This window comes from Silene latifolia, chromosome Y, assembly GCF_048544455.1.
Source record: "Silene latifolia isolate original U9 population chromosome Y, ASM4854445v1, whole genome shotgun sequence".
NCBI lineage: Eukaryota > Viridiplantae > Streptophyta > Magnoliopsida > Caryophyllales > Caryophyllaceae > Silene > Silene latifolia.
This window is the reverse complement of record NC_133538.1, coordinates 175,944,854-176,016,942: the sequence shown is the minus strand read 5'-3', so window position 1 is coordinate 176,016,942 and position 72,089 is coordinate 175,944,854. Positions and strand designations below refer to the sequence as shown.

Genomic DNA, 72,089 nt, shown 5'->3' with positions numbered 1-72,089 from the left:
ACAATTTCATTGACTTATTACGATCTATTTAAGTAGGTGTTAATGTGTTATCATGCATGTGAAGAAGTGAAGAACATCCAGCCTTTCATTTTGTGATAATGCTTACTGATTTCGTTATTGATCGTTAGAGTAATAAAGTTATAGAGTACGGAGTATTAATATTTGTTGTTAAGTAATGATTTTGTCATTAATCGTACATAGTAAATTAGTAATTAATATTTGTTAGTAGATTATATATAGAATAAAGATGACCTCATCACGAAAGACGGTCTATTCAATAGAAAAATATATCTATTTGATATTAATAAACGAGTTGTCTTTTAGGGGTCGTCTCACAGTGTGAAACCGTCTTAGTTATTAGTTATTGATTGTATATTTGTTTTTTTTATTGGGTCAATCGAAGCGCGCACTTAGTCGCATTACAATAAAAGGGAAGGGGGGATTCGAACCTGGTCTACCTGAGACCTATTATCTACAATATCTCCGTCTTAACCACTAGACTAAGACATCTTCGGTATTGATTGTATATTTGTGTTAATCAAGTTTACACATGATAATAATGCTAACAACATGCACTTTCTCCATATATATAAGTTTGATTTTCCCTTAATTATTTGTAGTACGTATAAAGAAAAATATTGAATTGTAATAGAATTACTATAGATTTATACTACAAGTATAATATTGATAAGCGTTAGGCTGAACATATTTAGTACGAAGTATAGTAATATGTATCAAAAAATTGTGCCACACTGGCAATAGAATTCGATCTATTAACCAATTACTTCGTATATGTTATAGATTTATAGTCTAATCACAATTATACAACTACTAAAACAAAATTATAGATTTAGTTATTTTGAGTATTATAATGAAGGGTCATTAAAAGTATATATAAGATAAATCAATATTTGTGTAACAAGTTTAGTGTTTAGGCGGAGTTTGCTACCTAAATTGATTTAATTGAAAGGGGGAATGATTTGCTCATGAATACAAACAGAACAACCGCAATTCAAAATCCTACATATATCACAGTCGATGCATTAGAATTCGAACCGTGTAAGTTAAGAGCCTATGAAAAAAATGTCAAAGATGATATGTTTACGGTTCTACCTACTATCGATCTCTGAGGCAATCAAAGTGATTGAGATTTGATAAAAAAATAACTAGATACACCATGGTTCCCTATTTGTTCCACGTAGAGCATATATATGAGCAAGTAATTGCAAAAGATATTAAAATTTAATGTACATAGACAACATTCTATCCTTATACGGAGTATATGTCTTAAATTTAAAACGGGTCAAATATTTTTGATATTTTCTTGACAACTTTGCCATGCCATTTAGTAATTAGTTTAAGACATAAATTTAGTCTTAAACAAGAATTTGTGATCGAGTATATGCTAACACTATAACACAAACTCTAGAATTCACTATTCTTGCTAAGTCTAGGCTAACACAAATCACAGGTGGCTGAAATTGAGTTTGAACATAGTAAAAATATCACGTAATTCTAACCGTTGAATTTGAAATGTGTTATGGTTGTTACCTTTTTTTTTTTTTACTTATATTTTAGCACTTTACACCACCATAACGAGAACGTAGTGTTTAATTTTATTGATTCTTATTTTATTCGTTTCCGTTTAAGTTTTCTTAAAACTTTAAGAGATATTTAATTCAACTCCTATAAATTCAGTTTAAAAAAGTTAAGCTCAATATATACCATTTTTTCTATAAGCTGTTAAGCTATATGTTTAATTCAGCTCTTATAAGTTCGATTCAGAGAAATAAACTCATATAAGTCCAGTTCAACTTCTATATATATGTTCGTTCAGCAAAATTAAGTACAAAAGTTCAAAGCCTTGAGTATTATTACATCATAGTCATAGATTATTACAGATTGGCCCGGGCATTGCCCGGGCATTAAATCTAGTATATTAATAAAGGAAGTTTTTTTCGAGCGATTATAAAGAGTCCATCTTTTATGAAATGCTTTGAATATTAATTAAAATACCGATAAATACAAACTGAATTCTAATCAAAAGAGATAATGATGACTATTTGTACCAAAAATAATCTTCTTTGAATGTTAAAAGACTGATAATTCTGAACTAAAGACAACTGTAATTCTTATTAGTTGTGTACAAGTGTATAAAAACAAGTTATTTCATCACTTTCACAAACTTCATTAATATCACGTTTTAATATTATGTTGTAATTTCACGTTTTAATATTTGTGTGTGCTATAGTATTTCTTTTTGGAGTATGTTTGTTTTCTTTAGAGATGAATGTATAATAACCCCAAGCTTATATTATTCGAGATCTCTTTTAACGATGCTTCATATCTCGCAGGTAACAAATTATGGTTCACACAAGGGTTTATGATGATAATAATAAAGGCAGATGTTCAAATTAAGTGAAAAGAAATTCGTGATGAGTAATGCACATAAATTTTTCTTATATTGTATGGGCATAAAAATTAGTTTCACGTTTTTTGGTTTTGTTTTGCTTACTAGATGTATCATGTAAGTTTATTAATTTATTAATTATCTTCATTGTTATTGTAGGAAACCTAGATCACACGTAACATTAGTCAAATTTTTGGAGTTTCGACAGCCTGCCAAGAGAATCGAGATTGGGGTCGATAATTTAAGCTACCAAACATCATTTCTCTTTTGTTATCGAATTTGTTGGTTTTGTGTCTACTTTGTGTAGAATATAAAAAAGTATACGTCCTGAAATATATATATATCTCTCAAAACTATGATATATAGGTTGTTCTCGATTATCTAACCCCTTACTTTCATATTTCACGTATGTTTGTGTTTAAGTAGTACAGGTATGTTTCCTTTCAAAAAAAAAGTAAAGGTATGTTTGTCTTAGTAGAACGATTGTACTAATGGATTCCAATACAAATCACTTAGGGGGTGTTTGGCTCATGTAATGGTATGGGTTTGGAATGAGGAATCATTCCAAGGTGGTATGGGTTTGGAACTTGATTCCTCATACCATGTGTTTGGTTCATTCTTTGGAATTAATTTCATTCCCATACCTTATGTTTGGTTAAAAAACATACTGGTATGGGTATCAAATTAAATGATTTATGATATTAGTAAAATAAACTCATAATATTGAAAGTGTAAAACAGAAAACGTAACTTTTACAAACCAAGTACTTAAAAAGACATTATTTCACCAAAGTAAGATTCAAATTCTCAAACTTCCACAATAGAAGTGACAATCAAAGTAAACGATAATTATTATGAAGCATTATTGTTCAATGTTTATTACCCAAACAAGCTATTATAGTTCTAATTGCACGAGAATTTATAATCTTAAGAAAATCTGACGAACCAATTATCCGTGACGGCTTAACATGTCAAGCACCAATTCTTTCTTCCAATCATCATTGGGACTTGAAAAAAATACATCCATTTGACTTGTGTTTGATGCAAACAAGCTAGCAGCTCGAATAGCCTCAACTTGACTAATACCGGGCAAAGTAGCAATCTCTGAAAGCAGCTTCTTCTTCTGCTCAACAACCTCTATTTCACGTTCTTGAGTTGTGCTCATAGCACCCGCAATAGTTGCTAAATGACTACTCATATCCTTCATAAAACCTGTAAAACTGGTAGTCATGTCATCCAAGGAGGTTAGATCCACACTTTGTGAAGCTCTTTTTTTGTGACTACCTTTTGGAGTCTTTTCTTTCCTCATTTTCTTGGCCAGAGGAGGTTGAGACTGAGTATCACTTGCAGTTGAGAAATGTGATTGATATACAAAAATATCATCATCATCACTATCATTGTTAAGGTTCACTGTCTCTTGTTCAAGATTATTAATAGAGTCATCTGGCAACTCGGAAGTAATGCTAGTAGCTCTATCAAGACCAAAAACTTCATCTAACTTCTCAAGGTAAGGAAAAGGAGTCCTCTATAGTCCTCCAGCTTTAGGGTGAGTCTGAAGAGGCATATACATTAGCAATTATATAATATAAAACGTAAGAAATTAAATGATTTAGAGAAAGTGTACTCTATTAATCAAGAGTGACAATTACCTTGCAAAAGTCCTCGTAAGCTTGTCTCTCACATTGAATCATTTTAGTTTGGTCATCCCATTGAAAGCCTGATGTTCTGCTCACCATTTCAGAAACAACTGCATACTTATCTTTAAACCACTTGTACTTTGATTCAATATGAGGAACAACTTTCAAGCCACAACCTGGAAACTTGGTGTTTAACATTAATTCTAGTTGATTTAAGTAGCCATTTTTGAACCCTCCTTCTCCTTTCCATTGTTGGTCACCACTCAACTCCAACAAACAATCAATTAAACCTTCTTCTTCCTCTTTTGTCCAAAAACGCTTATTCTTTCCCCTTCCACCAACATATGTTTGAGTGTTCGTATCCATCCTAATCTATAGCAAAACAATACATAATATCAAAGCAAACTTTAATACAAAGGTCCTCACTGCAACCAAATTAACAATAATAAATTTCAAAGTTCAAAACCAAACAACAATTAAATTAGGAAAGCAAAATTGTTCAACAAAAAACTAAAAACTAAAAATATGAATAACAAAAAATAATTGTTGAACATGCATGTCATGTTTTCCTAAGTAGCCCTCCATGCATTAAACAATGTTTGAGCTAAGTTATTCCTAAAATTAGTCCAAGCATTTGACGAGAAAACATGAGTAATGTATTCATCTTCTTCATCACTTTCATCATTTTCATCGCTTTCGCTGTCGCTTTCATCCGAATTCTCATTAACCTCAACCTCAAGATCAGTTGGCATGTACTTTCGAATAAATTATGTATCAAAGCACATGCTGTAACTATACGACCTTGGGTGCGAATTGGAAAAAATGATGGACTTCTTAAGATTCCCCATCTTCCTTTTAATAAACCAAAACATCTTTCAATTACATTCCTTGCTTTGGAATGTTTCATATTGAAATACTCCTCCGCACTTACAGGTTGACGATCCCCCCATTCTTTTAAATGATAGCGATGTCCTCTATATGGTGCTAAAAATCCCTCACAATTAGTGTATCCAGCATCTACCAAATAATAACAACCTTGAAATACAATGAAAGAAGTTTAGTATTAATTGAAATAAAGTCAACTAATACTTAAAGTTTTATTAGATATTATCATTATTTTAATTACCTTTAGGTACCTTTAAACCATTAGGTCTAGAAATTGCATTCCTTAATACACGACCATCATGAGCAGAACCTTCCCAACCGGGCAAGATAAACACAAATTACATCTTTGGTGTACATACTCCTAAGACGTTCATTGCAAGGTTGCCTTTCCTTGTTCGATATCGCCCCCTCTCCTCATTTGCCACATGAACTCTTACAAATGTACCATCTAAGGCTCCTAAGAAATTCTATAATATTCATATAAAAATATTATTTACTTGTACGTATAAAAATAATGTTATTAATCAATGAGTCAATTTATAAATTACCTTGAAACATTTCAATCTATTGTTCTCGGAGTCCCCTGGTATTGGAGTTGGCTTTTTTAGTAAATGATGATGCAACTTTAGAACCGCAAGGAGACACAAATTGAACTGTCTACTAACACTTTCACTACTTCGGTGAAAATATGTCCCGATCGACCTAATTTTTTTATGGTGAGCTAATGTATACAAGAACATAGCTACAATTTCTTCCAAACTCATATTTCGAGTACCTCTCAATCCACCAATATATCTAACCATCTCACATAGTACACCAAATGTTTGTCTATTCATACGTAGTTCACTCCTACAAGCAGTATCACTATCTCGAATCAAAGCATTTAAATTATATAATCTACGAAGTTTCTTATCTCTATTCAATTGTACTCTACGTAAAGATAGACGTATAGTACGTAATACTAAGTACGTACTAATTATTGTATTTATAATAACCAATAAAGTTATAAGTAGGTCACTTTGTCTCCTCCTGGTCTTCCTTATAAAGGATAGTCCATGTTCATCCATATCTGTATATAATTATATATTGACAAATTATTACCAACATTACTTATCTAACATAGACCCGAAATAGAACTAGAAGAAACCAAATGATGATCAAATCATCCCAAAAATACAAAGCTAGCAAATACGGTACTACCTTTGAATAGAATACTCGTCAGAAAGAATAAAAAGTAAATAAATGAGGTGTAAGAGTGTGGCATTGCATTGAAGAAGCAGCCAAAGTAGGCAAAAAACAGTATGGGAACCACCATGGAAAGCAGCTGTAAAGCCGTTTGATTTTGTTTTGTAAAAGCTCAACATCTAGAGCGCAAGGACACCCCCTGTGGAACGTGTTGTATGGTGTCTAAGTTTTGAGGTAGATGGTATTATTACTAAGAATATGAAGGTGGCTCATATGGCCTGTAATCCCCATGCTCATTTAATCCCTATGCTCATTTACCCAGAACAATTTTAGACATGCCTCAAGAAAATATGCAAAAACTCACTTAAAAAGTGAAAGCATGTACTTAAGAACACGTTGACAAATCTTTTCGATAATTCATGAATTAAATTTACATGACTAAGCTTCATTTACATGGTCAGACGTAATAATGCATATATTGTTGAACAAACTTGATTTAAACCGAATCGACCCAAAAGAATAGATGGATACAAGAACATAGCAACAAATTAGACGATACTCACAAATTGAAATTTCGACACTAGAATAATGATGATTATCCAAAAAGCAATAGGAAGAATATAGCATATTATCATTTTATAATAATTAAAGTTTTAAAAAAGCAAAATTACCTTGATTAATGGTGAACAAGGATTGAAAATTGAGCAAGCAAAAGTGACAAGCAGAGAAGCAGAATGACGGCAGTAGGTTTCTATATTGTTTCAATTCTTTTTATTTTTTTTCCTTTTTTTTTTGATTCCTAAGGGTTTGGAATGAGTGATACCCACCTCCCCCCATGGGTTTCCAAAACCCATACCTCATGGGTTTGAGGTATGAGTATTAAAATATAAAAATTACCAACCAACACAAGGTATGGGTATGAGTCATTCCAAACCCATACCTCATACCATAATTACTTGAACTAAACACCCCCTTAAGGTATAAATTACACCCTATTAGACTCGGATGTACAAACCCGGGAAACTAACGTGTATGTATATGAACAAGAGTATATAATAATAGCCACAATATAATTATATGATTGGCTTCATTAGATTTTTTTTTTGTTTTTATTTTTTAATTGTATAGTGCATGTGTGATAATAGAATAATCATGTTTAATTCATTTATTAGTTCATGTTGTTTTCTAAATTCTGAAGCTAAGTTATTTATGCGTCAATAATATGTTTTTGGATGTTTAAAATCAACTGATCTCTACCAATTATCTCTCCTTCTATTCACAGATTTAGTTAGAGTTGTACTAGTTTTCTTGCCCGTGCGTTGCACGGATATTAAAATAATGTGTGATAAATTTCATAATAAAATGGAATATAGACATATAGTATATCGTTCATGTCTAAAATTTTATGTATGCCGCATGACCAACAAATAATTCCCGTTAACATAATATTGACATAAGAATAAAAGAGTGTTTGATTAATAAAATACTTTTTTTTAGGAAAATAAAACCAAAATGAAGTTTATATATATATATATATATATATATATATATATATATATATATATATATATATAGAGAAGAGATCAACTAAGGTCCACATTTATTTTGAGTCCATAAGTTCTATTATGAGCCATTGGATGGAGGGAAATGGAGGGATGAGATCAACCCCAAAAAGTGTGTTTATAAAGCTAATCTCACCATCTCTCTCCTCCTTCACTAATCCACTCTAATTAATCACTAATTTACTTTATATTTCTTTTCCACTCATCCATTTCTCTTTCATCTTACACATTTCATTTCTCTCTTCTCTCAAACTCTAAAAAAAAAAAACCCAAATAAATAAAAAAACCCAAAAATCCAAATAAATAAAAACCCAAAAAATCCAAATAAATCAAAAAACTCAAATAAATCATTCATTCCTCTCTTCCTCATTCACCACCACCCACCACCATCCCACCCGACACCAAATAACCACCCACCACCCCCGCCGCCGCCACCCCACCGCCGCCGCCCACCGCCGACTTTTTTTTTTTGACTTTTTTTTTTTTTTTTTTTTTTTTTTTTTCAACTCGTTTTTTTTTTTTTTCGTTTTGTATTAATTTGTATGTTTTTAGTTGTTTTTTCCATTTATTATTTTTTTGTCTTTTATTTTATTTTAGTTGTCTTTTATTTTGTTAGTTATCATTTTTTAGTCATTTTCTTAAATCTCTTCTTGTTATACTTTTTTTTTTTTGTGAGATACTTTTTTTCATAATTGTATAACTTTAGTCCATTTTTGTATAACTTTATGCATATGATGTATAACTCTAGGCATATAATGTATAACTCTAGGCATTTAATGTAAAACTTTAGTCCAAAATTGTATAACTTTAGTCATATAATGTATAACTCTATGCATATGATGTATAACTCTAGGCATATAATGTATAACTCTAGGCATTTAATGTATAACTCTAGTCAAAAGATGTAAAACTCTAGTCACAATCTGTATAACTCTAGACATACAATGTATAACTCTAGGCATTTGATGTATAACTCTAGTCAAAAAAAAAATAACAACAAAAAAACAAAAAAAATAATATGAAAAATCTAAAACAAATCTAAAAATCTAAGGTCCATTATATATTTGAGTCCATATTTTTGTATAACTTTAGTCCATAGTTGTATAACTTTAGTCCATTTTTGTATAACTCTAGTCCTTCATATGTATAACTTTAATCCATATTTGTAAAACTTTAGTCCAAAATTGTATAACTTTAGTCATATAATGTATAACTCTATGCATATGATGTATAACTCTAGGCATATAATGTATAACTCTAGGCATTTAATGTATAACTCTAGTCACAGTAGTCCAAAATTGTATAACTTTAATCCATAAGAGTATAACTTCAGTCATAAAATGTATAACTCTAGTCATACAATGTATAACTCTAGTCACAGTTTGTATAACTCTAGTCATACAATGTATAACTCTAGTCACTTTGGTTCATTTTTGTATAACTTTAGTCCAATTTTTGTATAACTTTAGTCCATTTTTTGTATAACTTTAGTCTTTTTTTGTATAACTTTGGTCTATTTTTGTATAACTTTGGTTCATGTTTGTATAACTTTAGTTCATTTTTGTACAACTTTGGTATATTTTTGTATAACTTTAGTCCATAGTTCTATAACTTTAGTCCATAATTGTATAACTTTAGTCCATTTTTGTATAACTCTAGTCCTTCATATGTATAACTTGAGTCCATACTTGTAAAACTTTAGTCCAAAATTGTATAACTTTAGTCATATAATGTATAACTCTATGCATATGATGTATAACTCTAGACATATAATGTATAACTCTAGGCATTTAATGTATAACTCTAGTCACAATATTTATAATTCTAGTCAAAAGATGTAAAACTCTAGTCACAATCTGTATAACTCTAGACATACAATGTATAACTCTAGGCATTTGATGTATAACTCTAGTCAAAAAAAAAAACAACAAAAAAACAAAAAAAATAATATGAAAAATCTAAAACAAATCTAAAAATCTAAGGTCCATTATATATTTGAGTCCATATTTTTGTATAACTTTAGTCCATAGTTGTATAACTTTAGTCCATTTTTGTATAACTCTAGTCCTTCATATGTATAACTTTAGTCCATATTTGTAAAACTTTAGTCCAAAATTGTATAACTTTAGTCATATAATGTATAACTCTATGCATATGATGTATAACTCTAGGCATATAATGTATAACTCTAGGCATTTAATGTATAACTCTAGTCACAGTATTTATAATTCTAGTCAAAAGATGTAAAACTCTAGTCACAATCTGTATAACTCTAGACATACAATGTATAACTCTAGACATACAATGTATAACTCTAGTAAAAAAAAATTAATAACAAAAACCAAAAAAACTCATAATAACAAAAACAAAAAACCAAATAATAATAATAAAACCAAAAAACCAACAACCCAACCAAACCCGAAATGTAAAATAAACCAAATAACAATAAAAAAAAACCAAATTTAAATATCGTGTGTATAACTCTAATGTTTTAAGTGTATAACTTTAGCCATAAATAGTTTAACTTTAATGTTTTAAGTGTATAACCAACAAAGAAATTAATAACCAACAAAAATTAAAAACCAAATAACAATTACAAAATAAAGTAAATATGACAAAAACACAAAAAAACCAATAGATCTAAAAAAAACACCACCACACAAAATTAATACCAAATCTCAAATAATAATAAAAATAACTAAACTAAAAAAAATAAAAACCAAATAAGAATAATAACAATAAAACAAAAAATCAAAAACCAAAAAACCAAAAAACAAAGAACAAAATAAAGTAAATCTGAAAAATTAAAAAAATGGACAATGAAAATAAAACAAAACCCATACAAAATAAAACAAAACCCATATAAAACAAAACCCATATAAAATAAAAACAAAAAAAAACAAAAAACCCAAATATTAAAAACAAAATGGAACGATTCAAGTGTTGCGGGCTGGGAAGAAAAAAAAAAGAGAAAGGAAGAGGAAAAGGGGAGGAAGGAAGGACGGGCGGCGGAAGGAAGGACGGCGGGAGGAGGAGAAAGGAAGGACGGCGGAATCTTGTGGGCTGTGGTGTCGGGGCTTGCAGATCCGAGAGGAGGAGGGAGAGGGAGGCGGCAGAAGGAGGAGGTCGTGGTGGTTTTTGGTGATAATTTTTTTAGGATTTATTATTGTTGGTGTTGACGGAGGTGTGTAGTAACCGCAGAAGGAGGAGGACGGAGTTGGTTACGGTGGTGGCGGATCCGGTGTGCGTAGAGGTGGCGGCGGCTTTGAGATGCGGTTGTGCGCGAGGGTGGTTTTGAGGAGATGGCAGATCCGGCGTGCGTAGGGGTGGCGGCGTGTGGTGCTTTTGTGGTTGCGGGGTGCGTTTGTGAGAGGGGTGGAGGCGGCGTTTGTGGTGCTTTTGTGGTTTTGGGTTTTTTAATTTGTTTGGGTTTTTATTTGTTGGGAGAGAATGAATGAGGAGAGGGTGAGTGACTGATTAAAGAGGTTGAGTGAATGAAATGGATGAGAGGAGGTTATGAGAATGAGGAGGATTAAGAAGGGAGATTAATTGAGGTAGGGAGGTAATTAGATGAGATCAAATTGTGGCCCTTCATTGAGATGAAATCTCAACCTTCCATCCCCTCCATCCTATGGTCCTTATAAAGACTTAGGGACTCATAAGGTGTAAGGGCCTTATGAGAACCCTTCTCTATATATATATATATATATATATATATAGAGGAAGGATCAACTAAGGTCCTCTATATATTTGAGTCCATAAGGTCTTTTGTGAGCCATTGGATGGAGGGAGATGGAGGGATGAGATGAACCCACCAAAAGTCATTATACAAGCAAATTAACACACTTTACTAATCCACCCTAATTAACCACTAATTTACTATATATTTGTTTTCTACCCACCTATTTCTCTCTCATCTCACACATTTCACTCTTCTCTTCTCTCAAAAAAAAACCCAAAAAATCCAAATAAATAAAAAACCCAAAAAATCCAAATAAATAAAAAAAACCCAAAAATTCCAAATAAATAAAAAAAACCCAAAAAATCCAAATAAATAAAAAAAACCCAAAAAATCCAAATAAATAAAATTCATTTCTCTCTTCCTCATTCACCACCACCCACCACTATCCCACCCGACACCACCCACCGCCCACATCCACCGCCACCTCCACCACCGCCGTCGGTAATTATATAAACTCGTTTTTTTTTTTCCAGATTTTGCGTCTCGGTTTTTTCCGTCACTTTTTTTTTTTTTTTTTTTTTTTTTTCGATTTTGTGTTAAATTAGTTGTTTGGGGTCGGTTTATTCTATTTCTTAATTTTTGTTAGTTTTTATTGTTATTTATTCTTTTCAAATCTATTCTTATTATACGTTTTTTAAATAAAAATTTCGGGTTTTAAATATCGTTTTTTTTGGTGATGTACTTTTTTTCAACTAAGATCTACTAAAATATTGACTAAAGTTATACAAATAAGGACTAAAGCTATACAAAAATTGACTAAGTTATACAAAAATGAACCAAAGTTATACAAAAATATACCAAAGTTATACAAAAAAAGACCAAAGTTATACAAAAATTGGACTAAAGTTATACAAAAAATTGGACTAAAGTTATACAAAAATTGGACTAAAGTTATACAAAAATGAACCAAAGTTATACAAAAATGAACCAAAGTTATTCAAAAATCGACCAGAGTTATACAAAAATGCACCAAAGTTATACAAAAATTGGACTAAAGTCATACAACAATGGGCTAAAGTTATACAAAAAATTGGACTAAAGTTATACAAAAATGAACCAAAGTTATACAAAAATAGACCAGAGTTATACAAAAATGCACCAGAGTTATACAAAAAATTGGACTAAAGTTATACAAAAAATGAACCAAAGTTATACAAAAATGCACCAGAGTTTTACAAAAATGCACCAGAGTTATACAAAAGTTAGTCCATTTTTGTATAACTCTGGTGCATTTTTGTATAACTCTGGTTCATTTTTGTATAACTTTGGTTCATTTTTTGTATAACTTTAGTCCAATTTTTTGTATAACTGTGGTGCATTTTTGTATAACTCTGGTCTATTTTTGTATAACTTTGGTTCATTTTTGTATAACTTTGGTTCATTTTTGTATAACTTTAGTCCAATTTTTGTATAACTTTAGTCCAATTTTTTTTATAACTTTAGTCCATTTTTTGTATAACTTTGGTGCATTTTTGTATAACTTTGGTCATAAAATGTATAACTTTGGTGCATTTTTGTATAACTTTGGTTCATTTTTGTATAACTTTAGTCCAATTTTTGTATAACTTTAGTCCAATTTTTTTTATAACTTTAGTCCATTTTTTGTATAACTTTGGTGCATTTTTGTATAACTCTGGTCTATTTTTGTATAACTTCGGTCAAAATTGTATAACTTTAGTCCAAATTTGTGTAATTTTAGTCCAAAATTGTATAACTTTATTCCATAAGAGTATAACTTGGTCATAAAATGTATAACTTTAGTCATAAAATGTATAACTTTAGTCGTAAATAGTAAAAAAACCAAACAATAAAAAAAATAAAATCAAAACATACGTATAACTCTAGTCATACAATGTATAACTCTAGTCACAGTTTGTATAACTCTAGTCAATTTTTTGTATAACTTTAGTCCAATTTTTGTATAACTTTAGTCTTTTTTTGTATAACTTTGGTCATAAAATGTATAACTTTAGTCATAAAATGTATAACTTTGGTCATAAAATGTATAACTTTAGTCATAAAATGTATAACTTTAGTCGTAAATAGTAAAAAAATCAAACAATAAATATGAAAAATATGAAAAAAAAATTAATAACAAAAACCAAACAAACTCATAATAACAAAAACAAAAAACCAAATAACAATAATAAAACCAAAAAACCAACAACCCAACCAAACCCGAAATGTAAAATAAACCAAATAACAATAAAAAAAAAAAACCAAATTTAATTATCGTGTGTATAACTCTAATGTTTTAAGTGTATAACTTTAGCCATAAATAGTATAACTTTAATGTTTTAAGTGTATAACCAACAAAGAAATTAATAACCAACAAAAATTAAAAACCAAATAACAATTACAAAATAAAGTAAATATGACAAAAACAAAAAAAAACCAATAGATCTAAAAAAACACCACCACACAAAATTAATACCAAATCTCAAATAATAATAAAAATAACTAAACTAAAAAAAATCAAATAACAAAAAAAAAAAAAAAAAACCAAACCAAACAAAACAAAGAACAATAAACCAAAAACAATAACCAAAGTACAAAAACAAAAAAAAAAACAAAAAACAAAGAAAAAAAAAAAAAAAAGCAGTACAGGAACAAAAAAACAAAGAACAAAAACCAAAAAAAAAATGGAAGGAGGAGGAAGGAAGGAAGGACGGCGGAGGTAGTATTGGCGGCAGGAGGTGCGGGAGGAGGAGGAAGGACGGCGGTGGAGGGAGGGAGGGAGGGAGGTGTGTGGTGCGGTGGAGGGAGGGAGGGAGGGAGGTGTGAGGAGTGCAGTTGTGGGGTTGTGGGTGTGTGGTGCGGTTGATGTTGATGTCGGCGGGAGGTGCGGCGGGGAGGAGGAAGGACGGCGGTGGAGGGAGGGAGGGAGGTGTGTGGTGCGGTGGAGGGAGGGAGGGAGGGAGATGTGTGGGGTGGTTGGGTTGGTGAACCGGTGAGGAAGAGAGAAAGAGTTTTTTTTTTTTTTTTTGGTTTTTTTTTTTTTTTTTTTGTTGGGAATTTGAGAGAGAAATGAGATAGAGAGAGAGGAGGGTGGTGGGATAATGAGAGGAGATTAGGAGAGGCTGAATGTTTAAGAAGTTAGAAGGATTAAGGGAGGTAATTAGATGGGATTAATTTGTGGCCACTCATTGAGAGACAATCGCATCCCTTCATCCCTTCTATCTAAGGGCTCTTATAAGGACTTAGGACCTTATATGGTATAAGGACCTTATAAGAACCCTTCTCTATATATATATATATATATATATATATATATATATATATATATATATATATATATAGAGCAAAGTTCTTCTAAGTCCCTTTTTTTTTTTGAGTCCATAAGTCCTTCCCACAACCCTTGGATCATGCATGGTGGAAGGTTGAGATTGAAAACAAAAAACACACTTAACACTAATGAATTCACTTCTCTCTCTAGTTTTAATAATACATTCACTAATTCATTATCATACACAATTAACACCATATTTTGTCTTATACTTCAAAGTTTATGAAAATTTTGTTAACATTTTTCCTGTTTCGATTTTTTTCGTTTTTTTTTTCGAGACAAGTTTTCGACTGTTTCGTTTTTTTCGTTTTTTTTTTTCGAGACAAGTTTTCGACATTTTAGGATTTTACGAGTGTAATTCTAACGGCAAAAAGTGTAATTTTAAGAAATATTTTCGAGAATTTAGCGTTTTACAAGTTTAACTTCAATCTTTTAAGAGTGATTTTAACGAATAATATTTTGAATTTTTGTCATTTTATCACAAGTTATTGTAATTTTAGCATTTTAAGAGTGTTATTTTAACAACAAAAAGTGTTATTTTAGTCCATATAAGTGTAATTTCAGTCCAATGAATTTGTTATTTTAGTCCAGGAGAATGTAATTTTAGTCCAGAAAAAGTGTAATTTTAGTCAAGAAAAGTATAATTTCAGTCCATTGAGAATGTAATTTTAGTCCATTGAGAGTGTAACATTAGTCCATAAGTCCAATGAGAATATAACCAAGTCCATTGAGAGTGTAACATTAGTCCAATAGAAGTAAGGGTAATTCTAGCAGAAAAAGTGTAATTCTAACGAAAAAAAGTGTAATTCTAACGAAAAAAAGTGTAATTCTAGCGGGAAAAAGTGTAATTTTAATGAAAAAAAGTGTAATTCTAGCAGAAAAAAGTGTAATTCTAACGAAAAAAAGTGTAATTCTAACGAAAAAAAATGTAATTCTAAAGAAAAAAGTGTAATTTTAACGGTAAACACTTTTTTTCTTCAAGAATAACACTTTTTTCTTTAGAATTACACTTTTTTTCGTTAGAATTACACTTTTTTGTTAGAATATATATTTTTCGTTAGAATTACACTTTTTCTGCTAGAATTACACTTTTTTCATTAGAAAAAAAGTGTAATTATAACGAAAAAAAGTGTTATTCCAGTAGAAAAAAGTGCTATTCTAGTAGAAAAAAGTGTTATTCAGTAAAAAAGTGTTATTCTAGCCGAAAAACTGTTATTTTAATAAAAAAAAGTGTAATTTTAACAAAAAAAAGTGTAATTCTAACGGAAAAAAGTGTTATTCTAACAACAAAAAGTGTAATTTTAGCCGAAAAAAGTATTATTCTAACGAAAAAAAGTATAATTTTAACAGAAAAAAGTGTAATTCTAAAATGATATGTAACAAGACACCCAAAATCAAAACTAATGTCATACTAACACCCAAAATAAAAAAAATCCATGTAAAAAGACAAAAAAATAAACAAAAATTACAATTTGTTTTCAAAACATAGATCTAAAATTTCAAAAATATATTCAATGTCATAGTAACACACTAAAAAAAATTTCAAGTAACAAGACAAAGAAAATACAAATAAGATCTTATTAAAAAAAATGAAAAATAAATAAAAACAAAATCTGGAAAAAGGTGGATGCAAATGATTCACCCATGCCTCTCCTATTGGTTTCTCTTGTGATGCACTCATAACCACATAACAATAGCAGCATTTGTCAGATAAAGAAAAAGAAAATAATATAACAAAATTTGAAAAAAAGAAGAAAAAAGTGGATCTTAAAGATCCGAGACTACAGACCAACCAAGAAAAAACGGAAAAAAAAAAAAAACCACAACCACGCACGACACGCCACCACCCGACCCCCGACCACCACTACTTTTCGGATCTCGGATAAGAGACGAAGGACGAAGGAGGATGATGTTGGGGTTCTGCGGTGAGGTGGGCGGCTAGCGCGGGAGAAAGGTGGCGGTTGTGTGTTGTTGTGGCAGATATGGTGGTCGATGTGGGTTGTGGGCGGTGGGCGGTGGACGGTGGTGGGGAATGTGCGTTGGTGGGGTGGTCGGCGTCAGCAGTGGTGGGTGAGAAGAGGAGGACAAAGAAAGTGGAAGAGGAGTATGGTGCGTGGCCACGGGGATGGGTGGGTGGTGGCCGTGGGAGTCGTGGTTGTTGTGTGGGTGGTTGCGGGAAGGGTGTTGTGGTGTGGGAGAATAGGAGGAGTGTGGAAGCAGCATGGGAGAATAGGAGGAGTGTGGGAGTGGGTGGCGGTGGCCACGAGGGTGGGTGGGTGGGTGGTAAAATGGAGGGAATTTTTTTATTTTTAGATTTTGAATTATTTGGGTTTTTTTGGATGAGAGAATTATTTGGGTTTTGAATTAATTTGGGTTTTAGAGAGGGAGTAGAGAAGTGAATTGTGTGAATGAGAGAGAAGTTGGTGGAAAAATAAATCTTATATAGTGGATTAAAATTTAATTAGTATGGATTAGTAAAGTAGAGAGGGGAAGTGTTTAATTAGACATTAACCATCCTTTTTTTGCTTCCAATCTCAACCCTCCATCTTCTTCATCCAATGGCTATAAGGAGGACTTATGGACTCAAGTGTAAGACATGGACTCAAATGATCTTATCACTATATATATATATATATATATATATATATATATATATATATATATATATATATATATATATATATATATATATATATATATATATATATATATGATACTTGGACTGATAGTTTTTAGAATTTGTTCATTAATACCTGTTTGTTTTTCAATCTGTCAAGGAAAACAATAATATCTACTCTGCATAACCAACTCAATGATGCAACAAATCTCCTTCTTTCGAATAACAACCATAATTTAATCATTGCTGGAATTGTAATTATGTAAAATCATTTAGAGGTAGTTAGAATGTTATATCTCCCGGTCAAACTATAGAAGTACGTTTGAATGTGAACCAAATTCCGACACAATACTACATGGCTAGAGCTGCTTATGACACCTCTCTCTCTCTCTCTCTCTCTCTCTCTCTCTCTCTCTCTCTCTCTCTCTCTCTCTCTCTCTCTCTCTCTCTCTCTCTCTCTCTCTCTCTCTCTATAACAATAGTCTTAGCCCCCATCTTCTCATTTGAAACAAAATCTTTGACGCAGACCTCTATTTCTATTCCCTATTCACACACATGATCTAAAAGAATCTCATCCCTTGAAAGATCGATCCTTGTCTCCGAAACTTATCTCAAATTTATCCAACCTAGTGAAAAACTAAACTCCTACTTCTAGAAAAATCCACCATCCAATGGAAACTAACCCTTGCTCTCGACAATGTATTTTTTTTTTTAGGAAAATAAAACCAATATGAAATTTTTATATATCATACCTGGGATTGAGAGTTTTTAGATTTTGTTCATTAATACCTGTTTGTTTTTCAATTGGTTAAGAAAAACAATAATATCTACTTTGCATAATCAACTCAATGATGTAACAAATCTCATTTTTTTAGAATAACAACCATAATTAATCATTGTTGGGTCAAATGGTAGTTACGTAAAAACATTTACGGTAGTTAAATGTTATATCTCCCGGTCAAACTATAGACGTACCTGTGAATGTGAACCAAATTCCAACGCAATACTACATGGCTGGGGCTGCTTATGACACCCCACTATAACAATAGTCTTGCCCCCTATCTTCTCATTTGAAACAAAATCCTTCACGCAGACTCCTATTTTTCTTCCTTATTCACACACATGATCTAAAACAATCTCATCCCTTGAAAGATCGATCATTGTTTTCGAAACTTCTCTCAAATTTATCCAACCAAGTGAAAAACTAAACCTCTACTTCTAGAAAAATCCACAATCCAATGGAAACTAACTCTTGCTCTCGACAATGTTGTTAGAATTAAGATTTTACTTTAATTTGGGCTGATGGGGTCAAGATTAAGTTTATCAGTATGATCTTTTGAGGTTTCTTGTTATTATTCATGTTACCTATATGTTTTAATGCAAGCGGTATTTTGCTGATAAATAACCTTATTTATTATCACTATCCTCGTTAAACTCATCACCCTCCACAAATGCACCCTCCCCCCACCCCACTAACTTACTCGCAAAATAAAACATCAGGCACTGTGATTTGTTCTTACTACTTGAAACAACCTTCAATCCACTACCACTATCACTACCTTTCTGCCACGTTTTACATCTAAGAAGTCATAAATCACATTCAGCTCCATGAAACACCAATCTTTACTCTAGATTATATGGATCCTCGTCTCCCTTATCGAAGACAATTTATTTCTCCTTCAACAAATAAAAGTTTAAGAAACAATCTTCCCTCTTATCTCTCCCCCTTTCCCTTCCTAGTCTTTTTCTCGTCCCCTCCCCTACCTCCATTCCAGATACTCAAACAAAGTGTTTGGGTACTATGTTTGTAAACTGAATAAGTTGGAATATTATATATACACGAACTTTGCTATTTATTTCATTTTACATAAATAAATCTTACTACCTCTATCTCATTTTTATTGTCCTTTTTTCTTCAAATTTTATTTTCTCATAATTATTATCCCCTTTTTAGATCTAGTAAGGAAAAACTTTAGTCAACCAACTCGTCGCAATCAACCTTCTTCCCACTCGAAACAACCTTTAACCCACTACTTAATCCCTTCGGTTCACACATAAAACGGTCTAAAATGCAAAGCTTTCATCTCTCTCTTGAAAAGTCCATCTAACTAACAGAAAACTAACCGCTACTTTCTGAACTTCATCATTTTTACATCCCGTAAAGATCAAGTTGAACATGACAAAAAAATGCGAAAACTTAGGTTTTCTTTGATAACGACAGATTGAACATTTTTTTTTAGCATTTTGAGAGTTTTTACACTATTTAAATAACAAATGTGCTATTTTGAGTGTTGGTCATCGACATATTGAAATAGTAGATTGTGGTGTAATTTCCTGTTTTACATTATGTCCTTTAATTAGTATATTGTAAGAAAATAAAAATTGAGTTTTTTTTTTTATCTCTGAGGAAACTAAAGATCAAACTTTATCTTTATCATATTTATAATTAATATTCTTCACTTAAAATATAAAAATTTAAACAAGTTCAAATAAGTTAGCAAAAAGTTATAAATCACAAATTGTACGAAGCAGTATAATCATTTTTTTATTAATATGAAATAATTGTCATAAACTTCATGATATTATTAATGCGGTAGAGAACTATAGAAGAGTTGGCAAGTACATGACTCCCTTTTAGGTTTAAATTTTTTCATTTATTTTTATATTTTTGCCTAAAGATGGTTAAAGCATCGTATTATGCATGACGAATATGTCTCACCCTTCCCCAATTCGTATCTCTCCCTAAATTATAGTGATGATATGCTCAATTTACACAAAAAAAAAAAAAAAATTATAGCATCAACAATAATTAGTTTGCTCCATATAATTGAATAGTACCCTTTTTTATGCATGTAAATTTGTCAGAAGAAAAGCTTGAGAGAGACGGTCTTCACTATATTAGGGAAAGACTACTCTTACCCTTTTATGTGTTTATCATGACTTTTTTTTAATATTGATCGTTGCTTGAATTGAATCTTAACCTTATACATATTTCTGTAATAAGTGTATCTAATTTACCTTCAAGCCTCATTCAAATCTATTTTATTACTCGTGGTACCATTTTTACTTTAAATTGTAAAACAATCGCACAATAAATTTTTTCAAAACATTTACTCATTTGTCATAATATGATATTTCGATTCGCATATTAGCAGCAACTTTTTTTATCTTATAATACTCCTTGAAAAATAGATATCAAACTTTGTACTTATCAATAATTTGTGAATATCTTATTTAAATTTTGATTAATATACTTTTATATAATGACAAATGAATGTAAATAATATAATAATAAATTATCAATAGAAGTTGAAGTGTGTTGTGAGGGAAATAACTTTAAAATTAGTAGGAGAAATACATATGACATTTGAAAAATAGTCTTCGTATTATGTATAATTAAATATGACATTAGCAATAACAAAAGACGTAGGGGCATATTTCACCGTTCATTTTACTCTTTACATGAGTAAACATGTAGTACGTATTATGCATGCACATTTGTCACAACCCAGTTCGGCCTAGGGCCTTTTAGCCTCGTAATACCTCATTTTTTTAATCGAAATTTGTCATAAAATTAGATATTATAAATATATCAATGGTTTTATTTTCCTTCTAATTTAATAAAAAGTGAACAAATACTAATGAATAAGTTTTTAGTATTAATCAATTGTAGATAATTAATTTATTTTTCTAATAACAAAATTGTAAAATAATTAATTAATTCTCATTTCTATTAGGAAAATCATATTCCTAATTATAATAGAAAATTTTTAAATAATTATTATCTCCTAATTCTAATAATATAATTAGGAAAAAAAAGCCTTAATAAATTGTTAAGTTATTTCCTATTTGTAATAGGAAAATTTTAAAATAATTAATTAATTCTCATTTCTAATAGGAAAATTATATTCCTAATTATAATAGAAAAATTGTAAATAATTAATTATCTCATAATTCTAATGCTAATAGTATAATTAGAAAAAAAAAACCTCCTTTAGTTATATACTAGATTTAATGCCCGTGCGATGCACGGGCCTACATGTAATCTTCTATAGAGTATGTGCTTGTATATATAATTGCCCTCTACGTCTCAAGCGTTAATTTAACTCTGATAATATGGATGTACACGTGGATATAATTTATGTAAATTAGTAATAATATAGCTCAAAAGTACATATACATCCAATTAATTTTAAGGAGTCGTTTGGTTGCATGTAGAAATTTGTATTGCCTAGGAAGTTATAAAACACGTGATTTTAGAATTCACGTGAATTAGAAAATATTGTTTGGTTGTCATGTAGGAAGTGCAATTAATGTAGGCATTCCAATTTATCTAGGGAGACGTAGGTAAGCCATTTCCCCCCATTATGGAGGAATTGGAATTCATGGGAACTCTCAATTCATGTGAACTGGGGTAACCAAACAATAGGTCAATTTTGCAATTCACATGAATTTAAATTCCTGTGTTTTCTTATTGGGTAACCAAACAACCCCTAAGTTTTGACATCTAAAACTTAAAATATAACTTATGTAAACTTTAAAAGTTCAGAAAAAAAACAATAAATAGAAGTTCAATTGTTAAAAGGGTGATGTAATACATTAAATGTATGTATTCCTTTTTTACACCACTTTATAGTTTGTATAAGGTATTTCTAAAGTAACTTATGGTAGACTCACAATGTAAGCCAATTTTTCAAGTGGAAGTTGGTTTACCTCTATCAACCAAATTTTATGCTTGTAAATCACTAAATACGTTTCAGCTTACATAAACCAATGTTTTACTCTTATTTTTACTCATTCTTATGAGCACGTTTAGTTTGACGTTTAATTGGAGTATACCCTTAATCAAAATCAAATACTTAGAAAAAGCAGTGTTTTTTTAATTATGCTTAAGCTGCATTCTAAAAAATACTAATTAATTCTTCCTGTGTTCTAATTATTTTTTTTACTTTGATTAAAATTCTTCTCACAAAGAATAAAAAGTAAACAAATAATTGAAATAGAGAGAGCTTAATTTTTAACGCGAGATTGGGAAAAAGTATAACTTTCAATTAAATCGGACAATATTTTTATTGTTTAGGGTAATTCATCATGCAAAAAAATTGAAATAACTTGAAATAAAAATTGAGGAAAGTAAAAAAAAGTATAAAAATTAGAAGGAGAAGGCAGAAGAAGGTTTCGTGATATGGAATTGGGACAATTGGGTATATTCCATAAACTGAGATATAGTATACTTCGTATATAAGAATTGAGTCTATTGTTCAAATTGTAGCATACTATTAAAACATTTATTTATTCGAGGATTTGAGGTTGATTATTTTTATGAGATCAACTATATCCTCCAACTAACAAAATATTGTAATAATCCATCACATGTATTCACGAAAAACACGTCTGATATGAGGAAACTAAAAAGCTAAATACATATTGCATGCGGGATTAGATAATCACAGTCCTAATGTTTCTACTGCAAAAAAGCAATAACAATATCATGGTGGTTAACTTATAAAGTTTTTGGGGGGAAAATATGGTTAACATTCATAATCCAGAGCACTTCTATGTTCTATCAAAATTTCGTACCCTTCTTACTTATAATATACTCTTCACTCCTCATAGTATGTGCTTAATCGGTTATTTTGTCTTCTTATCAAGGAACAAAATACATATCTTAGATCTTCAAATTTGAATGTCTTCTGGCAAAACATAAGATGTCAATTCAGAGGTCTTCAAACTCCTAACCCCAAAACATTCTTGTCGATGAATGTTATCGCTGAATTGTTTGTCATTGCTTCCTGCAAAAAATAGAATTCAACTAAAGTTACACTCGTAATTAATAGGTAAAAGACATTAAAAACTCGTAATTAATAGGTAAAAGACATTAAAACTATATAAGAGATTTAGAATGATTTTAAATCATACTAATTAAAAGAAGTACGGAGTATCTATATGCTTTGTAAAAGATCATATCATGCCAGGGTTCAAAATCTCGGCCGAGTTGTATCGTATCGGCCGAGTTGTATCGGATTTTCACTCTACCGATACGAGATATCGCCCGAGAAATCACCGAGATTCTCCACGATCCGTCCGTGACGACCAATTAAGGACCGATTATACCGATACCGCGACTACGACCGATACCGAGATTTAAAACCATGTATCATGCATAAGCCATTAATCATAAGCGAGAGACTAAAAAGTAATCATCATACCTTTCAAAAAAAAAAAAGTAATCATCATAATAACAACCGTAACAATAACAATAAGCTAAGCAAAACGTATAAAGTTGTCAAAGCAGCAAAACAAAAACATTAATGTCAAATATTATGAGCAACTAAAAAATTACAAGGAATAATAAATAGAAAGAAACTGAATGACGATCAAGCCAAGGCATTGAATATATATAGCTTTGAAGGCAATATATTGGAGTCGTATTAGACTTCTTAAACATAAATCCTAATCATAGTTAATTTTCACTTTTTTATTGTTCATAAATTCTATCTTTTTGTTATATACGTAGTTTACAAAAATTGGAGACTCTATAATCACTCGAAAAAAGCTTCCTTTAATAATATAGACTAGATTTAATGCCCGTGCGATGCACGGGCCGCTTGGTAAATTTTTGTTGTCAACTCTGAGAATACTTTATTTAAGCCATGTTCTCTTCGACTGAAAAAAGTTGAATTGAACTTAACTTAACTTAGTGGAGCTGAACTGAACTGAATGCAGCTGAACTGTTCTTTTCAATTGAAAATATCTGAATTGAACTTAGAGGAACTGAATAGAACTAAATTAAACTTAAAGGAACTAAATTGAATGGAACTAAACTGAAGTAAGACCCTGATCGTTTTGCTTGAAAAGAGCTGAACTGAACTTAATGGAGTTGAAGACTTTCCTACTACGGAGGACTTTCATACCGATTTATCTTAGATTAGTATTTATGTATAAGTGAATTAACTATTTGGCAGATACATTTTGTAACATATATAATATTTTTCCATTAAAAAATTATTAGTACTTTGCTGTAAATTGGGCTCGAATAGTTAGGAGAAGTTGGATTCTTCAAAAGAAGGACTCCGTAAAGAATTGTTAGGTCCATGCATGACAACTCTTTGATGTCACATTAATAATTCTATTTTTATTATGGGGGTAGACATTAATGAGCTAAGTTTAACTTTAGGTGAATGTTAGAGAAATGTTTAGCAATACTGAGTTTAACTTACATAGAGAGGTCCTATGTTGTTGTCAAGGGTAACAAAAATAAGAGCCTTGTGTACGTAAATTGACTAAATAATTTGGAAGCACGTATATGTAGCCTGTTCTTTAATTTGATATCATGTACCACTAAAATACTTAGCTAAGCAAGATTTTAATTCAACAAACAAATCTTGAGATCATGAACCGCTGCGTTAGTTGAGAAGGTCACTAAAAATGGTATATATCGAAATTGATGAACCACTGCGTTGTTAATTAAGAAAATAAATAGCTTAAGATGACTATAATCATTAGCAAACCTCGTATGCCGATCTACCTGGTGTTTATACTTTTTCCACGGAAATTGTACTATGTTTTTGTTTCACACTTTTACCCGACCTCTACGTAAGATGGTCTTATGAAAGAGTAATAGTAGGTGTAATAAGTACTTGTCATTGGTTTTGTAATAGTTAGTCCGCACATTATTTAATCAATTGAAATGAATGGCTTGTGCATCTTACGAAATTTTCTAGTGCTCCACTCAATCATGTTAATTCGCATGCTCTATCTCACCCCCTCCTCCATGAGCGAGACCTTGTTGACTTCTTGTTCCCGTGTGTGAGTCTAATTTCCCATGGAATTGGTTATTTGACTTGTCTCTCTTTAGAATTGTACTTCTCCCTTTATCTTGTTGTAGTACTCCATTATTATTGGCCAACTTATGTTTATAATTGTGATTTCTCATTTAGATCCCCAATTTAATATACTCCCTCTAATTTCATTTATTGTTCCCCTTTCTTTTTGACATAAGAAATAAGGGAATCAATTTAGACCACTCAATACACATGACCCCACTTCAAATTAATTTTGGACCACACAAAGTTGTCCAAAAAAGAAAAGAGGGAACAATAAGGAAAATGGATGAAAAGGGAAAGAGGAGCAATAAATGAAATTGGAGGGAGTATTAAATAACATTTCGAATGGAATGGCTTATTTTTGTCGTGCTAAAATATTAAGACTCACAAAGAGAATTCGACCGAGTAAAGTATGGATACATACTCTTCGTTCCAGTATGTTCTCTATGTATACACAATTATCAGCTTATCACTGTCAAGCTTTCTTCCCATATTCTCTTCTTTTTGTTTTACCATGCACCTGTTAATGTTGTTCTCTGTACAGAGACAACCTCACATACGAATAACTTAGTCCAACGAATAATTTAGCTAAAGTTGAACTCGTCGAACAACAAAACAAACATAAACAACTCGATGAGAAAAATAGTCATCAAACCCGTCAAACAACTAAACAAAAACATAAACAACTCAGTGAGAAAGCGACAATAAACATACAATAACATGAAACATAAGAAACATAAATAGTTTGAATACACAAACCTATACAACATAAAAGAGGTTGGATGATTTTTTTTTTTTTAATTTACCTTAAATACGGAAGCGTAATAACCTTGAGTGCACGACTATTATAAGATAACCTGCAAAACTTTGAAAAAAAATCATGTAAATATCATAATATTCCATAATAGAAACAATATAAACATCAAAATTAGTAGGGACAAAAATCATATGTTTTAAATAATAACAATCATTATAGGGGAAGGGGAATGAAATTTAGGGTATACACAAATAATGTGACGTGAAGATAGTTTTAATATGGGAGATGATTATTTGAAGCTCATGTTTATGTATATATACACTAACAGACGTGCATGTGTAGTCTTAAACTCCAACTAAAAGAATGAGGTTGTATGTAATTACAATTATACTACAAATAAAATAATGAGGTTGTATGTAATTAAAATTCTTATCTTTTTGTTACATTATGTTAGTTGTGTATAACAATGCTACATATATTGATATATGTGTTTTTTATTATTTAATTTTACAGAATATTAAATTAATTTGCATTAACTTCTAATTAAAGTCAAAGTATTTTACATTAAAATATCGCTCGAAAGTTTTATAAAAGTTGGACTCTCTGTAATCGCTCGAAAAAAGCTTCCTTTATTAATATAGATAGATAGATAGATAGATATTGATTGATTATTAGAGTTCTTTCACTACCACTTCATATATATAAAAAAAATAAAATTATAATTAAGGATTGCTATCCCTCTATAACAAAATCGATCAAGACAATAAAGTATAATAACAATAAGAGAATTAACATAGTTCAACTCAAATTCTCTAATAATTTTGTAGGGTGCACGTGAAATACTCCGTACTATAATTAGTTAGAGCTCGGAAGAACATATTGAAGATCATACGTATACTCGATGACTTTAATGAAAACGTAAGATACGAGTAAATTTTGAGACTCTATTATCATTCGATGACTTTAATGAAAACGGAAGATACGAGTAAATTTTGAGACTCTATTATCATTATAATTTAATTTGTTCATTATTTTTTTTATATATGGACGTGCATTTGTAATGCATAGTATTTTTTAATTAACTACTGTATTATCTTACTATATACTCTATTATTGCAATGCAGTGAATATCAAATTCTATCCAAGGATAATCTCTAATTTGTACCTCGTATTAGTATAAGAAAATAAAGATGGTAACTACGTAGTATTTGTATTAGAGTTTTGTGGTATTCAATTATTATCTATGTGACACCCGTAGATCAGACGACATGAACACTAGGATAATAAGGACAAGGATGCAATGGTACTAATTATATGTAACATAATATAAATACGAGTACAATAGAACAATGAAGCAAAAATATTCAATTTCTTAGATTGCATTGTATCTGTATGCATCATTTTTTTACAATCTAAAAGAGTAACGAAAAGGACGGAGTAGTGGAGTACTAAACTACTAATGCATAATTTTTAGTTAAATATTATTACTAAAAATTTCATACCAGCGTTTCTAAGCAGTACATGGATTGGTCAAATTCTCATTCAATCTACAAGGAGACTCACCAAAAGAGTAATATATAGTCGTTTTGCAAATAGCTATGAATAATAGTGGGTTTTTTTGTGAATGGTTCAAGCTTTAAATTTAGTGCATGGGAATAGGTATAATAATGCAGGTGTATGGATTGAAGTTTTTTTTGTATGTGTTAACTATAAGGCAAGAAGTTATAAAAATATGTTTTTCACCCTAAATTTAGCCAATTTATTACTAAATCAAGTTCACTATAGGGAGATGAAGATTTGAATCCGAGCATATATATATGTAGATCACTGTCAGCAGTGTCAACCTTAAAGAAAATTTAAATAACACGATATTACTACTAGGTCCGTGCATCGCATGGGCATTAAATCTAGTATATTATTAAAGGAATCTTTTTTCAAGCGATTATAGAGAGTCCAAGTTTTAGTGGGACACGACCAGAAAAAATAAACAAAAAGAAGACTCATTGATACGAGACTTTGAGTAGGATAGAAATTAAACACGAGAGCGTTTTGCAGTATATAAGAAGGTTTTTATCTACTCCCCCTTTCACCGTGTATTCATAGTCTATTGTTCATTGCTTATGTTGTGCGGAAGCGTGAATATCCCGTGTTGGGCCCCTGCTGCACCGATGTCCACTGTCCATAATAGTACGATATTGTCCGCTTTGGGCCAAGCCCTCACGGATTTACTCTTGGGCTCCTTCCCAAAAGGCCTCGTACTATTATATTTTCTGGACACTTATAAAGATGATCTTCCGTCTTTATTCTACCGATGTGGGACAAGGGTTTGCACCCTAACAATCCTCCCCCTCAAACCAAGGACCATCATCTTGAGTCGGACCTTGACCTCCATGGAGGACTCTCCCACTCTACAGCCCCAACTTCTAGACACCCGAAACATCATAAGTCTTGATAACCTCCCCTTAGCCGACACACCATGCTACCATGAGCCGTCCATGTGCCCTTCTTGGGGATTAGCTACACATGCATATCGAATATCCTCTGCATCCAATATACCCTGGACCGGGCCCGTCACTTCAGAAGTCCTAGAACACAAACGGTCTCTCGCATCCAACCTGGAAAGGACCCACCAGACCTGTGGCACCCAATCTGATAAGGGTCCACCTGATCAACAGTTCTAGTACACAAATAGTCTTTTGTTCCACAAGACCTATGACGCCTTTCATCCATTTAACCCTGGATCGGGTCTGCTCAAGGACTCACGCACCCCGAGCTAGGAGTTCCATGCCTTACAGTGTACAACTTCAAGTCTTGGGCCTATTGATGCATCCTCGTGTCTAGCCCAAGTCGAACCTTGGGCTCTGATACCACTTGTTGTGCGGAAGCGTGAATATCCCGTGTTGGGCCTCTGCTGCACCGATGTCCACTGTCCATAATAGTACGATATTGTCCGCTTTGGGCCAAGCTCTCACGGATTTACTCTTGGGCTCATTCCCAAAAGGCCTCGTACTATTATATTTTCTGAACACTTATAAAGATGATCTTCCATCTTTTTTCTACCGATGTGGGACAAGGATTTGCACCCTAACAATCCTCCCCCTAATTGTTGTAACGGAGGCGTCCCGTTACCCAAACAGTTAATTGATAAGGCGATAAGAACAATAAATAACGAATGTAAAAAGTTGACACAAATATTTATGTGGTTCACCAGTAAAATAACTGGCTACGTCCACCCTGCAAGGAGATCAAATTTCACTATGTGGAGAAAATAGTACAACAGTAGACCGATACACACGCGCTCAATATGAGCCAAAAGTATACCCTATTCTACCAACAAATATAGTAGTCTCAAAGGAACAAAAGAGACTACCCCAATAAGACGAAGGACAAATAATCTTGAGGCCTACCAAGATCTGAACAAACTCCTTCGATCTTCAAAGACAAACGAACACCAATAATAGAGCCCGGAACAAACTGAGTTTTCTTCTTCAGAAGGAACCTCACAAATCGACCCTCTTTATTGTGCTCTCAAATCTCTCTCTTAATTAACCTAGAATAAAACTTAGGTCTTTATATACTTATTCCACCCAAAATAAAATATCTAAACTAAATAAGAAATAAACCAATAGGAAATTAAATAAATAATTTCCTAAAACCGAAACCATACGTACTACGTAACAACCGAACACATTAAAATAGAATAGCAAGATCCAGTGATCCACTAATTTCCCAATTCTAATGCAAGTCAACGTAGCAACACAATCAGCCAGAAAACCAAACATGAATTCAGTGATACATGCGACTCACGAAGAGCTCAGTACTTCCTTTCTTCTTGTTTTACTTTTCGGTCTACCACTCTTCTTGTATTTTCGTCTTCGACACAAATTCAAGGCACAAATCCCTAACAGCTTAATATATTTGCATGTTCAGTTTTCTCCATATTTATTATTTATTTATGTATATGTATTCTCTTGACCGGTTTGCCTAGCATGGTGTACTGATATAATAATGTCTATATAATGCCCACTAATAAGCAGTTCTCATTTTTGTGTTTATTCGTGCTCAGGTCAATTGATTTTGCACAGTTTGCAAGAGGGTAGATTTTGATGATTTTATGTCACGCTAGCTACTGAGGTATCAATTATCACGACGCAACAATTTAAAAGGTAAAACTTTCACGATGTTATTTGTAAATTTGCTTGGGCAGAAAACATTGATGTTGTATGGTTTCACTTGCCGAAAATTATCAATAGTTGATGAAAAACGAATTGTCAGGGAGACGAGAAGAGAGGAAAATGGAGATAGACGATAGTAGATGAGGAATGAATAGCCAGGGCTTCATTTTCCTGTTTTATATCACATTTATGCAATCCTTATCCTTTTCTCATTTCTCATTTCTCATTTGCACATGTTAACTTTGCAGCATTTTCCATGAACCAAGTAATTTACGTAGGTTTCACTTGCAACCTTTCTGTGTGAACATGAGTAATTTAACAGAAGTTTAACGGAGTAAGGCCTTGAGGTCCGTAACTGAAAAATTTGATAGAATAGGTCATTTTCTTACCTTTAACTCAAAAAAGAAATGCACTACAAGTTTATTTTTTCTGAATAATACTAAATTCGTACTGTAGATCATCGGTACACGTCAATGAAAATTGAAAAACAAAAACACAAATGTGTTTTTATACACATTTGGAGAAATAAGGTTTTAAATTTATCTAATTGCACCATATTTCTAAAATATAACTTAATTAGTTACTAATCTTACTATCTATGTTTTTACGATAAAATATAACTTAATTGGTTTTTGTTTGATTGCCTTGCTTTTGTAGGTGCACCAAATCTCGATGATATACTTTAGAAACTTAAGACGACAGCCTAATAACTCCCCCTCACCTTTGTACCAAAAAAAAAAAAAAAAAACAATTCCCTTTATATGACAGATTTGAAATTAGTTGATCATGAATTCAGGACATTATTAATGTCATCATCAATAGAACACAGGGACGCAATTAGTTGATCATGAGTTCACGACATTATTATTGTCATCATCTGTAGAAAATGTAGAATACACGAACGCAATAGTACATAATTTATATCATACTGACATTTTTCAGTTACTACATGATATAATAATATAAATAGGCCCGTGCATCGCACGAGCATTAAATCTAGTATATATATAAAGCAAGAATTTTTCGAGCGATATTAGAGAGTCCAACTTTTTTAGAAATCCTAACAAGAGTAGATTTCGAAAAAAAATTAATAAATAAAATTATCCTAAGAAAAATAGATTTCTTATATAAAGCAGGAATTTTTCGAGCGATATTAGAGAGTCCAACTTTTTTAGAAATCCTAACAAGAGTAGATTTCAAAAAAAATTTAATAAATAAAATTATCCTAAGAAAAATAGATTTCTTAATACTGAAAACAAATTTTTATAAAGTTATTATGATAAATTAAGCTATGATCAATCTTAATATTAGAAGGATTCAAACCATGGATATAATATATATATAAGTTTTCAATAATCAAGCCTTTAAATATGAGAGATGTCACAATGTAATGCAATAAGCAATTACCGTATCCGTTTTACCTAAGATATACAGAGTGGTTCTTGGTTATCTGATATTTTACCAGTCGTTAGTTTGAGACTAAAAAACATTCAACAAGCCTTAGAATAAAATAGATATGTCAAATGAATTGATATAATTGAAGTTAAAACGAGTAGCATTTGAGGATATAATGTGAGTCAAGCAATAAAGTTATGCTCAAGCTACAAGGATAATTCACATGGTGCTCCTAAGATTTGGCTTAATTCACATGGTACTCTTACTTTTAAAATTGTGCACATGGTGCCCCCGAACTTTCAGTTTAGTCCACCATCTGCCCTTTGCCATTAACGATGTTAAATATTATAACGGCAACAACTTTATTAACTTGTTGACCTTTTTGGGGTGGGAAGTTAGTTAGAGCCCAACAACCTTTTGAATTTCTAACTAACTAAAATATGCAACTAACTTCAAAAGGGGTGCAAATTGAATCTCTTCTTGCATTTAGGGAATTTTTGTTATCTATTTACACCCCTTTTGATTTAGAACTTGAATTAGATGATTGTATTATTATAGTAGGAATGTGTTTGTAGTAGTGTTTTAAGAGTCACTCGATGATTTGTGCTCTCAAATTTAACATCAACTCTCTCTTTATATGTAATAACTGACTCAAACGGCTACTTTTCTAGCCGTTACAGGTACTTCTGGTTACAGAGCTATTTCGTACACAATTCTCAAACCTCATGGGTATTTGGTGAAGTTAGTTGCAGATTTTAGTTAGTTGGAAATTCAAAAGGTTGTTGGGCTCTAATTAACTTTCCCCCCAAAAATGTAACACCCCCATTTATTTAGGAGCCTTTAGCTAGACATTCCCAAATAAATAGGACTGTTACCATCTCGGTTTCCCGAGGAAGTGAATTACAAAGTCCAATTCACCAAGTACTTTAAATTAAAACTTTAACGATTACATGTTTATTACAAATTTACCAACTAAAACTTAATATAAAATAATTACAACTCGCAGCGAAAATAAGTAAAGTGATCTCGTAATCTATGTGGTCTAGACTTCTAGGTAGATTGACCAGGTCCTCACGCATTCCCATAAGCTCCCAAGTCAGCTAATCTTTAGTAACTGTCAAATCTGCTCCCCATAAAACGGTTCACCGCAGGTGTTCACGAATACACAGTCAACCACGAGGTTGAGTAGAAATAAATACTAACAACAAAAACATACGATAATAATGCAATTTTCTTTCTACATTGCACAACCCCCTGACAACGTGCTCCTCCCTTTTACTTAGCATACTTAAGCCAAGTTCTACTCGTTACACTAATCATCCCGCCAATCCCTGGCCGGGGCAGCCTCAACCCGAAGATGAGTAAACACACACTACATTACCAATGGTAATGTCTGCCTCAACATATATTTAATTGATATCCACCAGATGGTGTGCAGACCAATCTGGGGCCTACCTCGAGTAAACACGATAAATATCGTCTGCCAGAATAAATCTGTTAAACCACTCCACATTACTATAAGTAATGTCTGCCAGAATAAATCTGTTAATACTACAACAATAATCCACCACCATATAACCAATATATACAATGTAATTCTCCCTTCCAACAATTTCAATGACATCAATCAACACAATTCTCATATGAACAATTCATTTTAGTATAAGCCATCCAACAAACCAAATATTATCGAGTAAGAGTTGAGTAGGATTTATCCCTACCTGATAAGAAATTCCAATTAAGCAACTCAAGCAATCCAACACGTAGAAACCCAATTAAATCGTCCCAACAACTCCGTCACCTAATAAAATATCATTATTCCAATATTAATTCATTTTTACCTTTATTTATAATTCAATATTAATTATCATTATTAATCATTATATTTTATTCATAAATTATTATTATTAATTATTACAATATACGAAAACCCGGGTCAACTCAACTTAGAACCCGACACACATGTATTAACTATTTAATTAATTACTTATCCCGACTCAACTAATTAATCAAACCCGACTCAATTCGAAACCCGAGTCAAAAACCCAATAACACTTTTAGCTAAACATGGATGAACCCGTGTCAACCACCACGCCAAAACCCGAGTACAACTGTAACACCCCGTTATTTTCGGAGTTATTTATTAAGGGTTACTTGTACATTATTCATTATGGGATTTGGAGTCATAAACTATTAAAGAAAAACTTTTGTTTTGTTATTATTAATATGGGGAGAATAAAACCATTTTGGACTTTTTGTAAAATAAATTGATTTGGGATTAATTCAATGGTCGGATATTATTTATTTACCGACTTGGACTTGGCACGGGCTTTGACCCAATTTTACATATTAATAAAAATAAAACTTTTTATACTAAAACATCATACCGTGTTTCCTACTCTTATTATCTTATACCACAACTTTTTCTTATTCTGCCTTCCCCTTTTTACAAACACAAAACCCTATTATCCTAATCACCCTCTTTGTTCTCCCTTCCTCTTCTTACTGCGTGATTCACCGATAAATTTGCGGAGCTTCGACCACGACTTTTGATCATCCTTATCTCTTCGTTTTCATATTATATAAATTGTAAGTTTTTGCCTAATTCGGTCTGTTCAGTTTATCCTTTTAAAAGTAATTTGTTCTTCATTTTATTTATGATCGTTTTGCTAAATTAAGATGGTATTTTGATAGATTTATATAAGTTATGAGGAGTAATTGCGAGAATTAGAGTAGGATCGATTTGGGTTATTATCGGACTGTAAGGTTGTGTTTTGGAAATTTCATTACTGATGGCTATACGGACCGTCGTTATTGAGTATTGTGGTAGTGTTGGTATAAGTTTTAGTTTGTGGAGCATAACGATAAGCTGAGCCGGGTTATTGTTTGAGGTCAGAAAGAGTTATACCTATATATATATATATATATATATATATATATATATATATATATATATATATATATATATATATATATAATTTAGTAGATCTTTGAGATAGTTGGTGTTTGGTGTTGATTTGAATATACAGGCCACATGTTTTGAGCTAAATGCCAATTGTTCATATTATGAGTTATTAGTATTAGATAGATGTTATATTAGACATGAGTTTGGGGCAGAAGCTAAGGTACGTAATGGAGATGCACTATTTTAACATTGGCACTATTGTTTTGGAAGATAGCCTTGTATACATGGAATTTGAGTGTGAGTTCTTGTTACTGGGTGGGTCTCGTTTTCTATGTTGATGAGAGGTGGTCAGTGGTGAAATTTGTTAACATGACTATAGGATGAGTTGTCTGCATTAGGAGTGTGGTGAGTGAATTTACCTAATATTGAGTATGTATAAGAGCTCGGCTGTTTTCATGTGAATTGTGTAGTAATCGGGTAACCCTTATACTTTTAGCTTGCGGATTTGAAGAGAGAATTTTTATATTAAGCTTAGCTTGGATTGACTGTCTCGAGAGGTAAGGACTTTTATCCTTTTTTAATTTAAGTAAAGAGCATGTTCAGTTTAATCATTAAACTGTTTTATAATATTTTGGCATCGATGAGATTTTACTTGTATTTCTAAATTTTGAATATTACACATTGGAATGGTTTCGACTCAAGCCGCTTTGGAAAATTTGGTTTCCTCTGGTCTAGATGGTTTAAGGTCGTCTCTGACGCTCCTGGGATTACGTCCCGAAACTAAACTCTTGGCCCGAGTTCATTTGGGTGGGGATTGTCAGGCCCCGACTCGCTAGGTAGTTAGACTTTTTCCTTTGGCGGTTCCATCCCTGTCGCCCAAATGTGAGAGGTGCGCACTTTTATGAGTCTAACAAAGCACATGTGGTGCCTCTAGACCGTGTCAAGGGTAGGACCTTGGCACACAGGTGGTAAAAGTTTTTGTTTTGAATTGTTTGGTTAATATTATTGGATTTATGGCAATTGGTTTTGGAATATATTTCTTGTTTTTACTTTGGTTTCAAAGCTTTGTTAATTTATAATATTTGTTTTGAATTTGTCAATATTTCTTATTTTCTTAAACTCGACTTTCGGCCGACGTCCTTATGTTTTGGGTCGTTCCCCCCGGAACTGTACCTATTTATTTATGTTTTGGGTACGAGTTGATAGGTACATTTGAGATGCTTGAGATCTTTGCATGGGTGCATCTTTGGATCCGGGGATTGTACGAGCGTGGAAGGATTTTGAATAAAGACTCTGTCTTACACTATTTATAATTTTATAATATCATTGGATTTGAATTTTATTTATTGTTTTAGATTTTGTAACACTTAAGTCTTCTTTCGCAACGTTTTGATTATTTGATAAAGTTTTGAGATATGTACTTTGTTTTTAAAGATTGACTCTGTACTTACCTTGCACTTGGCATTTTAAGCTAAGTGTGGAGTGACAGCCGTGAATTTTCCATCTCTAGTTTATCGTTTTAGTTGGTAAAATTTAGGGCTGTTACAGTTGGTATCAGAGCTAAGTGTTTTTCCAAATAAGTTTTACAAAATTTGAAACAAGTTTGATAGGACAAAAAAAAAATGTTTTGAATACGTGATGTTTTTTTTAAAAAAGAGTGTTGGTTGGGATGGGTGCATTTCATACAATTATCTGAATTACTGTTACGTCTAATTTTAGCTTATTGTTGCGCCATTAACCTTTGTTGATAATAAATTCATATTTTGGCAATTTTCATGAAAATGGAGTTGGGGCCTTGTTAGCATGATAATCTAGTTTTACACAAAGTTGGATATGAGAAAGTAAACTGTGTGAAGAGGGGTGCTTTGAATATGCGAATACGCAGATGGGTTTTAAGAAGGATGATGAGATTTGAGTTTGGTAGTATATTTACCCGAGAACTTGTATATAAAGTTAAATTAAGCCTTAAAGCCTTTATAAACTAAGTTGGACTTGAAAAAAAAAGGGTATAAACAGTTTAAGTGGAGGTGATTTAGGAATTTAAGGAACCCTTGTACTACTATTTGGAACTTATGATCCGTTGTCGAGCTTTTTGTGATAATGTTATACTATTACACGCTATGAGATTTACTAATACGTATATTTAATCAAGTAATGTTTGTATATATAAATACGTATGCCTCCTCAAAGAGATAATAACTCTGACAATGACATTGTTGTTGAAGTAGTGAGGAGAAACTCGATATTTACTAGAAATAGGCACTCAAGTGAGCTTGATAACTTATGTTAGGGAGAATAGGATAAAGAAAAGGCCAAAAAAAAAGGTCCTTGTATTAGAGTGTTCGAATGAGTTTGAGAATAAATAATCATCCTTTTAATTAAGGTAAGAGGATCATTTTGGGGGCACTGTCACCTGAGAATTTTGTATTTTATAATTTAGTGGTAATTGGACTCGATGGTATCATATTATCATCAAGTAATATGTGTATATGTGAAAGGTAAGATTTAGATTAAGATGTTCATAAATGAATGAGAAGGAGATAATTATTAGAGGTTTTTTTTTTCTATTTAAATAACTACCAGGATTGATGTCAGTATATATTAAAGTTATATTTGTTGACAGTTATGCAGAGTGATAATTATTTAGTGGAGCAAGGTTTTTTTTGACTTGGGATGTTATAAGGCAACTTTGAGAACCAAGTATCATTTTGGGACGACTAAAGCTTTAGATGAATATTTGATGCGAATTAGAGACTCGATATAAATGTGGTTTAGGGGATGATAACCTGTTGAGGAACAACGAAAAATTATTGAATTTGTGGGGTATATAGTTTACTTCTCAAGTATAAATGTGAAAAAAAGAAACATGGGAAACATTATTGGTGTAATTAGCTTTATGGGAAAACGGTAAAGATTAAGTTGGATCAGAAATTTCATGTTATAATGGACAACATTGAATAGAGTTTATACAATCAAGGTTGAAAGAAATGGGATGTTTAGTACGCTGCCTTGGTTGTCGGGTATGGGTATGGTGTGGTGCTGTGTTTGGGTTATCTTACTCTTAATTGCATTGGTTAAAGCTAGTTTGCCGTGTTGTCCAAGTGCGTGGCTGGTTCCGGGTCAGCATTGATTGTTGAGTATGAAATGAATAACTTGCTAAGGTAAATAGGTAATAGGCGTTGGCAGTATTATTGCTGTATTAACTTATAGGAGGTGTCTGAATTGAATTGTTTATGGTAAAAGGAGATTGTGGAAGTTATAAGATTTAGTGATGTTTTAGCTAATTAATATGCACATGCTGTTGATTTAGTGTATACCATGAGCCTTGCATTTTATGTTGGTCTAACGGAAACTAAATGAGGAATTTGTACGTCCGTATTAAGACTACATTTGGAGTAGGTTGAATATATTGAACTTTGTAATGTAAAATTTTTCATATCCTTTAAACACCATATGACGCTTTTACGACAAACGGCCTAGTTACTATGATCATATTCGATAAAAAAAAAATTTATTCGAGAACTGTATCATACTCGTTTGGTAGATGTTTTTAAATTGTTAATTACACAGATTTGTAGATAGTTCTTATATGTTAGTTGATATATAATTTCCACAATTGTGTGCCCACTCTCCACAATTCGTATCCATGTATAAAGTAACACGATTTTACTGATCCTAATAATTTTATTATTGTTCGAGGTTGTCTAACTAACGTGCTATCTGTTATTAATTCATTACTATTTTTTTTTGTGTTGAATTTTATCTGGGTTGGACTATTAATGATTCTTACTTTATATTAATAGCTAATACTTTATATCGATAAGTTAATTTTATTATTGGAAGATGGTTGTGATTTTTGAATGGAGTATTGGAGACGGGTAGATTATTGATAAATTATGGCTGTGTGAGACCGGTAAAAGGTATTGACCTCTGGATTAGAGTTATGAGCTATAAGAGAACATACTAGTTAAGACTTGAGAATGTATATATGGGTTGTTCTTTCGATTATTTGAGACAAGCAAACGATATAGTAGATTACATGGATAATTATCATTGCAAAACAAGTGGATTTGTAATTTCGTATCTTGTTAATGGGCAATTTTGCCGCCATCTTAAGGAATATACCATGAGAGTTGAAATCAGTATTTAAGCATTGATGGCATTGGCTTCGAATTGTATTTTAAGTTGTCGTTTCCTCTTTACTTGACACGCAGGTGAGTAGCACAGTTCATTATTGAACTTTAACGATATTTATATTGAAATTGAGATTGGTTACTAGTATTGAGTTATGGGGCATGTGTACCGAGTTATCTTTTACGGTCCAGAGTGACCATGGTTATTAAGTTATATATTATTATGAGTTTCAAATCGATATTGAGATGGAAATATTGTTTCGCTGTTTTACCGTCAGTTCACTTACACCTTGTCCTTGGCTTAGGGTCGATGGTGAGAATACGATATCTAGTTACTTTGGAGTATTATAAGAGTGAAAAGGAGTAATGAGCTTATACTTGGTTAATTATTTGGACGAGAGAAGTTGATATAGATTTTTTTTTTTTTTTATATATTTTTTTTCCCTGCATTGTTTTGCTTGGAGCTGAGTGCACATTGGAAAAATCAGCTTGTCGTTTTGTGTGTGCTTGATCCACATCGGTGAGCGTATTGGATTTTTGACACCTTATTAAAAGTTGATAGATTATGGGGGAAAAAAAAAAAATTTGGTCCCAGGATGGTGTGTAAAATGCGAATGAGGTAATAATATGTTACTCGTGTATATTTGAGTAGATGAATTTTCGTTGAGCCGTGATACATGGTTGAAATTGTCACAAGGGTGATCGTAATCAATATAAATCGAAAATAAGGATATGTGATTTAAGGCTCCGGATTGAGATTATAGATTAGGAGACTTGAGGTTGTCGTTTGAAGATTTGTATGTGCTTTTAATTATTTTAAATAGATTTGGAAATTTTGGACTCAATATTATGTTTTTGGAGTTATAAAATGGAAACATTACGATGAACATGTTATATAGTGGAGTAATTTGAAGTTGTCATTTGAGAAATATTTATGATCTTGAAAGTTATGTTGAATTTAAAGAATGATATAAATGGTTCGTCTATCATCATTGATGGAGTTTCGTACATAGTATTGAAGTGATATATTTTGATATATATGGTGAAGAGTCTATGGATCCCTATGAAATACTCAAGAGGGGGGGGGGGGGTGAATTGAGTATCTACCACTTTTTCGACTTTGATCAAATTTATAAAAGTATGATATTTATAATTTGAATTTATTAATTAAATTCAAAATATAATTAGCACACGGAAAATAAAACAAGCGATAAATAAATTTGCACACCGGATTTTGAAGTGGTTCAGCTTCACACTTCGAAGCCTACGTCCACTATTCTCGATTAATTATTTTAGTACCTCTCCACGGATTACAAAATAATCAACCCCTTTTACAACTAACTATAGTTGTAATAATGAGTATCGCTAAACACTCGACTTCCTCTCGTTATAAAGAAAGTAATAAGAGTATCTCAAAGATTGTTCACACAATTGAACGAATAAGAGATAAATCTATGACCACTATTCTCCAAAACGATACTTGACAATTGTTGACTTGAGTAACACGACTTTTCAAAAGAAAACAAATTTTGCAATTAAAAACTCTTTAAAAGCAAAGACAAATTATGCTCACAAATTATGTATGTTGAAAAGTTAATTTTAATGTGTCTTATTACCTCCTATTTATACTAGAGTAAATAAAGAATTTGTGGAGTACTAGATTTGTTCAACAAATAAAACACATACAAGTACATGAATTGTACCAAAGAATCTTTTTGTAAATTCTATCAACAAGGACCACTTAGATAGAATTTAAATAAAATAAGAGTAGTTTTAGTTGTTCACAAATGCAACAACCATATGTTGTTTACACGTGAAGGTGAAACATTGTGATAGGACAAATCTTTATGTATTTGAGTCAAATGCAAATTGTACCTTTTCCACAAAGGATAAAACAATTAATCAATTAGGAGATATTGAGTTAATCACAATTTAGTGATAAAGAAACATGCGGTAATTAGAAGACAAGAGTCCAAGACATATTCTGAGACCCATCTCCTATATCACGTATGATTAAATATTTGACTCCAATTAGAAAAATGTTTTTATTAATTAAAAACACATTAAATATTATTTGTAAAAAATAAAATAAATTTTCTTCCGAAAGATGTCGTGTTAAGTAGCCACCCTAAGTTATAGTACAATCGACTATAACTTAGAGTATGAGTGTATTAAGTTATAAACGTAATAATTATAACTTAAGACTAACTCAAAACAATTATTAAATATCGTAAAGGAGAGACGAACTAACTACTGACTAATCTTCCTTGAAAATTCTTGAGATGTAAGTTCCTTTCAATTTCTTGATCACGAACTCAAACCGCATTATCAAATCGTCATTTTGCAATTTGTAACCTCGTTAATCTATAAAGACTAAACAAACAATTACGTGCAAACTTATATAACAATTATTATATACTTGTCATCATCAAAACATAAAATGTATAAGACACGGTCCAACAAATTCCCCCTTTTTGATGATGGCAAGTCTCCTAGATTTGTTTCTACGGTTTAGTTCCCCCTCTACCCAAAAACAATCATAATTGTAAATACTTTGAATTGACGGTTTGATAAGTGAGCTAAGCTATAGCACCTAAGGACTTTAAGAGACATATGATCTTGAAAAGGAGCAAGCTTAGGCAAATAACGCATTCAAGTCTATTTTTTTCCCCCTCTTGACATCATCGAAAAGACGAGAAAAAGACATAAAATGACTAGAATAATATGAACCAAAGCTAAGTAGATAACCAAGTTAAAAGCACACAAAAGAAAGTGAGATTAAGTCCTGAAAACAAAAACCATGACATCGTCTATGGCAACTACTAAGCAAAATATAATTACTAACATAATTAAGTAATAACCAAAATGAATGAAAGAGGATAATTAGAAGAAGACGGCCCTAAGAACTAAGCTAAGCTGAAACAAAGAGTTAGGTAGAGTCATAGTTTGCGGGAGGAATGGTTTGGTATGGATTTGAATAGTCGGTACGGGTACGGAACTCACGGCTAGTAAGACGGTCCAAGCAAGAAGTAACGAGAGCAGATTGCGCCTGAAGACGCCCTTCAAACTGTTTAAACTGTGAGACAACCTTCTCCATCACCTCCTTTATCCCTTGTACCTCAGCAATAACCGCTCCACCATCAGCATATAACCCCTTAGCATGGCCAGAAATCACGCCTAAATACTTCCGTTGAAAAGGCAATTCCATTCGCAACGTATCCTTAATACTCGCCAAAACTGAACTATGCCCCTGCAACTCAGAATGCACATCAGCTAAAACTGAACTCTGCACTGACAACCTCTTATCCACACTCGACATCCAATCTAAGAACCGTGGCTCAAGGGAAACAGTAGTATCTGAGGTTTCCAAACCAACGGCAGCCAACATAGAAGACTGCTCATTCAGTCGCGAATCAACACGGTCCATAAATTCCACCAACTTCGACTCAAGACCATTAAACACACTCACAGCCGACGCACTAGGGACACCAGCTGCAGGAGGACTATTTTTCTCCCGAAAAATCAGAGTTGGTCCACGAACCTCGAGACCCATAAGTTTAAGTAATTTGTCACTCATACGGTCTCGCGGTTCAACACCGTAACTATCAGCACTAACAACACCCTTAACCTCCAACATCCGAGACACCCACATACCATAAGGAATATCACAAGTTGTCGAGAATTTTAAGTCAGTAACAATGGTCGATATTTGATGAATCCGATGAAAAACCAACAGTGGTAAGTTTACTTTTTCTCCTTCTAACCAAGATTTCAGAGCAATAATTTCATAACTAGCCAGTTTATCCCGTCCACCCCAACGCGGAACGACGGTATTCCAAAGAAAATTTAACAAAAATTTTACCTTTAGTGTAAACGGAGCAGCTAACACCGCACTAGTATCATCAGCCAACTCGTCAAAATACCGTTTCAAAGCAATTTTGTCACCCTTACTAAACCCGTTCCAGTCAGCACCTGGAACAATCGCCAAACCACCAAGCGGAACCTGAAATTCCTTCGCAAACTCCGCATTGTAATCGAAATAGCCTCGACGTTCACAATGTACCGCAACACCCCATCTTGGAACGAAACGAAGCAAAAAATTGTGTAACTTCAATAGGATAAACAGTACCTTGAAACTCAGCAATAAAGTTCCAACCTTGAAATTGTAGGAAATCGGTAAAGAATCGCAGACCATCTTTGTCTGAGTACCAACTGTTTGGATAAAACCGACCCGCGTGAATATGGTATTTATGAACTCGAAGAGCTAATTCGCGTTCTTGCTGAGTTAGTCGCAGCTTATCAATACCAGTCCTAGTCGCGGTATCCATCACTTCCTTAAACATCAATCGTTGAGAACCACTTTCCTTCACAACCTCGTCTACAATCACCACCCTATCCCCCTTAGTATCCTCAATATCAACCTCAATCAGTTTACCCAAATTGCGCTTTCGGTGCCGGTTACCATTCTTGCTTGATTGACCACCGTCTGGGACAAATTGGGTGGGTAATTTAGTCGTTCGTTTGGGAGGTTGGGTAGTAGGCGGTATGGTTGGTCGAGAAGCAGTGGACGACGGGTTGGTAGCTGGGTTCGGGTTTAAGGATTTGGGTCGTTTAGCAGGGGAAGACATGGTGAAGGTTATATTTGATTTTACAGAGAAAAGTTGGTAAGGATGAACGAATTTGGGGAAGATAATGGGTTAAATAGGAATGATAATGTGTGTTTGAATAGGAATAGAAAAGGAATGGCAAGAGTTTTAGCAGGGAAATAATTGTAGTAGTAGTAGTAGTAGAATAGGATAAGCATAGGAAAAGAGTAGTAGCTGAGTAGGTAATTAATTGTCAGGTAAATAGTTGAAGTAGGTTAGATTAATAAATTGGATTTAAGGTAGTGATAGGATAAAAGTAAAAGTAGGAATAGTGTTTTGTACGAAACAAAAAAAATAGGAATTGACCACTCATAATTTTATCTCATAAGATAAAATTTACATAAAGTTAATCAATATCTATTTGAGTAGGTGTAGTATTTGTGAGTTTGGGTGAAATATTATATGATGGAGGAAATTTGGTTACGACATAATATAATGTAATTAATTTGCAAAGCAATTAACATATCAATCAATCTCACAATATAATATGCACTTTATCAAAGTTAATATTTAGCAAATGAAAATACGGACACGGTCATACAATCTCGTCTTAACTAGTCAATCATAGAGGAAAATAAATATTTTTGATGGTTTTAGGTGCCACCGATTAAACCAATTTCCAACCGTAATGTCTCAAAACGTTCTCTAGCTAAAGGCTTAGTTAAAATATCGGCCCATTGTTTCTCAGTACTACAAAATTCAAGTCTTATATTCCCCTTTTCAACATGGTCGCGTAAGAAATGGTGTCTAATTTCTATATGTTTGGTACGGGAATGTTGGGCTGGATTTTTTGAAATAATGATAGCGCTAGTATTATCACAATGAATTGGAATACAGTCAAAAGTAACACCGTAATCATGTAATTGTTGCTTAAGCCATAAAAGTTGAGAACATACCAATGCGGCGGCAATATATTCACTCTCTGCGGTGGATAATGCTACCGAATTTTGCTTTTTAGAGGCCCAAGAAATAATACATGGTCCAACGAAAGTTGCTATACCGGATGTACTTTTTCTATCGATTTGAACACCCCGCATAGTCTCAGCATCGAATAACCTTTTAGATCAAAGTTACGATCAATTGGGTACCAAAGGTACAATTTAGATGTACCAACTAAATACCGAGAATCCTTTTACCGCATCATATGTGATTCTTTAGGACATGACCGAAATCGTGCACAAATACATACGCTAAACATTATGTCAGTCTACTCATGAGTTAAGTAAAGTAAGGAACCAATCATACCTCTATAAGTCGTTTCATCAATCGACTTACCTTCCTAAATCTTTAACTAACTTCTTGTTTAAAGCCATAGGAGTAGACATGGGACGTGCTTTTTCCATACCAAATTTCTTAAGCAATTCTTTGATATATTTTTCTTTGATGAATCATAATGCCCTCACTTGTTTGTTGAATTTGAAGTCCTAAAAAGAATTTTAATTCTCCCATCATGCTCATCTCAAATTCAGAGGTCATTAATTCTGAAAAATATACACAAAGTTTATTATTAGTTGATCCAAAAATAATATCATCAACATAAATTTGAACAACTAATAAATCGAACCTCGATTTCAAAAATAAAGTTTTATCAATGATCCTCTCGAAAACCACTTTGAAGTAAAAATTTTGACAGTCTGTCATACCAAGCTCTCGGAGCTTGTTTTAGACCATATAAAGCTTTGTCAAGTTTAAAAACGTGGTTTTGAAAATCTTTATTAAGGAATCCTGGGGGTTGCTCCACAAATACTTCTTCTTCCAAATATCCGTTAAGAAAAGCAGTCTTAACATCCATTTGAAATAATTTAAGTCCTTTGTGAGCGGCAAAAGCTATTAACAATCGAATAGCTTCAAGTCGGGCCACGGGTGCGAAGGTCTCGTCATAATCGATCCCTTCTTGTTGATTGTATCCTTGAACAACCAATCTGGCTTTATTTCTGACAATCACCCCGGCATCATCCAGCTTGTTTCTAAAAACCCATCTAGTACCAATTACTGATCGATCGCTTGGTCTAGGAACAAGATGCCAGACTTTGTTCCTTTCAAATTGATGTAATTCATCTTGCATAGCAATAATCCAATCAGAATCTGTTAAGGCAACTTTAATATTTGCAGGTTCAATAGTAGAAAGAAAAGAATGAAAAGTACAAAAATTATTAAGAGATCTGCGAGTTTGAATTCCCTTTCGTATATCTCCTAAGATAGCATCAGTAGTATGTGAACTTTGATGTTTCCACTTCTTAGGAATGAAAGGAGTATCCTCATTATTTGTTATCGAACTCCCTCCTTCTTCAATCGATATATTCTCAGGAATAACTTTTGAAGTTATAGCTTCTGAAGTTATAGTTCCAGATGCTATAACCTTGGTTGTTCCCCCTGAGTCTAATCCTGGGGTTATAATGGAGTCATCCATAACTTCAGACTCCATATTTTTATTTTGAGGTGAGGTTGTAGTATCATCAACTACAACTTCGACACCCTTTCCCTTTTTATTTGAAGAATTATTGATCTCATCATTTGTACCATCAATTTCTTTTTCTTCCTCACTAAGTTCAGGTGGATCATCACGTGATAACCCGAAATCGGTTCATCCTCATCTTCTTCTTCATCCCGCAGGGCTTATTAAAAGAGTCATGTTCATCAAAAATAACATGCACACTCTCTTCAATACATAAAGTTCTCTTGTTAAATACCTTATAAGCCTTGCTATGATTAGAATATCCAATAAAAATTGCTTCATCACTCCTTGGATCAAATTTACTAAGTTTATTTTTACCATTATTATGAACAAAACATTTACTACCAAAACAACGCAAGTGAGAGATGTTAGGTTTTCTTCCCCTAAGCAATTCATATGGAGTTTTCTTTAAAATTGGTCTAATCATAGCTCGGTTATGTATATAACAAGATGTCTTGACCGCTTCGGCCCAAAAACTACGAGGTAAACCGCTACAAAGCAACATAGTACGTGCCATATCTTCTAAGGTTCTATTCATCCGTTCAACGACACCATTTTGTTGTGGAGTTCGTGGAGCCGAAAAATTATGTCCAACTCCATGAGCTCTACAATATTCTATAAAAGCATGATTATCAAATTCGGTGCCGTGATCAGTTCTAATAGAAATCAATTTATGATCAAATTTATTTTGGACAAGTTTCATTAAACAATCAAATTCATTAAAGGTTTCGTCTTTGGTGTTTAAGAAAATTGGCCAAACATACCTTGAATAATCATCAACCAAAACAAATACATACCTTGATCCTCCTCTACTCCTTACCTTCATTGGACCGCAAAGATCCATATGAACGAGCTCTAGAGGTCTATTAGTACTTACAATTCTTTTTGGTTTGAATGACGACCTTACATGCTTGCAGCGTGCACATGTCTCACATAATCTCTCTTTATCAAATTTAATTGAAGGAAGCCCATCAACTAGATTCCACCTTTTGAGCTTCTCCAAGATTGGTGAGCTTATGTGACCAAACCTCTTGTGCCAAAGACAAGGATCATCGAGAGTTACCTTCATACAAGAAAGAGAATTAGTAGGTACAACATTTAAATCAACTATATAGACATTCCTACTACGATGACCTTCTAAGATAACACTACTAGTACCCTCAATTATTATACGACAAATATTAGCATGAAAGACAACTTTATTGCCTTTATCACATAATTGAGAAATACTAAGCAAGTTATGCTTAAGGCCGCGAACCAAATAAACATTGTCAATAGAATTAGAAGAAGAAACACCTATTTTACCGATACCAATTACCTTACCCTTTTTATTATCACCAAAGGTAACCTTACCTCCATCAAAAGGCTCAAGTGAAAGAAATTGACTAATATCACCTGTCATGTGTCTGGAGCAACCACTGTCGAGGTACCACTGATTGCTTTCTTTCACTATTACCTGTAAGAAAATTAGATTCGATTTTTAGGTACCCAAGCTAGGTTGGGTCCTTTAACATTAGTTACCCTAAAAACCTCATCTTTTCTAATCCAAATCTGTCTTACAATTTTCTTTTTGATGGGAGTATTGGATCGGCTAGTACTAGTATTTCTAGATTTGGGTTGTTTATCATTAGACCTAGAAGATTGACTCGATTTATCACTAGGAATATTATCTTGAGTTTTCTTCAAATTATTATAATTTGTTGGATGTATAAATCCACCATTACAACCCCGTCTAAATTCATTATTTCTAATTTGTTCATGTTCCTTCTCTTTTAAAAAGTCATCTTCAGTTAATCCAGATTCTCTAACAAATTTAATCCCTTCATTCAGATCAAGTTTACGCTTGACGCATGAATCTAGGATATGGCGGTTTTTACCATGATAAGTACATATTAAATACTCGGTAAATCCACATATTTCCTTTTCCTAAAATCACGATCGAAGGGCTAGATTTGCATTTTTCATGGTCTCTACGACTATAGCATTCATGTCCTAATCCCATTTTCATATTATTATCTGATTGCTGAGACAAGAAATTAAGAACTTTAGTGCTACCTTCCCATTTGTCATAGACCATTCTAGCATGTCTAAGTAAATCTTTTAAAGACTCTATTTCTTTTTGACATTCTTTATGATCATATTCTGACTCTCTAGGAACATTATCTTTTAACAAATTCTCGCGAAAGTCAATAAATCTTTTGTTTAATATGTGCTTTTCAAGAGAATGTTGTTTCTTAATATTTATCAATTCAGACTTCAAATCATTCAATTGCTGAGTGAGAAAATCGTTTTTCTCTTTTAGTTCTGAAGTTATAGCTTCGTGAGCTATAACCTCAGATTTTAAAAGGTTGTTTTTCTCTTTTAGATCTGAAGTTATAGCATCATTAGCTATAACCTTAGATTCTAATAAAGCATTCTTCTCTTTTAGTTCTTTAGTTATAACATCATGAGCTATAACCTTAGATTCTAAAATAGCTTTTTGAGATTTAATCGATTCTAAGGTTATAGCCTGATTCGATTTTGTAACCTTAGAACTCAAACTTCTTAACCTTTGATTTTAAAACCTAATTTTCCTCAAAGCAATTTCAAGAATTTGTTCTTTCAAATCAATTAATTCAAGATTCTGTTTCATGACACGATCAAGAGTTTTCTCAAAATATTCGATGAGTGAATTTTTTGACAATCTCTTGACTTGCTTTTTAAGACGAATAAAACTTACCTCGTCGTCTTCTTCTTGAGTCGATTTTCCCATAAGACACAACTCAAAGATGCTTGTGTCCTTTATCATCTTCACCGTCGAGAATAGATCTAGGCTAAGATTGCTCGTGCACAGATTTGCCACTTCACTATCATCCGGATCTTCATCATCTTCTCGAATCCGGATCTCCCCAACAAGATGCCATCATAACTTGTTTATACTCATTCTTTGTTTTCTCTCTTTTAGCCTTATTTTTAATTTCTTTCCAGGTGGGGCAATCTTTGATCATATGTCCAGCTTCCCCACACTTAAAACAACCTCTATTTGAAAAAGATTGTTTCGACTCAGTAGACTTTTTGTTGAATGTTGGTTTAGTTTGTTTGTTTTTAAAAACAGATTTTCTGAAACGTCTAGCAAACAAAACCGTATCATCCTCAATGTCAGCATCTATATCGTTTGAAGCAGCTTGCAGAGCTATCCCTTTATCTTTACTTGATTCACTTGCACGCTTATTAAGAGTAAGTTCGTGCGCCATAAGTGAGCCAAGCAACTCCTGATAGGACAGTGAGGATAGATCTTTAGCTTCTTCAATCGCAGTAACCTTAGGTTGCCACTTTTCAGTTAAGCTCCTTAAGATTTTTCTGACAATATCCTCGGACTCAAATTTCCTACCAAGATTTCTAAGTTCATTGGTAATATTCGAAAACCGAGTAGACATGCTATTTATACTTTCATCCTTCTCCATAGAGAACAATTCATATTGTTGAATAAGCAAGTCTACTCTATGTTTTCTAACAAGAGATGTACCTTCATAGGCTAGTTCAAGACTATCCCATATTTCTTTAGCAGATGTACATGAAGAAAACCGATCAAATTCAGTTAGACTTATGCCATTTGCAAAAGAGTCATAGCTTTTGAATTTTTCTCAGCTTTCTTGTAATCTGCCTCAGTGTAGTCATCCTCGTTCTTTTCATGGGCAACGCCTTCACTAGAAAGTACCATAATTTTGTTAGGACCTTTTTGAACAATTTTCCAGCATTCCCAATCATGACCCTTAATGTAATGAGTCATCATATTTTTCCAAAGACCGTAATTTTTTCCATCGAAAACAGGACACTTAAGATATTTGGAATCCATAATAAAAAGATATTTTAAAATAAAATAAAATAAAATAAAATAACAAACTAACAAAGATAGAAAGACGCCTAGGATCGCCTCTTTTGATGTTAGGCAATCAAGAGCACGAGGCTCTGATACCAATTGAAGAGTCTATGGATCCCTATGAAATACTCAAGAGGGGGGGTGAATTGAGTATCTACCACTTTTTCGACTTTGATCGAATTTATAAAAGTATGATATTTATAATTTGAATTAATTAATTAAATTCAAAATATAATTAGCACACAGAAAATAAAACAAGCGATAAATAAATTTGCACACCGGATTTTGAAGTGGTTCAGCTTCACACTCCGAAGCCTACGTCCACTATTCTCGATTAATTATTTTAGTACCTCTCCACGGATTACAAAATAATCAACCCCTTTTACAACTAACTATAGTTGTAATAATGAGTATCGCTAAACACTCGACTTCCTCTCGTTATAAAGAAAGTAATAAGAGTATCTCAAAGATTGTTCACACAATTGAACGAATAAGAGATAAATCTATGACCACTATTCTCCAAAACGATACTTGACAATTGTTGACTTGAGTAACACGACTTTTCAAAAGAAAACAAATTTTGCAATTAAAAACTCTTTAAAAGCAAAGACAAATTATGCTCACAAATTATGTATGTTGAAAAGTTAATTTTAATGTGTCTTATTACCTCCTATTTATACTAGAGTAAATAAAGAATTTGTGGAGTACTAGATTTGTTGAACAAATAAAACACATACAAGTACATGAATTGTACCAAAGAATCTTTTTGTAAAATCTATCAACAAGGACCACTTAGATAGAATTTAAATAAAATAAGAGTAGTTTTAGTTGTTCACAAATGCAACAACCATATGTTGTTTACACGTGAAGGTGAAACATTGTGATAGGACAAATCTTTATGTATTTGAGTCAAATGCAAATTGTACCTTTTCCACAAAGGATAAAACAATTAATCAATTAGGAGATATTGAGTTAATCACAATTTAGTGATAAAGAAACATGCGGTAATTAGAAGACAAGAGTCCAAGACATATTCTGAGACCCATCTCCTATATCACGTATGATTAAATATTTGACTCCAATTAGAAAAATGTTTTTATTAATTAAAAACACATTAAATATTATTTGTAAAAAATAAAATAAATTTTCTTCCGAAAGATGTCGTGTTAAGTAGCCACCCTAAGTTATAGTACAATCGACTATAACTTAGAGTATGAGTGTATTAAGTTATAAACGTAATAATTATAACTTAAGACTAACTCAAAACAATTATTAAATATCGTAAAGGAGAGACGAACTAACTACTGACTAATCTTCCTTGAAAATTCTTCAGATGTAAGTTCCTTTCAATTTCTTGATCACGAACTCAAACCGCATTATCAAATCGTCATTTTGCAATTTGTAACCTCGTTAATCTATAAAGACTAAACAAACAATTACGTGCAAACTTATATAACAATTATTATATACTTGTCATCATCAAAACATAAAATGTATAAGACACGGTCCAACATATGGGATTGTGAAAATACTCGTGGAATGAAAGTGTTTAGGTGAAATAAATATTAGTTTAAAAAAAAAAAAAAAAATCATGACCGTAAAAGGAGTTTGAATATTATGAATTTTATAGATAGCCTACCAATGTTTCTCGGAAGGGTAACATATATAATGATGTGAGTGATTATTCATAAATCAATTAAGAGTCCTTATGTAAATATTGTCGCTTTGATGCATTACCAAAAACGTTAATAGTTATTATATTCGTGTTTGGATATTTTACCGTGAGATGGGTGGTTTAATATATGGTAGGGTGACGTGTAGGCGAGATGTTGTAGTTTCTGACCTAAATTGGTTACTTTGGGGGACAGTAGCAACGTTAGCAAGATTCAGAGTGGATTCTGGCATTTATAGTTTATGGTCATATATTATTCATGCATTGAGAATTGATTGTGAGTTGTCATTGTGATAGTTGCATGAGCCTCAATACTAGTATGAATAGATGTGAGGGACAATCACTTCAGACTGATAATGACGTTAAGATTAATGATTGAACCTTAGAACTGATATTATATGGCGTTAAATGTGGTCGGATTTACAGAGAATTATATTTAGGTTGTTTGGTATTGTGTTTTGTTGTTGCCTTCTTTGACTATGGCATGGAGATGAGTAATTTGGATTTTACTCTAAGTGTTGAATGATTCTTAACGTAAGCTTTAAAATATGATGATAGGATAAGTTATTTAAGTTATGAGTTTTCCCTACTAGCTATATTATTATTGGACTGTATGAGATGTTGGAGCGTATGAGTGAGGTAGGCAGCATAGCTTAATGGCCTGACTAATTCCGAGAAAGTTCATAAGGTGATCCACGCCCCTCAACTAAGGAGATATGTTAGTTACTTGCCCAATTAGATTGTCGATCTTAATGACACGTTGATTTGGGAGGAGACTCTTATGCAAACGATTAAGTTTTGTGAAACCATATAGATGTAAAAGAGATTACTTGGAATTGAATATGCCATGACAGACAGGTCCCTCACCTTTTACCTAAGGTAATTCTTACGCTTCGTGGACGAAGCTTTGTTTTAAGGGGGTCGATATTTGTACATTTAAATTTCTTTTGTGATTCTTACATGTACCCTGATCTACTGAGTTTGGGTGTGAGGTTGGTGTGCTGTGCATCTTGGCACGTTTACTTTATATTTCCTGATTATGCATAACATTGCATAATATTTGTTGCTATTCATCATGTTTAATGCCCAATATTTGCTAATGCTAATGCTATAATGTTGGTACTGGTTGGGGTTACCCACTAGTGGTGTGGCCAGTATGTTTAGTTGTTTTTTTTAACACTTCCGAAAATTTTTATTTTTATTTATTTAATCATTTTTCGCTACACTTGTGAAATATATATGGAGTTGTTAAAATGTGTGTGTCCTCGGAAAAATAAAATGTTCTTTTGCAAATTCGACATGCTCTTAGTTTTGTAGCTAGTGACGCTTTTACCTTTGGAGTTGAGAAAATTAAGAGAAGTTTGTAAGGTAATGTATAAGAGTGAGAACTATAAGGTAATGTATAAAAGTGAGAATGTTGGTGAAATTTTGAGTATATGAAGTGGGTAGACATTGGAGTATGAAAATGAAGGTTCGTTTAAGCTTCGGGGACGAAGCTTTGTTTTAAGAAGGAAGTCAGTAACACCCGTTATTTTCGGAGTTATTTATTAAGGGTTACTTGTACATTATTCATTATGGGATTTGGAGTCATAAACTATTAAAGAAAAACTTTTGTTTTGTTATTATTAATATGGGGAGAATAAAACCATTTTGGACTTTTTGTAAAATAAATTGATTTGGGATTAATTCAATGGCCGGATATTATTTATGTACCGACTTGGACTTGGCACGGGCTTTGACCCAATTTTACATATTAATAAAAATAAAACTTTTTATACTAAAACATCATACCGTGTTTCCTACTCTTATTATCTTATACCACAACTTTTTCTTATTCTGCCTTCCCCTTTTTACAAACACAAAACCCTATTATCCTAATCACCCTCTTTGTCCTCCCTTCCCTCTTCTTTGCGTGATTCACCGATAAATTTGCGGAGCTTCGACCACGACTTTTGATCATCCTTATCTCTTCGTTTTCATATTATATAAATTGTAAGTTTTTGCCTAATTCGGCCTGTTCAGTTTATCCTTTTAAAAGTAATTTGTTCTTCATTTTATTTATGATCGTTTTGCTAAATTAAGATGGTATTTTGATAGATTTATATAAGTTATGAGGAGTAATTGCGAGAATTAGAGTAGGATCGATTTGGGTTATTATCGGTTTGTAAGGTTGTGTTTTGGAAATTTCATTCCGATGGCTATACTGCACTGGTCGTTATTGAGTATTGTGGTAGTGTTGGTATAAGTTTTAGTTTGTGGAGCATAACGATATGTTTGAGTAGGGTTATTGTTTGAGGTCGAAAGAGTTATACCTATATATATATATATATATATATATATATATATATATATATATATATATATATATATATATATAATTTTGTAGATCTTTGAGATAGTTGGTGTTTGGTGTTGATTTGAATATACAGGCCACATGTTTTGAGCTAAATGCCAATTGTTCATATTATGAGTTATTAGTATTAGATAGATGTTATATTAGACATGAGTTTGGGGCAGAAGCTAAGGTACGTAATGGAGATGCACTATTTTAACATTGGCACTATTGTTTTGGAAGATAGCCTTGTATACATGGAATTTGAGTGTGAGTTCTTGTTACTGGGTGGGTCTCGTTTTCTATGTTGATGAGAGGTGGTCAGTGGTGAAATTTGTTAACATGACTATAGGATGAGTTGTCTGCATTAGGAGTGTGGTGAGTGAATTTACCTAATATTGAGTATGTATAAGAGCTCGGCTGTTTTCATGTGAATTGTGTAGTAATCGGGTAACCCTTATACTTGTAGCTTCATGGATTTGAAGAGATAATTTTTATATTAAGCTTAGCTTGGATTGACTGTCTCGAGAGGTAAGGACTTTTATCCTTTTTAAATTTAAGTAAAGAGCATGTTCAGTTTAATCATTAAACTGTTTTATAATATTTTGGCATCGATGAGATTTTACTTGTATTTCTAAATTATGAATATTACACATTGGAATGGTTTCGGCTCAAGCCGCTTTGGAAAATTTGGTTTCCTCTGGTCTAGATGGTTTAAGGTCGTCTCTGACGCTCCTGGGATTACGTCCCGAAACTAAACTCTTGGCCCGAGTTCATTTGGGTGGGGATTGTCCCGCCCCACTCGCTAGGTAGTTAGACTTTCTCCTTTGGCGGTTCCATCCTACTGACTGCCCAAATGTGAGAGGTGCGCACTTTTATGAGTCTAACAAAGCACAGGTGGTGCCTCTAGACCGTGTCAAGGGTAGGACCTTGGCACACAGGTGGTAGAAGTTTTTGTTTTGAATTGTTTGGTTAATATTATTGGATTTATGGCAATTGGTTTTGGAATATATTTCTTGTTTTTACTTTGGTTTCAAAGCTTTGTTAATTTATAATACTGTTTCTGAATTTGTCAATATTTCTTATTTTCTTAAACTCAGCTTTCGCTGACGTCCTTATGTTTTGGGTCGTTCCCCCACTGGAACCTGTACCTATTTATGTTTTGGGTACAGTTGATAGGTACATTTGAGATGCTTGAGATGCTGCATGGGTGCATACTGGATCCGGGGATTGTACGAGCGTGGAAGGATTTTGAATAAAGACTCCGTCTTACACTATTTATAATTTTATAATATCATTGGATTTGAATTTTATTTATTGTTTTAGATTTTGTAACACTTAAGTCTTCCGCTGCAACGTTTTGATTATTTGATAAAGTTTTGAGATATGTACTTTGTTTTTAAAGATTGACTCTGTACTTACCTTGCACTTGGCATTTTAAGCTAAGTGTGGAGTGACAGCCGTGAATTTTCCATCTCTAGTTTATCGTTTTGGTTGGTAAAATTTAGGGCTGTTACAACAACACCCTCTCACGGCCACCATTAACACCAGCCACCACCTCCACCGTGAGCTAGCACCACCAGCTTCCCCACCGAACCCAGCCACCTCGCCTCAACACCTCACCCTTACCTCCACCTTCACACGAACTCCTAGCAGCACTCCCCTGACCCGACACAAAAACCAACTCCGACACCACATCTACCCAACACCACACCACCTCTGGCCACCACCGTCATCACCACTGACCAACGGTGGTTCCAGGGGTGGTCCCAATTACCCTTGACCCGACGAAAACCACCACGGCATATACCAAACACCAACACCCACAAAGACACTCGACCTTCCTCTATTTTCGCGTTTTACACCCGCCACCGCCAAAAACCACCACCTACGGCAACTAAACCACCCCCACGACGGTCTAGTAGATCCCTAGGTTCCAACCCTACCAACCACAGACCACGATACGACCCTAACAGATCCCAAATCGGGTCGAAACCCCTTAAAGTACCCCTATTTCGCATAATCAATTAAAAGCGGTCAAAGTCGTCATCTTTGCTACCACACGCCACCCTACCATCACCATTAGGACCGACTAACACCCAGAAACCACCACCCACAATCTTAGGTCAGATAGGTCACGCTAAGTGGGTTAAAATCCATATAACCACATATTGTATACCCTCTTCAACCACCCTCAAAAACCCGCCTGAAACCGCCCTCTCCCATCAGTCAACATTGGTCAAATCAGGTCAACGGTGATCCCTGGTCATCCACGGTCACAACGGTACTTACGGCTTTATCTATGGTGGTCTAGATAACAAGTTATAAGGAGGCAAAGTATATACATAAGACGGTTTAAAATATTACCTTGAGGCGATAATAAAAGTTAATTCGTTTGCTTTCTCTTCCTTTCTCCTTTCCTTCTTTCTTTTAGATCTCTTCCTTCCTTCTTCTTTTATGAATTATTTTCAGATTTATTAAGTATTTATAGTCTAGGTTTAGGGAGTATAGGATGCCAATTAGGAAACTATTGCCTTTTCTAATTATTATTAGGAATTACCATATTATTATTCTTATTATTTTATTATTAAATCCCGCTTCAAATCACGATTACTTAATTATTAAGCCAATAAAACCTGTCCTCCAATTTATGTCACACGACCCAATGTTGTACTATTAGCTAAGCCCAATTCCCGACTAGCTTACTTCCTTTATTATTTACTTAACGTCTTATCTGTAATTATTATTAGAAATGTATTTAATTAATTATTTTAAATTACATAAATTATTCTCATAAATTACTATTAAAATACGGGGTATTACAAAAAAAGGTCAACAAGTAAATAAAGCTGCTGTCATTACAATATTAACACCGTTAATGGCAAAGGGCAGATGATGCACTAAACTGAAAGTTCAGGGGCACCATGTGCACATTCTTAAAAGCAGGGGTACAACGTGAATTAAGTAAAACCTCAGGGGCACCACGTGAATTATCCAATAATTATAATACGAAGTATACAAGTATAAATGCATGTGATACTTTTTACGCTTGACATTTTTTTATGTTACTCAATTTTAAGTTTGTGTTACTCCCTCCTACATATATTTTATACACAAAGATCAAGGTATAAAAAGAGCCGAGGGAAATTGCTTTTAATCTTATATTATTAAAAAAATAAAATAGAGAGTAAGACATACTCAAAATAAAAACGTAAACTATTGACTTAAACACTAGAAAAAAAATGTAATATATTGACCGGGTTGGAAGGAGTATAACTCAAATCTTAACATTGTTAAAGTTTTGGGTTAATGATTAACGTGCTACTATTTAATCTCTTAACCTTCATCATATCAAATTAACTTGTTTTAAATGTTTTTTCATCTCCTGTTTAATTGTTTTTAGACCTATTATTAGCAATTAATCTCAAATTCTTTTTTAAATTCAATAAACTTGATTAATAGAATAAATACCTATTGATTCAGAATAAATATTAGCAATTAGACTTTGTAACACAAAATACGTATATACTCCATAAACATGAGAAATAGAATAAATGGGCAATTGATTCAAAATAAATGTTAGTTTCCATGTAATAAAATTGTTAGCTCTACAATAAGAAAAAACAAATTTTATCAAAAAGGCAAATCTATCACAAGTGTCCAATTATATCGCATTTATCTTAGATGTAGTGAATATAAATAAAGTTTCAGGCTCAAACTGAATTTTAAATCATACCAACCATGGGTGTTAGCTAGACATGGCTAAAAATAACATCAGAAATATTTGAGAAAGCTATAGAATAAACGAGTATATAACAATTAAATGGAACAAAACTATTTTAAAATCTCCACAAGTTGATCTATGGTTTTGAAAATTTATACACGTGACAAGTAGGAGATGTAATTTTTCTAATATATACGGGTATGAAAAAGCATAATTCGTCGTTTTTTTCATTATGCGAGACTTGGTAGAGTATTTTAGTCATTTTAGACTTTAGGAGCAAAATTCATTATCTTTTAGGAATCTACACATTCTAAAAGCTGTGTTTTTCTTTACCTTCCTATTGGCTCCTCATATTCAGCAACGTGGACCCCTACCAAAATTTCTTGAATTAATTACTCTCTCTCTACTTTGAGAAATAGAGAAAATCTGATATGTTGGCTGTTAATTCCGTCTAAAGATTATGGCTGCTAATACAAAAATTATATTTAAAATCTAAAATCTAAAATTTACAAAATAAATAAAAGTACATTATTATAGGCAAATAAAATATTACTCCCTCTGTCCCGGTCATTTGTTGTCCTTTTCCAATTTGGGGTGTCTCAGTCATTTGTTGTCCTTTCTATTTTAGGAATGCATTTGATGAACAATTTGGTCATTCACACTCAATTTGATCCACATGTCATTTAATAATTGGTCATATCCTTTTTCCTTGGTCTTTGGGCCAAAACCAAAGGACAACAAATGACCGGGACGGAGGGAGTACAAATTACATCAATTTCATCAATAAAATCTAAAATTCATAAATAAAATTAGAGACAGATAAATACAAAATACAACCCATGCATTTTTAGATTCATCAAATGTCCGACCACCTTCGCTTCCATTTTTTTTTGCTTTACATCAAGACGAGAAAAAAAAAAGATAATTAAATCAACATAGAAATAGAAATGATAAAGCAAAAAAAAAGGCAAATAATTAAATTAAAAATGACAAAATATAAAATATCTCTCAGATCGGTATGATACCACTCATCATCGGATTCAATGAAGACTCGATAACAATAACTAAATGCCGCCAGATCACTTTTTTTGGGGTGGCATTTTAGTTAGCTGTCAATAGTAATCATACCTTACCTCGAAGGCTAACAAACCAAACTATCGAAACTTTATAAAATCTCAGAATGGTCATACACCCCCATTCATCATCGATATCGAACCTTTATAAAATCTCAGAATGTCCATAACTGTAACACAATCAGAATCGGAATATTAATATTAATATAGTGTAGTTCAGTGAAAATGCATACACAATAATGATAATAATGGATGACATTAATTATTAATTAAATTTAAGTAAATTGAATAATTAAATTAAAATTAGAGATTATCAAATAACTCCCCACACATCATACCACTACTACATCCACAATCTGCCATTATCAATTAACTCCCCCACACTACCCAAAACCCATACTTAACTCCCTCCATATAATCATCATACCTTTCCTGCCACTTATTTCCAAACAAACAACACATTAACAAAATACATTTAATAACAATGGAGCATGTTGGGGTTGGTGTCCTCCACAGTTAGTGCAATGACATATAAATCTCTAAAAGGATCAAAGGGTATACTTTTGTATTATTATCAGTTGGTCCACGTTTATCAATAACGGTTGGCTTGCTTGATAAGTTTGACGTTATTGTCATACAGATGACGGTGATCAACTGGTCCCTAAAAGTCACACCTATAGGATACGTTTGAGAGATGTGACGGTATGAAAATACAGTCATGTTGATGCCTAATATGACTAAGCAGTTAGTCGGAGTTATTGACTAATAATTAGTCGAACGCGATGTTGAGATAATTATTTAATACGGATTAAATAATACTGGCTAAGGTGAATTAAGCGGTTAATTCGTAAATTTAATATAAACGATTATGTTTAATTAATGTATATTGAATTAATTAATTATACAATATTGTCATTGTCGGACATGTATTAATATGTCGACTAGTCGATATTTTAATAACCGATAGCGGATGACGATTTATAATTAAAAACCCGTCATATACATTTGGCAAAAACGAGTCGGACCACGAGTTAAATAAGGAGAAAGTGGAAAGCCCACTCCCTCCCCTAATCAACCTCACGGCCGAATGAACAAAAGGCGAGCTTCTCTCCTTTTGACCTAATCTTTTGTCATTTGCACAAAAATTAGGGTTTTGGAGGCACTCTCTCTGAAATCCTAGATCTCACATCAGAAAACTCACAAAAACTCTCTCAATATTGCAAGGCAATTAGAGAGTAATTTCTAGCACAAGGGGCATAGTCTCAGACGATCTTGGGTGCAACGATTAGGAGGAAATCTACGTTGATTTCTGTTCTTAGGCCGTTTTATACAAAGGACCCGAGGTTGATTCTTATTCTTTTATCGTTTCTCTTGTTTTTCGTTTATGACAATTAATCACAAGATAAATTGCGTTATAGTCCTTAATTTTAAGGGGTTTTATACGGATATTACCCTACAAGTGGTATCAGAGCGAGGTTACGTAAATTTTTCATCGTGATTTTCATAAAACGATTTGAATCGATAATTTTTTTTTTGCTTTGAAAACCGTGCGGCCGAATTTTTTTTCTTTTTACACGGCTGTTTTGTTTTCGTTTTGTTTTTACATATTGTTATTATAATCGGTCTTTATAGCAATATGTTAAAAATTTATCAATTGTCGATTTAATTTTATACGAATTAGATCAAAATTACAATTGGTTTTGTTTTGTTCAATCGTTTTTCACGAGGGTTTTGATGTTTCGGATTTTTTTTTTCTTTCTTGTTCTCGGTCCAGCCGTAATAAAAAAAAAAAAAATTTCGGTATTTTTTTTTTTGTTTTGGCCATAATATGTACATTATACGGATGTTGTACACTCGCTTGATAGTGAAACGGTTCACTCACGTACCATTTAGTTATTTTAAAGCGATTTAAAGTAACGGATTGTCATGAATTAAAATTAAGTTGATAGAAGCGGTTTTGTCACATAATTTTAATCGTTAAAAGGTGGTTTGGATAAATTTAACATAATTACAGAATTATGTCACGGATAAATTTTGTTTTAGTTGATGCATTTTTATTTATCGTTATTTTTGAATGCCATGAATGTCTTTTTTATTACGTATTTAATTTTACAAACGGTTGAACTTAGTGTGGCCTTAGTAGAACGTGTTACCGTAATGATGGAACACGGTCTTGGTTGTATTTTGAGATCTCGCATCTCCGTTTTGGATTTTTCCTTGTAATTACAGTTTTTATTTAGAATGTAAATAGGTTTATATTTTCTAAATTTTAATTGTAATTTTGAGAAGACCAAAGATGGAGAATCGGATGCACACTCCCACTGCATGGACCAAGATGGAACATCAAGACAAGCTTCTCGGGTCCAACGGTGGATTCCAAAGTTGTATTATGTTTTATTTTACTAGGATAGGCCACACTAGAACCTTTATTTACGTTTTGCATTTTTTTTATGTTTTTCATCGTAACGATAGTTTGCATCATATTCCGCCTAAAACCAAACCACCTAATATTTGCATGAAAACTGACTCATATAGAGGTTACGCGTTAGTTTTCTATGACATACAGATGTCACACGAAATTTTTAAGCCATCACCTAAGTTAATTCATTCACGTAATGCCAGACTTTCGTTCACTTAAAATGAATTAAAACTAAGTTGATGGGATCTTCCTCGTATAACCAAAAATTGAGAATAGTCTTTATAGGTCAAACTCCAATGAATCCCTTCTTCGTCGGTAGGCATAATATGACCCCTTCTACGTCGGGTAAGTTGGAACTGATTGACCTATTTTATCTCAACACTATGGTCACTCGTACGATCCTGTGATTATGGTGGACTATAGATAGGATTTACGGAAATCTATCGACCAAGAGTTCTAACGGTAGAACTAGCCAAACAGTTGGCTTATCAATTTACAGAAATTGAGTCTTGGGATCATTTGTATAATTTTTGAGGTAGATCGATTATACAAGTGCAATGAGTCTACACGTTAAAATGAATTTTAATTAGACTTAAATCACCTCGATGAGTTGCTTATTTCGTTTTTGTTTTTCTTTCTTTTTCAAAGTGTAGAACACGATCATTTAAGCGCTAATAACAAAAATGGCTGGCCGTATGAACGACCCAATGCCAAGTGCCACATTAGACCGTGAGTCCGGCCGGATCTTCATGAATCGAGATGAATCAGTCTACTAGACTGAAAAATGATGGATCAAACTTCGCGGACTGAGAGGCGGCATTACGGAATGCTGCCATTGCTGACGGGAAGCTCAAATACTTGATAGAGCCCATCCCGCCAAACCCAGGCCCCACGGCTGGAGCTAACGAGATCGCCACGTATAGCGATTTCGTCATGGAAGCGGGTGCGATTAAAAACGTACTCATTTTTGCAATGGAATCCAATTTGCAGAAACGCTTCATAGCCCAAGGTGCAAACAAGATTTTCACCACGCTCACTAAGGAATTCTCGAAAGCACCGAGAATCGTGACCTATGAGCATACATGTCGCTTCTTTGAGGCGAAACTCCAGAAGGGCCAACCGGTTAGCCCACACATTCTCAGCATGATTGAGAATGTTGAGAAACTGGAGGCACTTGATTGTAAGATCAGTGAGAACATCGTGATTGACCGCATACTTCATTCACTCCACGATGGTTTTGCGCTCTTTAGAGCCAATTACTATATGAATGATTTGAAGAAAAGTCCTCATGCACTACACTCCCTTCTCGTACAGACCGAGAAGGACATGAAGTTTAGTGGGAGCCTGAAACAGGATGTTCTCGTTGTGTCAAACAAGGGCAAGGGTAAGGGCAAAGCTCAGGCAGACCTAGCAGTAGGCAAGCCGAAGTTTAAGAAGTCGGGATCGGGTAAGAGTGGGCCTGGTGAGTCGAGCACCTCACCAGGCGCGACAAAGAGCAAGACTGGTAACATGGAATGCCATCATTGCCACAAGATCGGGGCATTGGAGGCGTACATGTCTGTATACCATGAGGACATAAAAGCAGTCGCGTTACTCTGTTGGTATGTCTTCTTCTTCTTCTTCTTCTACTTTTGTTCATATGATTGAGATTAACCATGCAAGTTACGGAACTTGGGTACTAGATACTGGTTGTGGTTCTCATCTATGCAATCATGTGCGGGGGCTCGAAACATCGAACCCCTCGTAAAGGGTGAGGTGGACTGCGTGTCGGGAATGGAGCACGAGTGGCTGCCGTCTCGAGGGGAACATATGTGATCCGGCTTCCTAGCGGATTTGAGTTATTTTTATATATCGCTATTATGTACCCAATCTATCCAAAAACATTATTTCGGTTTACGCACTTGACAAACTTGGTTTTTCATTTGTAATAGAGAATAATAGCTGCATTTTCTCGTTACACGATATGATTTATGGCAAGGCAGTCTCCATGAATGGAATTTATGTTTTAGATCAGACCACTGAAATATTGCACGTAATGAACAAAAAGTTAAAGGTTGGTGACAAAGATCAAACTTATCTATGGCACTGCCGTATGGGACACATTAATGAGAAACGCGTTAAACAGCTCATACAGAATGGAGCTATCTCGGCCTTTGATTTTCAATCATTTGGCACGTGTGAATCATGTCTCATTGGTAAGATGACTCGAATTTCCTTCAAAGGTGTTGGAATGCGCGCTGCTGACCTATTAGGACTCATACACACGGATGTGTGTGGACCTATGTCAATCACCGCACGAGAAGGCTATAGGTATTTCATCACTTTCACGGACGATTTAAGTAGATATGGCTATGTCTACTTGATGAAGCATAAAAGTGAGTCCTTTGAGAAATTCAAAGAATACCAGAATCGGGTACAGAACCAACTGGGTAGAAAGATTAAAACACTACGATCAGACCGTGGTGGCGAGTATCTTTCACACGAGTTTGATCAACACCTTAAGGAATGTGGGATTGCCTTACAGTTAACTCCACCTGGAACACCTCAGTTGAATGGTGTGTCCGAACGGAGAAATCGAACACTACTTGATATGGTTCGATCCATGATGAGTCACACCGTATTGCCTGATTCAATGTGGGGTTATGCTCTTCTGTCACTTTGCTCTAATACTTAACCGAAGTCCGTCTAAAGCTGTTGACAAGACTCCATATGAACTATGGAAGGGAACGGTCCCTAACTTGTCCTTTATACGGGTTTGGGGCTGCGAGGCTTATGTCAAGTGGAGACACGAAGATAAGCTCAGCCCGCGATCGGTCAAGACATACTTTATAGGTTATCCTAAGGAACATTTGGTCATTACTTCTATTCGCCAACCGAACAACGTGTTTTTGCTGCGGCTAGTGCGACATTCTTAGAGAAGGAGTTTCTCGAGAACGCGAAGAGTAATAGAACCTTCGAGCTGTCGGAGGTTCCAGAACCAAATGCCGAGCAATCATTGGAGGAACCAGTTCCTTCAATCTCGGTTGCGGTTAGTATTCCTGAGGAACCTAGGAGGTCGGGAAGAGTCTCTATTCCTCCGGACAGATACATAGGTATGGTCGAGGAACATGACATAGATGACATTCTGCTCTTAACGAGTAGTGAACCCGCAACCTCTAAAGGTGCCATGACTAGTTCCGACTCAAAGCTATGGCTTGAGGCCATACAATCCGAGATGGACTCCATGTATGAGAACAACGTATGGGACCTTGTTGACTTGCCTGGTAAGGTTCGTCCCCTTCAATGCAAATGGCTTTACAAGATAAAGCATTCTGTGGAAGGTCAACAAGACATCTATAAAGCACGACTAGTTGCTAAAGGTTTCACCCAAGTGCCAGGTTTGCACTACGATGAAATTTTTGCACCCGTGGTCATGCTGCGTTCCATTCGGATTATCTTAGCGATTGCCGCTTTTCATGACTATGAAATTTGGCAGATGGATGTGAAAACCGCCTTCTTAAACGGTTTTTTGGAGGAAGAGTTGTACATGGTACAACCCGAAGGTTTCATCGATCCCATACATCCTAAGAATGTTTGCAAGCTTAAGCGTTCCATTTATGGACTTAAGCAAGCTTCTCGGAGTTGGAATCATCGTTTCAACCAAGTGATAAAAGAAAATGGATTTACTCGATCGGTCGAGGAACCATGTCTATATATCAAGTCGAGTGGGAGCAAGATTGTCTTCCTAATATTGTATGTTGATGACATACTCCTGATTGGGAATGACATACCTCTCTTAACTTCGGTAAAAGTATGGTTGAAGAACCATTTCCAGATGAAAGATCTGGGTGAGGCACAAAGAATTTTGGGCATCCGTATCTATCGAGATAGATCACGTCGGATGTTATCTCTCAGTCAGGAGTCTTATATAGACAAGATTCTAGAGAGATTCAGCATGACTAACTCCAAAAAGGGGTTTCTTCCTATGGCTCCAGGGGTGCATTTGAGCAAGTCTCAGGCACCAGAGACACCGGAAGAGAAAGAGCGCATGACACGGATTCCTTATGCCTCGGCTATAGAATCAATCATATATGCCATGATATGCACACGTCCGGACGTGGCATATGCATTGAGTATGACAAGTCGATTCCAACAGCATCCAGGTGAATCACATTGGATGGCTGTCAAGAACATTCTTAAGTACCTACGGAGGACTAAAGATTGGGCATTGACTTATGGAGGCGATCAAAAGCTATGCGCAACCGGTTACGCAGATGCTAGCTTCCAAACGGATCGAGATGACTCGAAATCTCAGTCTGGATTCGTTTTTACTCTTAATGGCGCTGCAGTCAGCTGGAAGAGTTCCAAACAAAGTGTTACAGCAGATTCTACGGCGAGTCCAAGTACTATGCCGCATCCGAAGGTCGCAAAGGAAGCGATATGGATGCGTCAATTCTTACAAGGACTATCTATAGTGCCTAGTTCGAATGACCCGATCACCATCTATTGCGACAAAAGAGGTGCCATCTTCCAAGCTAAGGAGCCTAAGTCTAGCAACAAGTCTAGACATGTACAACGGAAAGCTCATCTAATCCGAGATTACGTGGAGCAAAAGGAGGTAGTGATAGAAAAGATTGCTACAGATGATAATATAGCAGATCCTCTCACTAAACCATTACGACAAGATAAGCATGAAGGGCATGTTATTTTCATGGGACTTAAACGTGTTCCTGAGTTGTAGTACTCTTTTATGGATTAGATTTTTTCTCGTGTACTCTATACGACATCATCGTTTTGATATTTATATATTTTGTTTTTTCATGTGGAGTTGTACGACAATTTTGAACACCACAAAGTGAACTTAACAAACATTATATTTTTGGTCCTTAATTGCCCAAGTGAGCTGATAACTCTGGCAATTATTTTGTGACGTTGGTTGATGGTGGGTTCAACGAGCCATAAGTCAAACGGTTGACTGACCAATCACAAAGGCGAGTTATATGAATATCTCGTAGGACACAATTGTGACAACGACGTGGAGTCCTAAATGTTTTATAACATTCGGTGCCAGGTCGTGGATAGGACCTCCATGGTGATCCTATGAGTCGATTCTTTTGACTATCGACTGTCTCTTGAGATTAAGGCAGATTTTGGGTGACTTTGGTTTCTTTCTCACGGTCATCCGTAACAGGGGGCCAAGTAGATTGTTTCTGGGTCATTTCATGCTGTGCTTAGATCGGCAGGAGTCGAGTTGAAGGAAATATTCAGCCTTTATCAGGTACTCGATATTTCTCGGGGCCACTCGAGGAGTCAGAATCGAAATGCATGGCCATGCTCGAATGCGGATTCGTTTTATCAGTTAAGTTACTCTCTAGTTGGGGAAACCACTCTTGATACAGATCGATTGTAAAATACGACCTTTGCGGATGCGGATCTGCAAATTGTTTTATATTGAGTGGGAGAAATTTTAAATGAATATGAGAATCGGTTATCGCACATACACTTGTACGGATAAGTGGGAGTTTGTTGGGGCTGGTGTCCTCCAATTAGTGCGGATAACGTTATTGCACGTACACTTGTACGGACAAGTGGGAGCTTGTTGGGGTTGGTGTCCTCCACAGTTAGTGCAATGACATATAAATCTCTAAACGGATCAAAGGGTATACTTTTGTATTATTATCAGTTGGTCCACGTTTATCAATAACGGTTGGCTTGCTAGATAAGTTTGACGTTATTGTCATACAGATGGCGGTGATCAACTGGTCCCTAAAAGTCACACCTATAGGATACGTTTGAGAGATGTGACGGTATGAAAATACAGTCATGTTGATGCCTAATATGACTAAGCAGTTAGTCGGAGTTATTGACTAATAATTAGTCGAACGCCATGTTGAGATAATTATTTAATACGGATTAAATAATACTGGCTAAGGTGAATTAAGCGGTTAATTCGTAAATTAAATATAAACGATTATGTTTAAATTAATGTATATTGAATTAGTTAATTATACAATATTGTCATTGTCGGACATGTATTAATATGTCGACTAGTCGATATTTTAATAACCGATAACGGATGACAATTTATAATTAAAAACCCGTCATATACATTTAGCAAAAACGAGTCGGACCACGAGTTAAATAAGGAGAAAGTGGAAAGCCCACTCCCTCTCTAATCAACCTCACGGCCGAATGAACAAAAGGAGAGCTTCTCTCCTTTTGACCTAATCTTTTGTCATTTGCACAAAAATTAGGGTGTTGGAGGCACTCTCTCTGAAATCCTAGATCTCACATCAGAAAACTCACAAAAACTCTCTCAATATTGCAAGGCAATTAGAGAGTAATTTCTAGCACAAGGGACATAGTCTCAGACGATCTTGGGTGCAACGATTAGGAGGAAATCTACGTTGATTTCTGTTCTTAGGCCGTTTTATACAAAGGACCCGAGGTTGATTCTTATTCTTTTATCGTTTCTCTTGTTTTTCGTTTATGACAATTAATCACATGATAAATTGCGTTATAGTCCTTAATTTTAAGGGGTTTTATACGGATATTACCCTACAGAGCAACCTACCCAAAAAACAATTGCTGAACTTCAAGAAGGAGACTTTAATATATACATAAAAGCGAGGGCGATAAGGAAATGGAAGAAAGATGATTGCAACAATCAAGGAAAAGGGTATTTTCATAAAGTTGAATTCTTATTGGTTGATGAAGAGAAAAATGTTATTCAAGGATTAATCACAAATCACTTATTAAGAATTACGATGGAAGAATTAAGGAAGGTAACACATACAAAATTGGTAGATTCCAAACAATTCGTAACCACGGATTCAACATTACAACAACACACAAGTGCCGGATCAGATTTGGTACATGGACAAATATTGATGAAATAAAGGGTGGCTCAATTCCAAAACATGGTTTTAAGTTTGTCGGTTTTGAAGACATCATTGGTGACAAACTAGAAGGAAGGGAACTAATAGGTATCATCATTACCACCTTAATTTTTTAAATGTTGTTTAATCTCATATTGAATACTTTTCACAATGAATTTTATAATTTATGTACAATTTACTAAATAAATTTTATTTTATTTATAGATGTCATAGCAGGAGTAGATGACTACAAAGCCGTCTTCGTACATAACAACTACAAAAGAATGGCTCTAGACTTGGCAAACAAAAAGTAAGACTTATATTATTTTCAATTCTCAATATAATATCAAAGTTCATTTCAAAAAAATGTCACATTACTTATCAAAGCAATCCTTATCAAATTGCAGCGATACTCAATTATTATTTTGGATGTGGGGGCCTTACACTAAAGACGGTGAATATATAGCAACAAATCTTCGCTACAAGTCCGAGAAACCGGTTATTATTTTACAATGCGTGGAAACGGTAGCCACAAAAGGTAACGTCTAGGATACAAGTCCAGCTCATTAAAATAAATTCCATTTTCCAGATTACTTCATTTTAAATTCACACACTAAATATTTATTTATTTCTTTCGAATTATAGGGGGACATATACGTATATCAACTGTAGACGATGCGACGAAGATTTATGTTAATCCGGACATACCAGAGGCATATGATATTAGAGCAAGGTGAGCACATAAAAAAACAGAATTTCTTTTAAACATAAAAACATATAGATACAAGTTACTTCATCTAACACACCAAATCATGCAGATTAACAGCTAGGCCTGGAAGAAGCAAAGGTGTTGTTGAAAGCAAGAACAGGACAATATTGGATGATAGTTGTAAGACACTATATGAAATCATGTCTATTGAATTGGTTAGCATATACGTGATACACAAATTTTATTAATCATTACTTTAGTTTTTGAATACTTACTAAAATCAGATCAACAAAACAGGCTGGCAAGTATGTGACAGTGGCATACTTAACTGAAATAGATGACACTTTTGGATGGTACCATAATATATGCCAAAAGTGTACAAGTCCAGTTGGGAAGAGACATGGCAAATGGTACTACTCAGATGAAAGTTGCATTGCACATGAAGTGGCCAGCCATTATAGAGCCACAAGGTAAAATCCCATGTATATTTATTCTACGATATAATCAAGTATATATATATCTTACGAAATAGCAATATTTGATACATGCAAATTTAAAGTGAGATTTTTAATCAACGATGATAGTGGAGCGAAGGCAAACTTAATCATGTATGATAAACAAATCAAAAACAAGGTTGGAAAGACTCCTTTAGAATGTTTAGACAGACTAAAACAGGTATGAGCACTAAATTACATTACACACTCATACTTTTTATTACATATAATCTTAATCATAGCCTAATAAGGTTATTTAAACATTAAAATATACACAGCAAGGGGATGTGCGTGGAGTGCCATAAGAACTAACTTCAATATTACAAAAGAAGTATGTACTCAAGTTAATAGTTGACAAAAGGAACAACTTGGAATTAAGTTCAAGGTGCTACACTGTTGTGGACTACAGTGATGAATTGAGACATATAGAAGCATGGACTAAATAATACAAAATGATAGAGGTAATACAACAGTTTAAATTGTTTATTAAATTTTACCAAATATCAGAAATCGTTTAGCTAACAATTTTAACATTTTAAAAACAGAAAATGAGTGCTGCCTCAAGTGAAATACCAGACTCAATGGGCTGTCTTTTGGTAGTGAATTTATAATTTTTTACATTCAGGAAATATACTCTACTTAAAAGAGCTTAAAATATTAACATGATATGTGCAGGAGAAAGTTCAGTACGAGAATGAAGTCTTAGCCACCAGCATTGCAGAAGTAAAACATAACTATCTCTTAAAAGATTAATCGTAAAAAATGAATTATGTTCACACATTAAGCGATTGTAAAAAAAAAATCTGTGAACCATTACAGGATGGTAGTGCTGTCAAGGGAATACATAAAGATAAATCTGTGGAAAACGTTTCAACAATAAATATGACACAGGTAAAACAACACTTTTATTCTGTTTTTAACAGATTTTCCTCAATAATTCTTTGATCTATGACTATCATTATTTAAAGTATATGTAGCACACAGGAGAATGTCGTTACAAGTAAAATACAATTAGACTCTTTGCTGGTATGAAATTCTTAAAATATAGTAATTAGACGCACAATTAACACAAATTATCATAGGCTATGATCTATAACTTCAACTTATGCAAACAGGAAAAAAAAGCACGATGGAGAAAATGAAACTGGAAGTAACTCGGAGTCATTGACACAGTCAAGCAAGAGCACATTATGCGCGACAGACAAGGTCGGAGATGTGCAAGACAAATCATCAGCAAAAAACGGAAATCGGCGAAGATTCAGATGACATAAGAAGCAAAAAAGTGCATTATATTTTATTTTAGTTTGACGTAATTCAGCAGTAGTTCGGATATTATTTTTCTGTTTTCAAGTAGTTCAGCATGGCTGTTTCTTTAACTCGGAACAATAGTTCTAATTTCTCTTTTCAATGTTAGAAGACGCAAGTTTATTTCCGAATTCCTGGCCTAATAATTACTTAATTAGTCAAGATCATAAAAAGAAGACAGAAAAAAAACTTAAACAAAAATAGCCTAACATTCAAAAGCTAATTTTAATCGACAACATCCATATTATAATAATAAAGGCAGTCATGTGTTCCGCAAAATCATGTTATTAACGAAATTGCGGGTCTCAAAATTAGTCCTTCAAAAAACGTGCCAAAATAATAACTAATTAAAATTATGGTCATCATCAGCCAAAACTGAATTTATTAACATAATGGTCTTAAAATAATTATAAAGACATTCATATACGTTCCGAAACATCAGGCTATTAACAAAATTGAAGATCTCAAAATCAGTCATTTAACAAAGGTGCCAAATTAATTATAAACACATCCATATTCGTTCCAAAAATGAATTTATTAACATAATGGTCTCAAAATAATTACAACAATAGAACTGATTCCGTAATTTTAAATAGCTGACAAACATTTTAAATGACAAAATAAATATGGGGTGTCCTTGAAAATGTGAGATTAAAAATGACATTACCCATTGTACAATAACATTTGCAAAATGAAAATTTAAATAAATTATAACTTGAAAATTTAAACCCAACAAAATTTCAAAATAATGCGCTAAAAGAAGTTTACAGCAAAATTTCAAAAAAAATGCGCCAAAAGAAGTTTATTTGCTGGTGGTAAACAAAGATATTAACTGCAACAATTAACATGTTCCCCACTAACAGCAGCTTTATCCCATTATATATTCCAAAAACAGAAGTTCACAAACATTCATTCATTTACTAAGGTCCTTATAAAAAAAACTATTTCAGAGAAAAGCTTATTTATTTAATTCACTTAATTATTGGTTGTACAAAACAAAACAAATCAGGAAAGAAAGAAGAACGAATAAGAAAAGAGACAAGGAATCAGCAGGATAACAGCCTTAGATGTGATAAAGTTTCAGCAATGGAACAGGGCAACAACTCAAACTCAAATCAGAAGCGGAAGAACTACAGAGGAAAAGAAACAAGAAGTAAGCATCTCATAAGATCAAGTTTTAGATACTTATCTTTCTATGCATCAAAAATTATATGTCAGAAGTAGCTGTTTCTAGAATACTTCAGTCAATATCCCATAATATATATATATATATATATATATATATATATATATATATATATATATATATATATATATATATATATATATATATATATATATATAAAGCCCAACCTGAAAAATCAATAAAAATAGTAATTAGATTGGCAAATTCCTTCAATTAGAGGGAACATATAAATATAAATATAAATAATTAATGAAAATTAGTGTTACTTAACTTTTGCGAATATATCCCAAATAAATCATCATTACTCCCTTCCCTCTTTATCTTGTAGAGGGGGACATTGAAATAAAAATACTTAGTATGGGGGAATTAGGACATTACATCAACTTTAAAAAAAAAATGAAAATTAACAATTGTTCTATGTAAATGAGAGTAATTGTACTTATCTTGATAAGTGTAGGCATACTTTGATTGCTTACAATTTAAAACATCCAAGTGAAATGATAATCACAACCTAAGAGAAACCAAAACATAATGGTTAGAACATAAGATTTAAAAATAATTATTTTTGAAAATACAAGACACAGAATATTTAGACAGATTTGGATCTGTTTTCAGATTCATTCGGATTCTGGTTTAGGTCAGTTTAAGTTGGGGTTCGCATCCAGGTTAGTGTTAAGGTTCGGATTGGGGTTATTACTTGAGATGGACTCGGGTTAGGGTTGAATATTTCTGGGTTTGGAGTTGCATATCTGGGTTTTAACTCGGTTGACTGGGGCATGGACCCTGTTGACTCGGGCATGGACTCAGTTGAATCGGGTATGGACTCGGTATGGACTCGGGTTTT

At 33.4% G+C, this 72,089-nt stretch overlaps 2 long non-coding RNA genes across 3 annotated transcripts in view; both read left to right on the top strand.

The window, feature by feature from the left end:
- The window catches only part of LOC141633378 (uncharacterized), a 633-nt gene extending 552 nt beyond the window's left edge, over positions 1-81 (top strand). Inside the window, exon 3 of the long non-coding RNA XR_012538145.1 lies at positions 1-81. This exon is cut by the window's left edge and continues 106 nt beyond it. This is a non-coding gene — a long non-coding RNA (uncharacterized LOC141633378).
- Positions 82-33,822: 33,741 nt separating this feature from the next.
- On the top strand, positions 33,823-54,884 carry LOC141634346 (uncharacterized). Of its 2 annotated transcripts, none has more exons than XR_012539068.1 (3): positions 33,823-34,065; positions 34,878-34,938; positions 54,651-54,884. It is a non-coding gene; the product is annotated as an uncharacterized LOC141634346 (long non-coding RNA). The 2 variants fall into 2 exon arrangements; XR_012539067.1 differs by lacking the exon at positions 54,651-54,884 and adding an exon at positions 35,581-35,609.
- Positions 54,885-72,089: the final 17,205 nt, after the last annotated feature.